The 72,089-nt window shown below is 35.7% G+C and overlaps 3 protein-coding genes across 4 annotated transcripts in view; all 3 read right to left on the bottom strand.

The window, feature by feature from the left end:
* Window positions 1-13,505, bottom strand: part of wbp1la (WW domain binding protein 1-like a) — a 13,568-nt gene extending 63 nt beyond the window's left edge. Inside the window, exons 1-4 of one of the 2 annotated variants that reach the window (XM_051125415.1) lie at window positions 13,265-13,505; window positions 8,257-8,359; window positions 5,300-5,461; window positions 1-4,030 (exon numbers count right to left, since the gene is read on the bottom strand). The exon at window positions 1-4,030 is cut by the window's left edge and continues 63 nt beyond it. In XM_051125415.1, coding sequence (XP_050981372.1) covers window positions 3,294-4,030; window positions 5,300-5,461; window positions 8,257-8,359; window positions 13,265-13,414 — 1,152 coding nt within the window. In that variant the 5' untranslated portion in view covers window positions 13,415-13,505 and the 3' untranslated portion in view covers window positions 1-3,293. Of the gene's footprint in view, window positions 4,031-5,299; window positions 5,462-8,256; window positions 8,360-8,666; window positions 8,999-13,264 lie in introns of those variants that run through there. The other variant, XM_051125416.1, reaches the window with a different exon arrangement.
* Window positions 13,506-21,710: 8,205 nt separating this feature from the next.
* fbxw4 (F-box and WD repeat domain containing 4) lies at window positions 21,711-60,578 on the bottom strand. The gene is made up of 9 exons (XM_051126472.1): window positions 60,180-60,578; window positions 58,839-58,934; window positions 57,900-58,085; window positions 57,175-57,307; window positions 55,708-55,802; window positions 37,792-37,857; window positions 27,748-27,888; window positions 22,312-22,453; window positions 21,711-22,230 (listed from the first exon to the last, which is right to left on the bottom strand). The coding sequence occupies exons 1-9, from the start codon at window positions 60,362-60,364 to the stop codon at window positions 22,096-22,098; spliced, it is 1,179 nt and encodes a 392-aa protein (XP_050982429.1). The 5' UTR covers window positions 60,365-60,578; the 3' UTR covers window positions 21,711-22,095.
* Window positions 60,579-69,579: 9,001 nt separating this feature from the next.
* fgf8a (fibroblast growth factor 8a) overlaps window positions 69,580-72,089 on the bottom strand; it is a 4,985-nt gene continuing 2,475 nt past the window's right edge. Inside the window, 3 exon segments of the mRNA XM_051125191.1 lie at window positions 69,580-69,716; window positions 69,718-69,975; window positions 70,946-71,052. Coding sequence (XP_050981148.1) covers window positions 69,699-69,716; window positions 69,718-69,975; window positions 70,946-71,052 — 383 coding nt within the window. The 3' untranslated portion in view covers window positions 69,580-69,698.

Below are 72,089 nucleotides of genomic sequence, written 5' to 3'. Positions count from 1 at the left end.
TCTTCTTATAAAATGCGGAAAATACAGTTTTATATATAAAAAGAAAGTGACTACAGATACAAAACTAAAACGTAGTACCAGGCTTGAATCAAAGCTTAAGAACAAAAAGCAATTGGCTTGCAAAGCCTTCGTCACCTTCAAACACACACACACTCACTGCTCAGTGTCAAAACAGTGCAATGACAACTTTTTCAGGCAAAACGAATGAACTCGTCTCATTCACAGTGAGCTACCCGACATTGTGACTCAGATTCCACTTTTTACTCAATACCTTTGGTCTCAAAATCAAAGGATGACAAAAAAATAAACAATGGAGACTAGAGCTACAGAAAGATCGCCATGAGCACCATTGCTGCAACAGATGACTTGATCTCCTCGCTTAACTGACTTTGTAGCTTCAAGCTTCACTTAATCTGTAAAACGTTATGATGCTATAGCTGGTCCAAATCATTCAGAACGCTCAATATTAGGTTTAGCCAAACAATACTGCTACACAGATATTTCTGAAGGCACCATGTCTATGTTGGAATCTGCCTCCCAAACCGGTTTTTCCAGCCAACACGCTAAGAACCTAATTTACCGGCCACATCATGTTTGAAAGAAAATTAGCCACCATTTACACAGGAACACTCGGATCTCAAGATCAAAAATATCTGTGCCCAAGCTAAGACTCTATTACAGGACGTCTAACTGTTAATCCAAACCAAAGGTCAAGCAAACACAGTGGCGTGAAGAATGATCCACTTAAAGGAACCTACAATGACACACACACACATATGCTCACCCACTCACACACACACACACACACAGACAGACAGTGTAGGGAATGCAGTGGAGCAGCTTTCGACAGTCTCACCGCCACAGAAAAACATGTCAATATCTCATCTTGAACCCGACATAAGTGCTACACTAACATGACAGTAACCTTACCTGATCTGCTACAATAAAATGCACATTTAAAGCTTAATAAGGCCTATACATAAGTTACTGTTAGTGGTGCAAGAGTTCCCTTACAGTGTTAAGATACAAAAACAACTTAAAAGCACTATGGGAGAATACAGAAATTAAATTAAGGCAAAAAACAAACATGATATGTTTCGATGGAAGGCTTATCAAGTGATCCTTTCAAACGAGACGTTACCACTGACCAAAATCTTCACTCATACTGGCCCTTAATTATTTTATGCAAAAAATTCTACGACACACACACACTTCTCTTTAAGGCATATGAAAACTACTTAAATCAACAAAGGCACCTAGTGTAAATGTACAAGCTGGGTTCAATCTATATACAAAGGTATTTTCAGCCTTCATTTGAAGAGTCTTTGCATAATGAACTTTAAAATGTACTACTGTATAGCATGTGGATGTATTCAGTTTCTGCTTGTGGATCTATTCAGTTTATGCAAATAACCATGCAAAATATTGGATAAAGCCCAAGACCATGTTATACAATGATAAGACAAAACAAGCAAAATAGCACCCATACCCTGCTAGGTAGGGAGAATGTTCACTTATTGATACGAAAACACAAAAATCATATATTTCAGATATTTACGTTCCTTCATTTTTCTGAACAGCATCATGCAGATACTCCAGAACAAACATTTTCAGAATAATAAGACAAAAAAAATAAAGACAGCCGAATATTAAAGCTCTAAAGTAATAGCAGACAGCATCTGTGGCTGTCCTTTCCATTTTTTTTTTGTGCACAATATAATCTTAAATTGATAGTTCACGAAAAAAATGAAAATTCTTTTTTCACCTTTATATCATTCCAAACCCATAAGACTTTTGATTTTCTTTTTAAACAAAAATGAGAATACTTTAATCAAGCCAGCAAGATTTCCCTACCTCATTTGAAACTCCATCTTCATTCCACCTAAATATTAATGCTTAAAAATTTTAAGAAAGTGATCGCAATCGTAATCCATATGAATCAAGCGGTTCAGTCTAATTGTGTTTACTCACAAATTACACACAATGTTCATGCAAATAGACGTGAATTGGGCAACGTCATTGGCGCAAATGCACGATATATATATGGAAGGCCAAATGGTTCAAAACACGTTAATTGTAACACATCAACGCGTTACAATACTTGTATTTAACGAGTATGAAACCCTAAATACGTGTTGTTTCTGCATACATAACGGGCTGATTTTTCACGTGTAAACAACACGTTTTTAACACGTGAAATACGCGTATTTTACGTGTTGTGTTAAAATTCATGTGTTTTTGAGCAATTTAGCCTTAAATAAATATACACCTCAATCACTTCTTCTGTTCAAGTTCAAAATTTTAAACTCCAGTGGAAAATTCACATGATGTGTTATCACGCAAGCCAATCTATAGCAAACAGCTTATTGACATGTCCGGTTGTGTTTTTTTTTTATTATTGTTTTTATGTTTATTCATGCAAGTAATGTGAAAAACATCCTGTGAGCAAATATTCGCTTCGCATTTGGTGTGCATACACCACAACTCTTCTTATTTTAAATAATGAACAGATTTAATTTAAGGTTTTATTCACATATAAACACTGATCAAAGAAACAGAAGTTCAACTGTACTTGATGCATAAGACGAAACTTCACTGGTTCTTGTGCATCATGTTTATGTATGTTTAATTCTTTTTACCCTATTTGCCTCTATGTATGTGCATATGCATTTAATCTACAATCTTGAACATCAATTTTTAGTGGAATAGACTTTTTTAAATGGATCTCTCAAGTTTTATTAAAAATATCTTCATTTGTGTTTTAAAGATGAACAAAAGTCTTGTGCATTTGGAATGGCATGAGAATGACTAAATAAAGACAAATCTTTCATTTTTGGGTGAACTGTCCCTTTAAATATTTCAAAATGATATTAAAGGTAAGAATTCAGAAGCAAAAGCCAGCACAAATCAATGTCCCCGACCTTGAGTGCCATCTTCATCTCAGTACAAGGCAATCAGCCCCCAAAAACCAACAAAAAGCCTTCAAATCTACAGCCATGTCACCCAGAGCTCGATAAGGCTATAAACTGAGGAGAATTTCCCCTGTGGCTTTGATCGTGACCTCTCTGTGAGGCAACAGACCTATTAACGTCTTTACTAGATTACCCTATTAATCCATAAAAACCGTGAGGACTCACACATTAACGCCCTTTTAAAACTCTCTCTCTCTCACTCATACACACACACAAAAAAGTACACCCAAAGTGACATTGCTGACAGTACAAATTGATGTATCTCGAGAAACTAAAGGGAGACAGCAGTCTAAAGTAAGTCTCTGCTGGAACCGTTTGTGCTCAACTCTGGGGGTCCATGTTGCTGGCGTGATGTGGACCATCCTGTTCGTTGATGGTGTGCAGATGGAGGCAGACTGGAGGTCGCTGATGCTCTCTGTGCTCCAGAGGCACGTCTGAGGCAGCCAGGCCCTGTTCCTCGTCCCCTGGACCACGTGGAGGGCTGTTGGCACGGGGGTTGCAGCTATCACAGAAATCCTGCTCCTCAAGCACCCCTCCATCCATGTGCCCTACAAGCTCTTTCATTTCCTCCTCTTCCTCTCCATCCCCGGGCCCCTGGTTGCACACGCATACCTCAATCCCAGAATCGCCCGTGAAGCGCCGGTGGCGCCCTGGAGTCTTGTCTTTGCTGTCGGGTGAACAGTCTTCTACGGGTTCAGTCAGATCCTCGCCGGAGCTGCCCTGTTTTACTGGGCTGTGTGAGGTAGCGCACGCCACCTGCTGGGGCTGCCCGTCCTCTTCTCGGCTGAGGTACTGTGGTTTGTGGGTGCTTCTGACAGGGTGATGTGCGGTGGGAGTATGCGGCTGCTCCACGCAGGGTCCCGGAGAACAGTTTTCAGTTGCAGATGGGACAACAGAGCTGGACTGCAGTGGAGGGCAGAGCTCATCTGGTTGTTCAGAGCACAGGGGGTCAGTGCTGGTGGACTGGCCTGGCTGAGAGGCACTGTATGGAGGCGGGGGCGTCGGAGGTCTGTTCTCGACTTCCTCATATGCGGGTAAGAGGTAGCCAGGCAGGAACCCTGGAGTAGAGGAAGAAGAAATGCATTTTACTGACTGACCATAGTTCTTCTTCCAAGCTGTTAAAGAATTAATTCACTTCCAGAATAAAAATTTCCTGATAATTACTCACCTCCATGTCACCCAAGATGTTCAAGAGTTTCTATCTTCAGTCAAAAAAACATTAAGGTTTTTGAGGATAACAAGATTTTTACCCATATAGTGGACTTCAATGGGGATCAACAGGTTGAAGGTCCCAAACTGCAGTTTCAGTGCAGCTTCAAATGGCTCTACATAATCCCAGTTGAAAAATAAGGTCTTATCTATCAAAACGATAGGTCATTTTCCAAAAAAATAAATGAAAATTATATACTTTTAAACTGCAAATGCTCATCTTGCATTAGCTCGACTTCACGCATTACGTATTCATACTGGAAAGGTCACACATGATGAAGGTGAAAGCACCGACCCAGTGTTTACAAAGTGAAAGTCTAACACCAGTTACCAAAAAGTCAGGTGATTTTGAAGTTGATGAAAATGAGTAAATTTCGCCCTATACCCTAGCCTTTTGAACCACAGTACAGAGATGAAGAATTAACCGCGTGCAACCTTTCCAACGTGGTGCAATGCGTGAAGTCGCAGACACGCATCACAGAGCTAGTGCAAGCCGAGCATTTGTGATTAAAAAGTATATACATTTTGCTAGATAAGACCCTTATTCCGTGGCAGGGATCACGTAGAGCCTTTTAAAGCTGGAGTTAAACTGCAGTTTGGACCTCCAACCACTGAAGTCCACTATATGGTGAAAAATCCTGGAATGTTTTCCTTAAAAACCTTAATTTCTTTTTCGACTGAAGAAAGAAAGACATGACCATCTTTGATGACATGGGGTGAGTAAATTATCAGGGAATTTTTATTCTAAAAGTGAAACAATCCTTTAATAACTTGCTTCTGATATTACTGTTAGCCATTTACAATTTACCGGTCTGCATGCTTACATTTTATCAAACTTGTTTTGAATGTAATAACTCATAAATGTCCCAGTCTACCTCTGGTTACTATTTCACGTACATTATTGTATATTTCAAGAGACATTACATTGTACTTTCAGAAAAACAGGTTACATTGCACATAATGTAAGCTATAATCTTCCCAGTCATCCTATTTCTAGTGTCGTCAATCGTCTGACCCAATCTCTGTGGCTAAAAAAAAAAAGCACCTTGGAAGGAAAATTCATACTGTATTGATCAGAGGTAGAATGACATTAAGTGAGTATTAAAGTGGGTACTGACTGAAATAGAAGGGTACAGAGGTGTAGTTATGGGCTTCTCTGTAAGCGATGAGGTTGATCTCATGCTGCCGTTGTTGTTGTTGCAGTCTGTGTTTGGCTCGACGGTGATGACACACACAGCAGCAGCCCAGAATGATGATGAGAGTCAGGACCAACCAAAACCCTGATGAAAGAGCACACATATAACACAGTACTGTTAATGAGTGAAGAGAACATCATGTCCAAACCAGGCACAGCACACCATGAATCACAACTCTTCCATGTTAATCTGAGTTGTCAACAGTGTTACCTGACAAGACGCATTTGTCAGTTGCTTGGTTTCTATTTTCATTATGTCTCATCTTTAAAGCTCCACCCACAATCAAATCATATTAGTAAGAAGTCTCCTACGTTCATGAAGGCTGCATTTATTTGATGATAAAATACAGTAAAACAACAACATAGTGAAAAAGTATTACAATTTAAAACAACTTTCATATTTTAATATATTTTAAAGTGCAATTTAGTCCTGTGTTGGCTAAGCTGAATTTTCAGCAGTCATTACATCTTCAGTGTCACATTATCCATTTGCTGATTTGGTGCTCGAGAAACATCACCTTTAAAAACAGTTTAATTATTTATTTTTAGTTTTTAGATACTTTTTAGTTCAAAAGAACACCATTTATTTGAAATTGACATCTTTTGTAGCACTGTAAATCAGGGGTGTGTCCTCCAAAGAGGCAAGAGAGCCAGTGTCTCCTCCAAATATTAAATGAGAGAGAAAAAAAATAGTAGCATAATATAACACTAAAAGTGTATAAATCACTTGATTTTCTAAAGAGGGTCCACGTCTCTCTCGCCTTCCCTGAGCTCATTAAGTTTTAACAGTGTGCGGTGAGTTTGGTGGGGAGTAATTGAGATTGAATGGGGGAAAGTCACATGAGACGATGCAATGCCTCCATCGTGATATGATCGGATATGACAGGTTATGTTCAGCTGTGATTGGTTTGTGCGATAAATCCCACCCCTTGCGTTCATGCACGTTCTGCATTCATAAAACAGTCTGAAAGGACAACATAATGACGTTAATGGGAAGAATAATTTTCAAGAGTAAGTAAACAAGTCACACAAAGATATAACCATTTTGTTACATCAAAATAAGATTTTAGATGGAATAAAAACACAGGAGTTTTTAGTGAGTAATCAGCTTGGTGAAATTAAAAGTAAATCTCAGTGTCTGTGACCAATATTTACAGAGCCTTGATAACCAATGATCTGAAAAATTAAAAAAAAGGTAATTAAAAGGTAATTACTAAAAAGAATAGCTGAACACAAGTACACAAACAAAAATACTGTTTAAATTGTTACTGCCTACTCAAGGCAAAGCAATATTGTTTTGAAATAAATGTAAAATGCTTAAAAACAGTATCTTGATGAGATTCATACTTGGCTTTAATAAACAGATTATTTTTTATTTTAATTTATTACATTGTTAATGTAAAAATATAAAACAGTTTTTTTTTTTTTTTGGTCAGAGCTGATAGCCTAGGTGAGACCTTTCCCGAATCCACCCCCTCTCTCTCCCACTTCACTTCCTGTCTGCTCTCCACTGATGTATCATAATAAAAAAAGAAAAAAAAATTTTTTTTTTTTCTTCTATTAGTGTAGGTAGTGTTTATTTAACCAAGGAAATGTGACTGGGACATGAATTTACATTTGATTTAAAAAATAAAAAAACTAAAGACTTTGTCTCTTTTCAAAACACCACCTCACACCACTGTTGTGTCTTTAATGTCACTTTTGAGCAATTTTAAGCATCCGTACTGAAAAAAAAAGGTCTATAAAATACTTCCAGTTTGGTACAGAAACATCATCTCCCAAAACAACCTAATCTGGCACCAGATCACAAGAGAAGAATGTACTGGACATTAGGGTGTGACGCTCATCTGACCAACGGTAAGAGTCGTGCGGGTCAATGTCATGTGAGATCCTAGTGTGTGAAACTTTGGCCCAAATAAAGCAGAGACCTTTTCGGGCAGACAGGGGTGGGGGTGGTCCACTTTTCCTAATAGAGAAATTTAAGGCAGCTGTTTACAGGGGCTGGTCCGATCCAGTTACACTGGATTTGTGTCTGTCCGGGTCGCATGTATTCGGCACGTTGCACAAAACCCAAAGCGCAGCCCCTTGACTCAGCAGATGATGTGCTGTAATTACCGTGGAGATGAGGTTAGTCCTCAGTTATTAAAATAGATGGTACACCAGAGGGAGAGGGGTAATTTGATAACACAGGAACACTGCCAACGGGCGTGAACAGGGCAGAACAACAACTAGATCAGGGCCAACCAATGACATAAAAGTTAGAAGCAACACACACAAATCATACCCATAATTAAAACCTGAGAAAAAAGGACCAAAAAAGATTATATCCATTGTACTGTGAGGTCACTTACGTTTGTGCTCAAAATTACAGTATGGCTAGTTCCAGTAAGCTGCGTGATTGAACACCTAAATCCCATTACTATTTACAGAAGTAAAACAATTACAGTGTCAAACATGAGCCATGACTTGGATGTCTTTTCCCAAGGCATACCACCTCCTGTCCAACCCATAGCTGGCATCAGAAGCGTGGGCTGCTTACTGCAAACAACTCAAGAACAAAAGCAGGTGGCGCGTTACACCCTTACATGCTATTACAATCGCAATGAAAAGCAGATTCTTTTTAAAGTTAAACGTAATCTAATTAAAAGAAAAAAGAAAAAAACTAGACAGACTGCCCTTCCATCAGTTCACAATGTCCTGGAACTGCAACCACCACATCCAGGCTGATAAGTGTGTTATACACAATCCGATACGTACTTGAAAGAACTACACGCATGCCCAGACCAAATAGAGGATGTTTTAGACACTACAGAAAATATATTTACCATGGACTGACCTCATCTTACAGCATGTGTACGCAGGAAGGACTCAGATACTTACACCACACCTCGTAGTAATAGCTGCAACACTGAGATTCCCCACAGCAGTAGCCCGAATCACAAAAGTAGCTCTGGTTGTTCACTCCTACACAAGTCACCCGGCTCTGCAAAACCAAACAGAAAATATAAGCATATTTTCAGCACAGACCCCAAAAGAGCTCTGCGCACCAAAGGCCTTTTTATGGCGATAAACTAAAATTAAATTAAAAATAATAAAATGAAATAAATTTTTCAATACAATATGTAGCCAAACACATTACTGTCTTCACATACAGTACATGTGACAATAAAAATCACATTAATACAAATGACAGGTGAGCAGACTGTATTATACTTCATGCATATCTAGTCACACTTGCAAATTAAATTACTTTAATTACTAACAATGCTGATTTCCTGCTCTCGCTTTACCTGTCTAAACCCCAGGAGAAAAGGCATGTTAGGCGTCTGATAGGAAAATCAACACAGCAGAGACACAGAGTTTTGTTAAACACAGGGCTGCAAAGAGCAAGGGAGAGACAGAAGAGGAAGGTCGGGCTTGGGCCACCCACCACCCACACATGGTACAGTGCGACATGAACTGCCCCCTTTATTGGCCGGAGGGGCTCTCTTTAAACGCACACATACATACACAGCCTCCCTCATGGCATTTCAGACTCAGCGAGGGCTGCCAGGGAATGCAAGTAAACAGGATGAACAGACAAGCGGTCTGTGCTTCTCTCACATACACACAGACACCGATGACAACTGCTGGCCTGACAGTTGTCTCGAGCGCTAGATACAAAGGATAGCGAAACTAAAATCTTGACTGTTAAACAATAGTCTTAACATGAGAGTAAAAATACCATGGCTATTTGACTTGTTTCAGATCAGTGATAACAAACAGTGGAAAGCAAAAGATTGGGTGTACAGTGCTGCAAATCTGCGCAGGGTTGGACACAGTGCCAAAAAAGTTCACAGAAGGAATGGGAACTGGCAGCAAACAGCTGAGTTAAAGGGTAATTACAGTTAATTATTACAAATTCCTAGTGTTATAAAGTGCAACAGTAGGGTTTCAGAAGACAAAAATTCCATTAATTTCCCAAATAAAAAAATAAATTTTTAGTGATCATTTGTTAAGTACTCAAGACGAACCAAACAGGAGCTCCACTGTTGTTAAGTGATGTTATATCAGACAGTGTAAACCAATTTATGTCTACTAAAAATGTATGTGTGACCCTGGACCACAAAACGAGTCATAAGTAGCAAAGGTATATTTGTAGCAATAGCCAAAAATACATTGTATGGGACAAAATAATCAATTTTTCCTACGTGCCAAATAGCGGCATTTACTACACAGAGCCATAGTTCACTGACAAGCTACACAATATCGAGTTCAAAATCGGATATATATCGCCGGATTTTGAACTAATCACAGAACTACCATTACTGACGAGATTCGCATAATAATCGCATCCGATTTATTGCACAGCCCTAGTAAAGGTCATGTTCAATGAAGATATTTTGTACATTTCCTACTGTAAATATACCAAAGCTTAATTTTTTATAAGTAATATGCATTGCTAAGAATGTCAACTTTGGACAACTTTAAAGGCGATTTTCTCAATATTTAGATTTCTCTATTGCGCCATCAGATTCCAGATTTTCAAATAGCATCTAAAGCTTATTTATTCAACTTTCTGATGACCAGGGTCACATATTATAATATCAGCTCATGCATTTCCTGGAAATGTAATCCGTAACCTTGGTGTTGGAAACACCAATGCTCCACATATGTTTGAGGCATGAGCTTGACAGGGGTAATCCACATTATGTCACATCTGCTGTTTATAACATGTCATAATTCACCAAAATGAAATTTCTATTATAATTTATTCATCCTAATGTCATTCCACACCTCTATGACTTTTCTCCTGCTGAACAACGATTTTTTGCTAAATGTTGGCAACAAAACAGTATTGGTGATGACTGATTTCAATTGTGTGGTTAAAAAAACAGCAACATAGGCTCATTAGAAATATGTGCCTCTATATACATCCCTATATGTACAAATCACTGCAGTTTCCAGTTAAAATGAACACTAGAGGTAGTAAAACTCTGACAATTTTTATTCCTTTTCACACAAAGTATAATTAACAGGTACAGAGATTTTAGATTAATAAAGCTTAATTTGCACACAATTACTTGCAGAATATTATGTTCTGACTTCAAAACAAGTTTAACATCCTGCGTGAATTAAAAACTGACAGTTTTGAACAATGTTGTCACATATACAGCTTCATATACATGAGTTTTCTAATTTAGTAGGTTTGATCGGTAGCTGACATGATATGGCGTTGCACTTGACTGATAAATCAAGTTAGCTCCGGTAAGAACCCTGTAAAACTACGGTTCGACAAAACAGCTCAATTCCCCATAAAGAATTTAAAATAGCACGGCCACATCAACAAATGCATGTTTAATATCACTTTTACATTTGTTAACACTATTGGTTTGGTTTAGGGTTTGGTTTGGTGTGGTGTAGCGTAGTGGGTATTTCCAACACGATAGAGCATGAACCTTTAGCGACACTCCCCGTATATTTAAATTCTTAACAGTTGCTATACGTACCTCAAGCAGGGTAATAAAAACACAGAAATACGTGCCTGTAACAACGTAAAAAAAACGTGCCACGGTCACGATTGAACACTCATTTTAGCACCACTCTTTGAACATTTCACTTGGAAACTGCCTCGAAACGTGCAGTAAGATATGAAATTATGGTGTTGAAATGTATAGAAATGTATACAGAGGAACATTTTCTTGAGCCTGGATTAAAAAAAAAACATTTCTCAAGATATCTTCTTTTGTGTTTCACAGAAGACAAATAGGTTTAGAATAACATGATGGTGGTTAAATTATGGCAGAATTTTGGTGAAATATCCTGTTAAGTACACAGTGCTTTGCCTTTGTCTGTTATCTCCTAATTTGTAGTTCAATCTCTATACCTTTTTTTTTTAAATCCTTATGTAGAAAGTGAATAGGAAAAACATTTGTGGAGCCAAGCCACTGAAAATGTGTGTGATGACCAATGCTGAATCTATGTTGAAAGTTATGTACACTACCGTGCAAAAGTTTGGGCTCAGTAAATTAACTGATTTTTACCATGGACGCATTACTGATCAAAAGTGACAGTAAAAATATTTCAAAAACTACAATAGATTTCTATTTAAAATAAATGTGGTTCCTTTCAACTTCCATTAATCAGAGAAGAAAAAAAAACACTTGTGCAGACTGTCTTAACTTTTAAACAGCAGTGTATGATTTCAAATGCAGCTCCCATTTAAAAAAGGTTGTAGTGTAGAGCTTTTAATTTCCTACTTCATAGGCACAAAGCATGTGTTTTTGTAATGTTAGCAGATCGGAGATCAGCTTATCTTTTAGGCACCTACATTCCCTCAGAGATAACACCTGTGGAGAGCAAACAGCTCACTCCCTGCTTTTTTCATTCCCTGACCTTGATCTACCACCTGTCACAACAGAAACAAGAGCATCTTCATACATATACACCTCTCACAGTCAAGGCCAGAATAAAAGCATGCAGTCAAAACAGCCTCAGCCCGTCATCAGTGAAATCTTTTAAATATGTGCTTTTTCTAGACAGCCACTATTAAAGTGTCAATCACAGTCAACTGTACAATCTGACTGTCATTAAACAATTAGACTGCGGGACGATTAAAACCTTAATACCAAAAAACTTTGCACTGATTAAAAAAATTGTACTATTGTACATCCTTACTTCAGCAACAGCAGTAATAACTCACAGCCTTTTTTTTAATTATTTACTCATCAGAAAGAAAAACATTAGGGGCGAGACAAAGCTTTATGAATCATTCATTTGGCTGTGTTTACATGTAACCTCAGCAAGACTGAAATGGAACAAACCCTCCCTAGAATTGTATTCGGTTTACAGATTCACATTGCCGTTTTCTTTTTGAATATATTTTAAAATGTAATTTATTCCTGTGATTTCAAAGCTTAATTTTTAGCATCATTACTCCAGTTACATAATCCTCCAGAAATCATTCTAATATACTGATATGACAAAAACATTTATTATTACTATTATTGTTGAAAACAGTAGAATTTTTAGGTTTCTTTGATGTATAGTAAGAAGAATAGCATTTATCTGATATTGAAATCTTTTGTAACTTTATAAATATATTATCATCACCTTTGATCAATTTAAATAATCTTGGCTAAATAAAAGTATTCATTTCTATAATTTCATTTGTAATTACTTTTAAAAAATTCAAATAGAAAGCAGTTAATTTAAATATTAATAATAATCTTTCACAATATTATTGTTTTTGCTGTATTTTGGATCAAATAAAGGCAGGCTTGGTGAGCTGAAGACACTTCTTTAAAAAAACATTAAAAATCTTACTGTTCAAAAACTTTTGACTGATACTGTAAAGTTAAAGAAACTTGGTCGACTTAAACCATACATTTAGATTTTTTTTTTCTTTTTTACAAGATTTAATTTAACAGTGGACTAATTTATACTTAAAAGTCATGATGCCTAATTACATGACACTGTTATAGTCCATTTAAAATACATCAGTGAATGTACATTTCTGTTCATTTATTTAAGATGATAACTTTAAAAGCCATTTAATGAACATAGGTAAAACTGTTCAGATCGGCCCTTTTGATTATTGTCACCTGCGTTTACTAAAACTGACTCATTTTGTTCAGAAAAGGTCGATAAAGCTCATTTATGAACCTTGTAAAAGATGTTTATGGCATGGCAGACTTTAAAAGTGTAAGTACGCTTTGTTGTCACTGCTGTGAACACACAGGCTGTGCTTCAAAACCTAATGAGCTGACTAAGTAGACAGCATTTTGAGCACAACGTTTAAACGCACCCTGGGTGCCTCCAAATGCTGTCTAAGTAGGCAACTCGCTAGATTTTAAAACGCAGCCCACATTCTACCGGCTAGGCTAATGATGCTAACAGGGTTTTTTACCTCGGTCAGCGCTGCCTCCACTGTCACCGAACCGATTGGTCCAATAACCGCGTTACTTACAAACAACCCCATTCCCAGTTTTATATATCCAACCCCCCGCATTCCGTCCTTTCCCGTGGCTTTCGACACATCTGCGACACGGTAGGACATTCAGCTAGCCAGCGAGCTAGCTTCAGTTACGTCTCTTTCTTCTTTCTTTCAACTCTCTCACAAACTCCGAAAGTCTCCGCAAGCCCAACCCCCTGCCGCTATTGGTCCGTTCAAGCGAACACTTCCTGGTTTGACAAATAAACGCAGCGACGATTGGATGATTTATCTGTCGTTTAAACACAGCTACAGCGACGGTAGGGCGTGACTTTGTTGTTCTTTACCAGCTGAGATCAAGAAATCAGCTGACATTGAATTTAAAGGGGCAGGAAATGACATATTTCCCTATGCAAAAAATGAAAGAGAGCACGCAAAAACAATAATGAAAGCTATATAGACGCACGGAGGGAGAATGTGTATAATTATTATTAATTATATACGCAAATTATATGTATACTGACTGAAACTCTTTTCCTGTATGATACAATACAATAATGTAAGTAGATGATATAAGTAGTTATGCAAGTAAATATAACTAAAGTAATTTGTCATGATGGGAAATACTGGAAACATCTGCTAAATACTGTAGGCTAGGCCTACATATTTTTATCACACACTTTTACAGCATTTTATGACATTCCTTATGTCACAAATCACAAAAATATGATGGATAAAGCTGGATAAAGTTACCAAGTTTCCTCAGTATCTGAAATATCTACGTGTAAAGTCAACTACTATGAATATTTTTGTTAAAAATAGTTAAAAATGGACATTTATGAATGATTTCTTGGTAAAAAAAGACCTTTCAAAAAAAAAAAAGATGAAAGTATTTTATTAGATGGGTTGTTGTGAAAACACTGGATTCGGACAGGCCTTGATGCCTTCTTACCTGTGAAGGCAGTATCGTTCAGGATTTAGACGCGGCCTGGTAATATGCTGTCATCGAGAAAGCGACAACCGCTGATCCTTGGAAAATCAGTGTAATCTCTCAAGTAAACTTGTTTGTTTTGTGGTAAATGTTATTTTGACAGCCATAGCTAAGGGCTCTCACTTGCTTTATTCCCGGGACACATCTTTCCGAGTTGGGATCGCGGCTTCTTAGGTGAGACCCTTTGAACCGGGGCAAGTTAAAAGGAACAAAAGCAAACAAATCACATTGTTCTTTGAGGAATTTTTCTTGTTCACTGCCTTTCATTTCTCTCTTTTTTAGGCACTTCTCTCATTCAGAAGAGTGAAGTCAATGGATCCTTACATCCCAGCTTGACAAGTTAGGAGGATACAAGCTAATCCCCTTAATCTGTCTATTCTCCCGTGCAGTGCCAAAGGGGGAGAGGTACCCAGCACAAGTAATCCTATAGAAAAAACAATAGGATTAGACCCCAGCTCTTGGAGTGACAATCAGATATCTACTGACTGATTTGCAAAGTAGGGTCGAGTTTCTTCAAATTAGCTTTTTTTCCCTCCTCTAGGGAAAAGGTGCCTTTCATTAACTGCTGGTGGGATTCCTTTAGGACAGATCCTGGAGGTCCGCATGAAAGGCATGTATTCTTCGCTTCCAGCACACAGGTCCTGGGCTTCTCCCACAGCAGAGGCTGAGAGGTGGGGACGCACCATTGGCCTGGGCGACCGCTCCACCCCTTTACCCTCTGTCAACCCCTTTATAATTCTAAGTCAAATGCTTTTAAAAAGTGTTTGACAGATGGATCGGATTCCTCTGCTTACGGAGGATACATGTAGCAGATCAACAAGGCTAAATGACCAGGACAATGTGAGATATGCTGCCAGTTCTTTTCATTTGTATGCAGCCATGCAACCTGTTTTTTTTCTGTAACATTTAATAACATGAATGCTCAGTTTCTGCTTTTTATATATTTTTATGGTTGATGCATATAAACCTTGAAAATCAGTGTTTTACAGACAGATATATACTACCATCTCCACAGAAAGACATATCTACATATATACATTAAATAAGAAATATAATAATATATATCGATTCTTAATATAAAAAGGTATTAGAGAAATGACAAAGTACAATAAGCTTTATATATATATATATATATATATATATATATATATATATGACTAATAATTAAGAAAAAATATTTTAGATATTTAACTTATATATAACATAATATTATAACTTATATATATTTATTTATTATATTATTATTTAATAGTCTATTATTTCCAATACAAAATATGTGTATCAAAGAATTGTTATAAAATACAATTAGCAAAGCAATACATTTTTGATTATTTGTATTTCTTGTTTACTATAGAGAGAGAGAGAGAGAGAGAGAGAGAGAGAGAGAGAGAGAGAGAGTATTTTTTAATGTCTCTTATGCTCATCAAGGCTGTATTGATAAAAAAATACAGAAAAAAAAACAGTAATACTGTGAAATGTTTTTACAATTTCTAATTGGTTTGGTCTATTTTTTTTTCCCCTATTTTAATATACTTTAACGTAATTTATTTCTGTGATACCTGTGATACCCTTTTCTTTGATTCTTTGATAAATAAAAAGTTAAAAAGAACAGCATTTATTCAAAGTAGTAATCTTTTCTAACAATGTTTTTTTTATCCATTTTACACATTCTTGCTAAATAGAAGTATTAATTTCTTACAAAAAAGAAAAAAAAGAAAATGTATTGACAAAAAATATTTATTGTAACACAAAATTTCTATATATATTTTTAATTTCAGTTTGTAATTTCTATTTTGAACAAACACTGTTCTTTTTAACTTTTTATCAAAGAATTCTGAAAAAAGTATAAAAAAAAACCCAACAACAACAACACAACACTGAAGACGGGAGTAATGATGAAAATTCAGCTTTACTTCACAGGAATAAATTATATCTTAAAGTATATTAAAATAGAAAACTGTTATTTTAAACTGCAATAATATTTCACATTTTTTCCCCTGTATTATTGATCAAATAGATACAGTCTTGATGAGCATATGAGTGTATGTGTATAAATGTGTGTGCATACTTTATATGATATAAATGTATATAATAAAATATATTTCTTAAATTATTTATTACTCAAATATTATTTTATTTGTTGAGATGCACATTCTTTTCAGCAGTGAAATATTTCCTGTGCCTTTCCTGGTGTCAGAATAAGATGCAATAGTTGTGTCTTCCTTGTGACCTTTAGATGGCACTATTGGTGTAAAATTACCCCAGAATCCTCTGTGATGTCTGTGTAGGTTGAAGCCTATTCCTGGCTCTGTGATTAGCCACTGTGACACTTGATACTTAACCACAAGCTAATGCAGCTTGGGAAAGGCATTGTCCTGTAGGAAACAAGGGTCACCTGCACTGAAAAGGAAGTCCTTGATTCCATTTAAGTCCAGTGAACTTGGCCAAGCAAAACATGGTGTGACTTTTAACTTCATCTCACATTACTCTTACAATCCAGTCTGTAAATAAAGAGAATGGTTGTGGATTATTGGGCAAGTGATTAATGTGTGAAATTCACCTGAACCTACTATGTGGTTTTGAGGTGAAACAGTCATTCTCAAATTAATAATGGCCAAGACAAAATGTTAATGGAGAGTGTGAAGATATGAAGTTCTTGTTCATGTATCTCCAAAATATAAAACATGATCAGAGTTGAATGACTAAAGACATGCTTTGACTCTCCTAAAGTCTAAGGTAACATGACAGATTCACTGTTCACAGTGTTTCACCTGTTAAATACTTTGCTCTTACAGCCAAATAGTTTGGCTTCCCGCTATTCTTCCAACATCTGTCTGGAGAATCACGGTGTAATTGAGGCTTTAAAAAGGCATGCCAGAAAGTTCAGCAGATGCATCATTACAGTCTTCAGCCTGTCTTTTGAAAGCTTAATTTACGAAGCGGTCTTTGCACAGGTCTCTTTCAGTGGTTTGCACTCTTTTCTCTGAACGCTGTTGGGAGGCTAGAGCATGTGTCCAGCATGGGAATAGATGCTGTACAAACAAACAAAACAACTGGAGCTATGAATTAAAACAAATTAGATCATAATGCTTTCAAAAATGTCATCAGCGGTTTCTCGTGAGTGCTTCTTGCCATCCAGATGTTTCTCCTGAGATCAAAGCAGGAATGTGCTCTGATGGTGTAAACATATTTGTTGTGTAATACTGGTAGATAATGTAAACCCTGGTGCAGGAAAGTAGACCTTTTGTCCTTAAATTGCCAGTATGATTTTACAGTGATTTGTGCAGGTGCAAAGCGTGTAAAGTGGTTTTAATCTCACGTCTTTGTAATCATTGCCTTTTTATATACCAGCATTTCCAAATCTGTGCTGCGTGCACAGGCAAGTATGAAGATAAAGTGTAAATAATCACGTTATGCCAGACGTGACATTGGCTGGTCTATGGACAATGTTTGTGTGTGTTCCTTTGTGTGCTGTAGGTTCCGAAAATGTAATCCTCAAATCCCCTTCCCATAAGGTGCCTCAAACCCCTCCTCACGTCCTCTGAACTCTGAAGGTCTTCATTACCTTTGTCAGAAACTCTGAGCTTGTGGCTCACCCACAGTTCCCCCAAGGGGCTTTTGGTAATGACCTTGCAGCGAGAAAGATAGATAGATAGATAGATAGATAGATAGATAGACAGAGACAGAATGACAGACAGATAGAAACAGAATGACTGACAGACAGATAGAACGACAAACGACAAACAGAATTATTGAATGATAAAGATAGAACAGCAGACAGAAGACGACAGACAGATGATAGATAGATAAATAGATAGACAGAGACAGATAGATAGACATACAATGATTGACAGACAGACAGAACAACAGACAGACAGAATGATTAAATGACAGAAATAGAACGACAGACAGAATGACTGAATAAAATAGATAGATAGATAATAGACTATAGATAATAGACTGAATAAAATAGAATGGCAGACAGATGACAGACAGATAGAGAGATAGATAGATAGATAGATAGATAGATAGATAGATAGATAGATAGATAGATAGATAGATAGAATGATTGACAGACAGAATGATTGAATGACAAAAATAGAACGGCAGACAGAGGACGACAGACGATAGATGGATAGATAGAGAGACAGACCGATAGATAGACATAGAATGATTGACAGACAGACAGAACAACAGACAGACAGAATGACTGAATGACAGAAATAGAACGGCAGACAGAAGACGACAGACAGACGATGGATAGATAGATAGATAGATAAAGACAGAAATAGAATGACTGACAGACAGAACGACAGACAGACAATGACTGAATAACAGAGATAGATAGAATGGCAGACAGAAGACGACAGATAGATAGATAGATAGATAGATAGATAGATAGATAGATAGATAGATAGATAGATAGAGACAGACCGATAGACATAGAATGATTGACAGACAGACAGAATGACTGAATAACAGAAATAGACAGAATGGCAGACAGAAGACGACAGATAGATAGATAGATAGATAGATAGATACAAATAAAATGATTGACAGACAGAATGATTGAATGACAGATAGAACGGCAGACAGAAGACGACAGACAGAGAATGATGGAATGACAGAGATAGACAAAACAACAGACATAAGACGATAGATAGATGATAGATAGATAGATAGAAATAAAATGATTGACAGACAGATACAACAACAGACAGACAGACAGACAGAATGATTGAATGACAGATAGAACGGCAGACAGAAGACGACAGACAGAGAATGATGGAATGACAGAGATAGACAAAACGACAGACATAAGACGATGGATAGATGATAGATAGATGGATAGATAGATAGATAGGCAGATGAATAGAATGATTGACAGACAGAATGATAGAGATAGAACGGCAGACAGAAGACAACAGACAGATATAGACAGACAGAGAACGAATGAATGACAGATTGACAGAACAACAGACAGAAGACGATTGATAGATAGATAGATAGATAGATAGATAGATAGAGATGGACACGGACAGACAGAATGACAGACAAATTAAAAAATGGAAGGGAACAAGAGGAATGCAAGAAATAAAACTAGAATCAGTCATATTGTAAATATTGTATTATGGCAATTATCTAATTTTACATGCTTTTATAGAAGCCACACTGTGTAAAATTCACTGCCTTCATTTTAGGAATATCCACAATGTCATCCTCAATATGAGTGAGTGCCCATTTCCTGCTGAGCTCCAAACCTATGGATTATTATTTATTAAACTGACCACGTCTTTGAGTCCCGGGAGGCCATATTTCCTGCATGATTGTACAATATCTGCACGGAGGTGTAGGCATTCCTTTTATCCTCAGTGACAAAATCAGCTAATGGATTGTCCCACATTGCATATGATCTAATTTATTCCGTGATTGACCATAAATCCCATCAAGCCCAATATGAGCCCCAGCTTTTAAGAATCACATTGAGGAGCAACTGTACTGTGCATTGTCAAGGGTTGGTAAATGTTTCTTCTCAGTAGTTTATAAACAAAATATGGTGAGCATATGTAAGATTTAATATTCCTATGATAATGTTAGAAGTCAGTGTACCTTTAGAGGGACACTAGTTTGCCCAGAAAATAAAATTCAGTTATAATTTATTTAAATTGAATATTCATGGTCTTTACAGTTATGGCTTTAGAAGATTTTAAATATAGCACAAGTTGCAGGGACCACTTTTATGATTCTGTTGTGGTGCTTTTTATGTCTTTTTGAAGACTGACAGCCCCAGTCCTCAGTCATTATAATGAAAAAGTAGCCAGAATATTCTTGGCTAAAGAAATGATGGCAACAATCTTCATTATTGGGTAAACTATTCCACCCTATAATAGTGGGGGTTTTTTTTGGTCTGCCAAGAGTATATTTGAAATATATGCTAAAATATTGTAAATGCAAAATGCATTTTTTAAAATACATTTTGGACAATATAAATATATTTAGTAAATAAAACAAAATATATCTAAATATATTTAAAAATATATTGACAATATGTTTTTGCCTAATGAACTCATTTTTTTTGCCTAACTTCATATCAAATATGTGTATGACACATTTTATTTGTTTTTCTTTGACATCCCTGAGATGTTTTAGGATAACACGGCTGTATTCCTATGAGTTATCACAGAGTAATCCTAAAGGAGAAGAGACCTGCCTGGAGTGTGATGGGACAATACCTTTGCATTGTCATCCAGTGACTACACCAAATCCAAGAGGGCTTTAACATCAGAAGCATGAGTTATTTGTTTTGGGATGGCATGGATTAACCATGTCAGTGCAGGCCTCCGCTAGCTCTGGATGCTAATGCGCTCAGCTACTTCTCTGCTGTGACTCACTGCTTTGAGGACTAAGCAAAGAAGAGATGGGTGACTGTCTTCTTTAGCTGTTCCGTTTCCCTCTTTGCAGATGTCGGCTCCTACACAGACTCAGCAGCCACCCATAGCTTTTAAGGCCTAACCTTTGACCTCAGATTTCTCACTTTACGGTGTATAACACTAGCCGAAAACACTTACAGGGTCACCAAATGTCTTGCTTGCCTCTTTAGGAACACCAGAGAAAGTATTAAAACACATGTAGCAGAAACAGTTATGATTGTTTGGTCTTAAAGGAGTAGTTCACCCAAAAATGAAACATTTCTGTAAACGTACTCACCCTCAGGCTATCCAAGATGTAGATGAGTTTGTTTCTTCATTGGAATTGATCACTTGCTCACCAAAGTATCCTGTGCAGTAAATGGGTGCCGTCAGAATGAGAGTTCAAACAGCTGATATAAACATAAGTCAACCTCAAACTGTCCATATATTACATTCACAGATACAGAGATCTACAAAACACATAGAAGTGTCTTATTTTCAATGACAGTGCTGTGATTTGACAAGTTTATGCACCAAATGTAAATAAGCAATCCAGTGACTACCAATAGTTGTCAAGACATTGGCGCACATGTGATCTGTCTCTTGTGAAATACTGTAGTGAGATGTCAGAAAGATGAAGTGGTACGGTAAGCATTTAATCATGGTAAAAAATGATGCATGGAAAAGTATGTCAAAAAATGTCAAGAGTGATAATGATGACGCATTATGAATGCAATTTATATACAAACACTTTCCCGTCCAGGATGTTGATTTTTAGCAGTAAGGAAACTGATTTCTTGTCAAAACAGAAAGACATCCTATTTATGAGGAGATTTTCTAAAGCTATGGCCACTTATGGTAATATTAGGGCATCTAGCAACAGGAACACGTATTAGCGATCAAGTACATGTGATAAAATGCAGTACATGTGAGCGAGGCATTACTGAGGTGTCATGGAATCAATATAAACAACCAACCAAGGAATTCAGTGCTTGGCTAACTGAAAACAAAAAAGACAACGTACAAAGAAAACAAAACACATTTAATTGGCTCATTGTTGGAAAAATATACTTTGAGTTACAATATATCTATTATCATATGTGCTGTGGTTTAGCATACATCCAGTCAGTGGATGTTGGCAGCTCTGAGCGGTGTTTGTTTTAGACATCTCAGAGGTCGCTGGCAATGTGTTAAGTCCGTTAAGACTCGGGCCACAAAAGGTCGTGAACCCTGCTTGCTCTCAGGAGCCTGTGGAAATATCCACTAGGCTATAACTGTATGATTAGCTGCACTGATTATCCAAAGGCAAGATGGTTACTTCCCCATTTAAGGTTTTTAGACCATCACTAAGGGTTTGGAGGAGATGAAGAACGAGCCTGAAAGTCTTAAGCAACATCAATGGGTGGTTATTTCCGGGACTGGGACGTTGCAGTTCTGAAGTCAAGGGAGTAGAGGACAGAGGCCAGGGCGGCGTACAGGTGAGTGGTGTTGAAGCACAGGCTGTACACTGGGCTGCTGGTGGTGGGTGCCAGCTGGAACATCTGTCAACCGATTATTGCAAAGATGAGTATTGCTATAATAAAATACCAAATGAAAAGGTGCTGAAACATGCTCACAGTTACCTGTAAACAGCGGGTTTGCCGTTTGTCCCAAAGGCGGACTACTCCATAGTATGATGAGCCGCTGGCAATCATGTGATTCTTGTCTGTCTTTATACAGTAAAGGGCGCTGTCATGAGGCTCCTCCCACTCCATCACACACTTCCTGTTGAAAAGGGAAATTCAATCAATAATGTCTTTAAGTTGGCCAAATGATTAAATAGAAGTGCACATGTGATTTAAGACCGATATGTTTTTCAGGGCCAATGATTCCGATACAGATTATCACGGGTCAAGTAGGCCGATAACCGATATTTTGAACCGTTATATATATCTGGTGTAAAAATTTAAATTAAATGTCAAAATTAAGAAAAACAAGGGCTCTGACAAAAACTTTATTTAAATGATCAAATGATAAATTATATATATATATATATATATATATATATATATATATATATATGTATATATATATATATATATAAATAATAATTGTAATATATTTATAATTGTAATAAATTTCTTATATTCATTTAGGTTAACCTGATGTACTAAAACAACTCAAAGTAAAACTGAAATAAAAATAAATATAAAAATATAATTTTCTTTTAATATATTAAGTAGACTGCTAACTGGTATTTTGAACTGATATATATGACTAGTGTAAAAATTAACATTAATGACAAAATTAAGAAAAATGCTTTTCAATTATTTTAATCGGCAAATAGGTTATAAAAATGACCTACACCAATAACCATAAAAATGCTTAATATTGCTTAATATAGCCGATGATAATATTTTGAATTTTTCTAGTAATTGTGTTTTTGTCAATTTTATTATTTAATATAGTTCATATCAGTTAATAATATATACATAATCTTTTTTTAGAATTATTTAATTTTTTTTAATAATTACATAATTATTTAATAATAAGTTTTAAATAAAACTAAGGAAAATGTAAAGTAATTTTGTTAAAGTAATTTTATTTTTGTCAATTTTATTAGTTAAAAAAATACAAATACAAAATACACAATATTTAAAATGTTCAAAAATGATGTTTTTTAATGTTATCATGTCTTTATTGTTCTTTTATTGTGTTAGTATTATTTTTTGATTATTTTTACCCAACTGCAGTTTGAGATTAATTAGATGCACAATGAAAAACATGATTTTTGAGTTATCTGTTTTTGTAAATAAACTCTTCATATGTGTTTTTTGTTAGATTTTTTTTAAAATGCCTATTCATTTTTATTTCAGTTTTACTTTGAGCTGTTTTAGTACATCAAGTTAACCTAAATGAATATAAGAAATTTTGCTTTGCATACGTTTAAGTTTGTTTGTTTATTTATTTACATTTTGTTTATTTCAGTTAATATTTATTTAATTTCAAGTAACAAAAAATAATTTGGCAACACTTTACTTTAAAGCCATTTAAGCCTTAATGTATAATGCATTATAAAAGTTTTCATAATGTAAGTTACATCTTTTTATAAATAGTTGTAACCAAAGTTAAAATGCATTATAATATTTGAAGGTTTGTTTGTCACGTGTTGTTTTAATGCATTACACTTTCAAAAGGTGTAACAATACATAATTGCATTAGAACTGTGGTTACAATTATTCGTCAAATCATACAATACATTATTACAATGCATAATTGAATGCAGTAAAACTACTTTTATAATGCATTACACATAAAGGCTTCAAGTAAAGTGTTACCAATAATTTTTAATGGTTTTAGTTAACTATAACAAGCCTGTAAGAATGAAAGTCATAGTGGTTTGGAATGACATAAGGGTAAGTAAATCTTGTCAAAATGTTCATTTTGGATGAACTGTCCTTTTAAAGAACAATGGGTTATTCATGTTCCCTTATCATTATAGCTAGGATTATCATAAAGGACATAACACAAAAATAAAAATCAGTGAATCAAGTTTCCAAATGAAATGGACATATAATGTACAGCTATGCATATTTGGACACATTCGGAAGAACTGAAGTTTGTAGTTACACCACAGCTCCAGCCATTGTCACGCTATATTAGACCGGTCCTAAAGCAGAGGGCCAAAGCCACCATGGCTAGCTCTCCCTGCGCGGCTTAAGGGCGAGTGTCTTATTTGCGCTGGCAGGCCACAAGGGTGAAACCTCATCCCTTGTTTACGGAAAGGGGCTTTCTTGTTTTAGAGCAGGTCGAGAAAAAAAAGAGGGAAGGACAGGGCAAGTGTCTGCGCGTGTGCTGAGCCAATAGAGATCAATTCTCCATTAATGGTGTGCTGAATAAATCATGGAGAGGGAGTGTGGCTGGGCGGTGTGGCAGACAGCAGGGCAGCAGGAGCGTGCGGGAGATGTCTGGATTGCATCTTGCTGTGCTGCACATGTGTACACACATGCACTCACACAGAGGAACAAAAAGCTTAAACGTGGGCTGGGCCATTCCTCTTACACAGTGAAACTTCATCATACAACCATCAATTCACAATACAGTTTAAAACACTGTCAGAAAATTAAAGTCCAAAAATGTACCTTTAGAGGAACCACAGCCTTCACTTGGAGAAGACCATTAAAGGGACATCTTTGTACCTTATCTACGTCTAAAAGGTGCATCTTAGTACCTTAAAATAGCAATATGCACCTTTACGTAGAGATAAATAAGATACAGGGATGTCCTTTTCAGGGAACTACCCCAGTGACAAGCAGTTGCATCTCTAATGGTACAACTGTTTGAATGTTTTATACAGTACCCAGAAATTAAAAATATTTATTACTTAAAAATAAAACAGCACTAGCATCAGGTATTATATTTGTGATATTTTATGGTGTTACCTGTTTTGTTTTGTTCAAAAACATTCCATCATGTTTGATAAAAGTAAAGAAATTAGTATGACAATAGGAAAATATACTTAAACTCTTTATATATTGTTTATATAATTATTTTGTATCTCTTTATTTCCATAACATTAAGACTCCTGTTCATTTTCTTGTCGTGTTAATCAGGGGTTCAAGCGCGTAGTGCTGAAACCTTATTGTAATTGTTAGGATGGTCACTGATCAGTAATCTCTACTTAAAACTCGTCGTAGAAACTTAAAACTGGAGGAATGGTAGTACTCACACCGCCTACAGCGTGACCAAGGCTCGCCCCAATCAGCCTGACGGGGGCGCTATAGTGATCAAAAGTACGAAATCGCTTATAATTCCTAAAACGTCAGTCGCAGCTTTAAGTGTCTTATGTTGTTGGAATCCTTGGCTCACACTGGACAAAACGCATGCCTCAGGTTTAATCGTGAGCCTGGCGAAATTTTCAGGTATTTTGCATTTTTTGAAAAACCAACATTTGCGAAGTAGTCCTAGGTTTTTCGCCCGATCGGAACCAAACCAGTGCAGAAAGATTATCTGGAGAGTGAATATTAATAATTATCAAAAAAAACGTTTAACTTTCGACTCACCGTCACAATGGGACGCCAAAATGTTTGAAGGGGGCAGGGCCACTTTTAGTAAAATGCCTATAACTCCTGAACGGAATTAGGTATCTCCGCCAAACTCATAACACTAATGTAAGAGCTTAATCTGAGGTCATAGAAGAAAAAAAACACAGAGCTTGGCCACTTGCTGCTGCTATAACAGGGAAAAAAACATAAATATGGCTATAATTGCGTAGCCATTTGTACTATCAACATGAAAATTGGTGTGTGCGGCCTTAGTCCAAAATGCCACAAGTGTCTACAAGGACATTTGCATATATCAAAAAACAAGGCCACCATGGACCCGACAAATTTTGAGCACCTGTAAGACAAGGTTAACGGAGGTTGATCGGAATGAAACTCTGTGGGCCTGTTTGACTCATGGCCCCAAAGGTCTGAGTGAAATTTGAAAGAAATCATGCACTGGAGGGTGAAATCGTATTTTTCGTAAACGATTGTACATCACACGGTTTTTCACACATGTGCACGATGTTCCTATCATACGACAGTTGGAATCACTGCTGTCAATCAAATTGTTTGTTAAATGATTGAGATGATGTAAAAAAAAAGCTACTTTTCCGAACTAGTGCTAGGTTTTTTGTTTAATCTGGAAAAAAACACCGCAGTGCAATTCTCTGGACTTTCTAGGCCAATAATTATTAATTTTTTTTTTGAAATTTACTCTTTGGGAAGCTGTAACAGGGTAATTTAGAAAAGGGGCCTTTCCAAATTTACCCCAAATCCTATAAAGCATAAAGGAAAACTCAAAACTTCACGAAACCGACTGAGCACATGCGGCAGGTGATTCTAAACAAGCATGCAAAGTTTTAAGGAGAATGGGCCACAGCTTGCGCTATAACAGTCATAACAATTTAAAAAAAACAATATTTCTATGGTAAATGACCTGGATTTGCCACAAATGTTTTAAATCATTGCTTTAAGTGGTTACAGTCTTGCTAAATAATGCCTTTTTCAGATGTGCTTACATGCCTTAAAGCACTTAAACCAAAGTAATTGCTGCGTGCAGCTATAGTAATCAAATTATAACTGAAGTTATGCTTATAATATATAATCAGTGTTGGGAAGTAACTAGTTACATGTAACAGAATTATGTTATTTAATTACAACATAAATGTAACTGCAATCTGTTTCAGTAACTGAGTAAAAATGTGTAAACATCTCTCGTCTCCCATGTTTAACCTCTTGTATTTGCAACACTATGACTATTGACATCAAATTCAACTGAAGAGATGGGCACACACCCTCCTCAATTATTCACAATTAATCTAAAAATTAGTTTCACACACTTACCTATCATGTCCAGTTTACTCTACAAGTGAATTAAAGTACCCTCTTTTTATAGACGATGACGACTTTCGGATGACTAACAGCTTTGAATCAAGACGTACCACATATTGAGTCCTGACTGGTCTTACTGTGAATTATTGATATCTTAAGAGGGGACATTTGCCCCTCCCCAAACTCTCCAGGGCCCTCTTTCAATCACCTCTGATTTGTGTTACTTGACTGCCCATACGCGATTGTAAGGATCCCCCCTCCCCAAAGCCCTACATAGAGCCCCAGTCCACCCCACAAGCGGCTTGCTGATCCCCAGCACCCGCCCCGTCGTCCTGGAGACGCGCCGCGCCACATCAATATGGCCACCGACCGGCGTGGACTTGGGTGGGTGAGAGTCCCGGCGCAAGAGTCTCTCTCGACGAGGGGGTCCTTTTCAATCTCTCAGAGGAACAATTGTGTCCACAGACCCAAGAGGAGGCTCAAGTCTGGCTTCTTTTTTATCTAAACGGTACTCTATGCACAGGAGGGCTTATTAGATTAACAGAGAACACTAATCTTCCTCACAGGCTCTCCGAGACCGGCTAACTTTATTAGTCTCAGTAGACAAGGCCAAATCTGCTGACAGCACAGGTCAATGTAAGAACTAAGCCTAATTAAACTCAAATCGTAACGGTGCTGGAGGTTCCCAGAACTGGCCAGTACCTGGAGCAGACGCGCAAATCCCAATAGCGGATGAAGGTGTCATATCCACAGGTGAGGAGCTGGAAGGGAGACTCGTAGGCGATGTCCAACACACCTGCGCCACGGCGGAACTCCGTTCCGAGACACGACACCAGGTGACACCTGGGAGAAAGAGATAAGAGAAGAAGCTTGTAGATTATACCTTGTCAAACCTCATTGAGCACATTAATAAAAACACAGACTGCGACTTAAAAAGCAGCCGAGAGGGAATTACGTAAACTTGCTGGAGGCCAGTCATTCCAGAGAGCGAGTGGACAAGTGAGGTCATCTGCGTCTCATCGTCTGAGTATCAGTTTTATCAAAGCGATTCAGTGACTGGCAGGCTCATAAAACAGGGTCGTGTTTACTTGTCGAGATTGGAACATCTCCCAGTCTTCACATCTCGGAGTCAATAAAGATCTAATTTCAAACCAAACGCCTTCATTTGCTCACGTAATCTCTTATTACCATTAAATCCCACTATACTTGTGCGTTTCCAATGTCCGTGGACCACACAAAAGCTAAATTAAGTCTTAGGACGAGGAGATAAAAAGTAAACACCTTTCTGAGTTTGAATGGGCCGCTAAAGCAGCTTAGTTTGGCCATAAGGTACGTTCCCAGATACGCGAGGAGTGGAAGAAAGGAGATGGAGGGTAGAAGTGGGGGGTGTCGGGACTAGCACCACGCTCCTATGATCACAGACCCAACGGGTCCGCGGCGCCCTCCGCCCCCACCCGCGCCGCAGAGGCCAGATTATTGTAGAATCACAATTTCTTTGTTGCTATTTAATTCCCTCCATGACCGTGACTGTGTGCGACTTGTGGACCTTTGATACCTGGTCCCTAGCAACCATTTAGGGGAGCCCAATGGCCATAGCAACCACCCCCCACGTTCGAGGTCTCCTGTGAGCTTGTTCACCGAGGGCAGACTGGTAATCCCCAACCTTCGCTCTGGGGGAGACAAGGGGGGTCTTTCTTAGACACAGGCTCTTTAAGAGATAGTCCCGCAGAACCAAAGGCCAAGACCCTGGTGGGCCTAAAGACAAACTCTCTTGTAGCCCCTCGGGCATCTGCATACCCATCATTTACCCCTTGCTGCTAAAATAACACGCTGGCAACAACTTGAACTGATGACAGTGCTGAACAATGGGGACAATCAATTAAATGATACAAAACATTTGTTTGCAAAACACACAATTTGCATCAGATATTCCTTTTTTAAGTGCTTTAGGAAATTGTGTAAACTCAGGTCGGGAGAGAAAGAGAGAGAGAGAGAGCGTCCGTCATCTGCCTTGGACTCTCCGCAAATGTCGAAGCGCGAAGTGAGAAAAACAACCATCGTAAAAGACGTCCTCACATCTGTGCTCTGATTTTAAAGCCAGTAATAGCACTGTTCCAAGTACAACAGCAAACACCCAGGATTCTTAAATTGTTAGGTCACAGGTTTTTTTTTATGCGTCCCATGTTTTTTCTCCCATTTTAGAGAGAACCTGTGAAGATTACAGGATGGAGGATAACCATATAATCTTTTAAATTACTGCATCTGCATGGCAGGCAACCTTGTTCTTCCAGCGTCTGATCTGTTTGGGAACGTGTAGCGAGACTGTCCCTTCTCCAAACGTCGTGTGATTACTGATTGAGTGAAAAAGGTTAGAGGGCTGCTAAGGAAAAATTGATCTTCGATTTAAACTCAGAGTACGGGAGTCATTTAGCAGAGTGATGGCACGTGTTTTATTAAGGTCACAAGGTGAAATGGACAGATTAATTAAGACACGAGAGCGACCGTCCCAGTGGAGTAATACATATACAGTATGTCCGCCAGCATTTCCCTCTCGAATGTGCGTTCGACGGCTGCCAGAGAAAGGTGGTTTTCCTTCTCCTCCTTTAAGCAAGCAAAACTAGAAATTACGTAACAATAAGTGGGGCCCTATCGTGGCTTTTTTCGCAGCTCTTGCCGAAGGAGACGTCTAATGTTCAGACATGTGGAAGCTGAGAGGTCACTAACAGACATGTCAGGGGCAACTGTGATATTTGCAATCTGCTAAAGTGATCACATGAACAATGTAGCCACCAAATACAGGCAGACAAACTAGAGGGAAAAAGCTTTATTTTCTACATCCTTTTAAAGCGTTCCTCAAAGAGCATATGACCTCAGCCTAATCCTCTTTGACCCCTGGATATGTTTAAGCTCAAGCAAAAACAGCACTCAGTACTTACAATGCTTAGCCACATAGCCATACAGAATTTGTAGTTTTTTCTGCACTGATTTGACTAAAAAATCTATAGTTCTCAAATAATTTAAATACAGTTGAGGTCAAAAGTTTACATACACCTTGCAGAATCTACAAAATGTTAATTATTTTACCAAAATAAGAAGGATCATAGAAAATGCATGTTATTTTTTATATATTACTAACCTGAATAAGATATTTCACATAAAAATGTTTACGTATAGTCCAAAAGAGAAAATAATAGTTTACAAAAGTTTACATGCACTTAAATCTAAATACTGTGTTGTTACCTGAATGATCCACAGCTGTTTTTTTTAATGATAGTTGTTCACGAATCCCTTGTTTGTCCTGAACAGTTAAACTGCCTGCTGTTTTTCAGAAAAATCATTCTGCTCCTACAAATTCTGTTTTTTTCAGCATTTTTGTGTATTTTAACCCCCTACAACAATGACTGTATGATTTTGAGATGCATCTTTTTACCTGAAAGATTTTTCTGAAGAACAGCGGGCAACAACTATCACTAAACCCCCCCAAAAAAAAATCAAACCTGTGTATCATTCAGGTAACAGCACAGTATTAAGATTTAAGTGTATGTAAACTTTTGAACGGGATCATTTTTATAAATTCAATTATTATTTTCTCTTGTGGACTATATGTAAACATCTTATTCATGTGAAATGTCTTATTCAGGTCAGTAATAAATAAAAAATAACATGCATTTTAAATTATCCTTCTAATTTTGGTAAAATAATTTTTTTTTGACCTCAACTGTATATGTTCTATATACACACACACACACACACAAATTTGATAGGAAGAAAATATTAAAAGAAAAAAAAAAAGAATATATAAAATATATGGAATATATAAAATTATAATGAAATCAATTAAAAATGTAAATAAAATGTAACAAATTTCAGGAAATTATTACATACATGCACACATATGGTCGTCTGCAATTGCGGTTTTATACAAATATATTTATAATGTATATTTGTAGTCTTTAAAGAAAGCAAATTTTAAAAAATGGCTTTTAAACTTGCCTTTTTGCCAAAGGACCACTGGCTACTTAATGCAGTTAAATTTTCATATTTGTTAAAAAACTAGCATACTTTCCGATTGCCCTAAAGACAGTTGCAAATAAAGGTCCTCCCTTTTATGTTCTGATATTGCTTGGGAGTTTTAAAATCCCTATTTTGCACTATAAAGAATGGCATGTGTTCGTAATTAGTCGTGAGTTATGGTCTCAGGGCCATCAAGAAAAATGGTGGGGCTGGCCTCCCTAACAGTCCTCCGTCTCTGTTTGACCATTTGGGCCACACACACACACACTTTATGAAAGGGAACTTTAATGAATTGATGGATTTTGAAAAAGGGCAATGCTGAGGACATTTCTTTGGGTGTTAGATCCACAGGAAAAGGTCATTTTGAGCTAACGCTCTTGTAAGGTTAAGTGTAGAGGGTAAACTGGCACAGGGAAGCTATGGGAAACAGTCAGTGCCCTGAAAGGATGCGAGACAGGTACATAAAGAGGCCTGCTGAGGTTTTCAGGGCCTAAAACAAACAGAAATCGCATTGCGCCGTCTGCATGTCAGCCAATTTAGCCCACAGTCGAAATAACCACCAGCAAAGAAGGAAAAGAAAAAAAAGAATGCCATGGAACTGGACAATGGAGACTTTTAAATGTCACACGCGTTCTCTTAAAAACAATGAGATTGCAATTTGTATAACACAGCTCTTGGTAGGATCCAGGCATTTAACCCTTTTCTTTGAGAGAAAAATGTCAAGAATTTCTGGGCAATTGTGAGATTCTTTGATGGCGAGAGCCCCATGAAAACTTAGGGGTCCTTTTAAAGCACCACTTGTGTGTCCCTGACTCTGGCTGATCATAGACTTTTTCACTTTAAAGAGGAGAAAGACATTAAAGAAAGGACATAATTGCCATGTCCAGGGCAGAGCTAGAAATTCTATGAAGCTGGAAATGTTTCCAGTTTCTTTATAATGAACGTTTAATTAAAAATTGGCACAGACAATGCACATTCAAGGTCTAAAATAAACTTTCGCCACATCATATTGAGACATTAATTTGTCCCACCAATCATGAAACTGGCTTTTGCATAATGTTTAAAAAAATGGATAAAATAATGGGCTTATTTACTCACAATTGCTGCTTAGATTAATTTTTTAACACCCTCTGCATACTACATCTGGTTAAAAAAATATATTTTCAAACAAATATTACTTGATAAATTTACATTAAAGAAATATTCCATGGAAGCCTGTTTTCGTCAGTGAATAAAAAAAAGATAATTGTGACTTTTTATCTCACAAATCTTTTTCACAGTTTACATCTTGCAATTCTGAATTTTTTTCTCAAAATTGGATGATACAAAGTTGACTTTTTTTCTCAGAATTACATGATATAAAGTTCAATTGCAATTTATAAAGACAGTATTGCTTGATAAAGTTGCAATTACGAGAAATAGTCGCAATTTTTAGAAATTACGTCAGAATTGTGAGATATAAACTCAAATTCTGACTTTTTTTCTCAGAATTGCGTGATATAAACTTGCAATTGTGAGTTATACAGTCAGTACTTCATGATATAAACTCACAATTCCAAGAAATAAATTCGCAATTTTTAGAAATTAAGTCAGAATTGTTTCCTCTCAGAATTGCAAGTTTCAGAATTGCGAGAAAAGAGTCGGAATTGCAAGAAAAAGTCAGAATTAAGTTTTTATCTCACTTTTCTACCTTTAACTCACAATTGTGAGTTTATATCTCACAACTTTGAGAAAAAAGTGAGAATTGCAAGATATAAACTCGGAATTGTGAGAAAAAAGTCAGAATTGCAAAAAAATAAAAAAAAAATAAAGTCAGAATTAAGAGATATAAATTGCAAAAAAAGCCAAAATTGCAAGATATGAACCAGAAATTACAAAAATTACATCACAATTCTGAGAAAAAAAAAGTGAGAATTGCAAGATATAAACTCGGAATTGTGAGAAAAAAGTCAGAATTGCAAAAAAATAATAAAAAAAATAAAGTCAGAATTAAGAGATATAAATTGCAAAAAAAGCCAAAATTGCAAGATATGAACCAGAAATTACAAAAATTACATCACAATTCTGAGAAAAAAAAAGTCAGAGCTGCAAGATATAAACTCGGAATTGCGAGAAAAAAGTCAGAATTGCGAGACAAACTCGGAATTGTGAGGGAAAGGTCAAAATTGCACAAAAAAAAGTCAAAATTGCGAGATATAAACTCGGAATTGTGAAAAACGTCAGAATTGCAAAAAAAAAAAGTCAGAATTGAGAGATATAAACTTCGGAATTGTGAGAAAAAAGCCAGAATTGCAAAAAATAAAAATAAAATAAAAAATAAAGTCAGAATTAAGCGATATAAATTGCAAAAAAAGTTAAAATTGCAAGATATGAACCAGAAATTACAAAAATTATATCACAATTCTGAGAAAAAAAAAAGTCAGAGCTGCGAGATATAAACTCTGAATTGTTAAAAAACGTCAGAATTGAACCAGAAATTACAAAAAAAAAGTCAGAACTGCAAGTTTTTATCTCACTATTCTGACTTTATAACTTGTGATTTTGAGTTTATATCACAATTCTGAGAAAAAAAAGTCAGAATTGCGAGACAAACTCGGAATTGTGAGAAAAAGGTCAAAACTGCACAAAAAAATATCAAAATTGCGAGATATAAACTCAGAATTGTGAAAAACGTCAGAACTGCAAGAAAAAAGTCAGAATTGCGAGACAAATTCAGAATTGTAAGAAAAAAAGTCAAAATTGCACAAAAAAAGTCAGAATTGTGAGATATAAATTGCAAGAGAAAGTCAGAATTGCAAGATAAGTCTCACTATTCTGACTTTATAACTCACATTTATAAATTTATATTTCACAATTCTGAGAAAAAAAGTCAAAAATTGTGAGGAAAAGAATTGCAAACAAAAGTGTGAGCTTTTATCTCACTATGCTGACTTTATATCTCACAATTTGGAAAAAAAAAAAAAAAATCAGAACTGCGAGAAAAAGAATTGCAATAAAAAGTCAGAATTGCACAGACTTGTGTAACTCACTAGTACGAGACGTAAACTTGCAATTCCGAGAAAAAACTCACAATTGCCATTTTCATTTTTTAATTCAGTGGTGGAAATGGGCTTCAATAATATTTACATCCATTTTGGCAATACTTGTTGGTGTCTGGGGACTGTCTGTCTTCAGCCTGATGATTATCAAGTATCTTTTCAAGCACCTGACTTAAAAGACATTATAGAAAACAACATGCTACTAAAGTGCTGCCTAACAGTAGTGAAATCTCCATGTCCCTCATACTCAAACTCCTTTCTTTCCTTCCCTCATAATGCTGTAATTAGTTTAAGCAGCCGGTCAGCTGGTACTCTGAGACATGAGGGTCTGAGTGATCTTGGCCTGTACACGTCCTTACTATTATTCCACTATCCAGTCAACAGGCCCTGTGAAAAATACACCTTGATCTTTCAAAAACACGTTAGAAAATGTCAGCGGCTCTCACCAGTTGCACAAAGTAGCCGGCTCAAAAACATCAAAACAGAACACAGAAATCTCTCTCACAGGTGATGTGATTGAAAAAATACTTTAAGTTCTTTAACGCTACTGTACATAGAAACAATAGTCTAGCTGTACCCTAAATTATTACTGTGAACATTAACAAGCACAGAAGTACTTGTGTTGAACATAAAACCAATCCTGACATTACAGTGCTACAGTCAACTCTGATGTAGCAAACAGGTTGGATGTTTGTTCTGATGTTGTCTATGATTGAGGTAAATGTAACTGCTCTAATGTCTCTCATGTTTGTGCTGGTCGTCTAAGGGTTATGCTGGTGGCCTGTCTGGGAAATGTTAAAAAGCGAGACATAGAAACACACACACACATACACACACAGCCCCCATTCCCTGTCACCCCCCAGCCCCTCCACTCATCAGTTGGTTTCTCAGCCCCCTGTGACTGGCGGCTTTGTGCTCCTCACACAAGGTGCACCTGATTACTAGACGGGAACACATTATGGCAGGATACAACTGACCCTAGTGCAGCTACACAAAGACAGGAGGAAAGACAACACGACTCACTCCAGGACAGGTCACTGAACGCTCCTGAGACACTTACCACTCAGGTAATGCTCTCAGTGTTAAAATGCACATGAAGCTAATCCAATAATTTCTGACACAAAATCTACTGAAACGTCTTTCCTTATGCAAGCAAAACTAAACGTAATGAAATATTTTATATCAATATTTTATAATATTTGTATTTACCTAAAGCTAATATTATTATCAATCAACATACACTGCCATTCATAAGTCTGGGATCAATAAAACTTGTAATGTTTCTTAAAGAAGTCTCTTATGCTCATCAAGGCTGCATTTATTTGATCAAAAATACAGGAATAAATGTAATACTGTGAAATGTTATTACAATATAAAATAATGTTTTTTATTTTAACATACTTTAAATGTATAATTTATTCCTGTGATGCAAAGCTGAATTTTCATTAGCCATTACTCCAATCTTCAGTGTCACATGATCCTCCAGAAATAATTTTAATATGCTGATTCATTGCTTTGATTATCAATGCTGCCAAATATTGTTTGGAACCTGTTTTGAAACCTTCTGGAACTTTTTTCAGGATTCTTTGATGAAAAAAAGTTAAAAAGAAAAATATTTATTCAAAATAGAATGTTTTTCCAATAAAATGTCACTTTTTATCAATTTGACACATCCTTGCTCATCCTTGTTGAATAAAAAAAAAGAATAATTCTTTCAATAAAAGAAAGAATAAAAATGTACTGACCCCAAACTTTCAAAAAGTACTGTTATATTGTTAGAAAAGATTTCTATTTTAAACAAATGCTGCTCTTTTTAACTTTTTATCAAAGAATCCTGAAAAAAAGTAAATATTAAGTAGCACAACTGTTTCCAACACTGACAATAAATCAGCATATTAGAATGATTTCTGAAGGATCATGTGACACTAAATACTGGAGTAATTATGCTGAAAATTCAGCTTTGATCACAGTAATATATTAGATTTTAATGTATATTAAAACAGAAAAATATTATTTTACATTGTAATAATATTTCACAATATTACATTTGTTTTCTGTATTTTTCGAACAAATAAATGCATGAGAAACCTCTTTAAAAAAAAACAAAGCATTAAAAACCTTACTGATCCCAGTAAGGCTTTTTAATAATTATATATATATATATATATATATATATATATATATTTTTTTTAAAGAAATCTCTATGCTTCAGGCTAATAATACTGCGCAGTATAACTGTTTTTATTTTGATCAAAGAAAAACAACCTTAAAAACAGTTATACTTTGAAATATTATTACAGTTTGGGACCAGTTTAATTTTTGAACAGTGTATATTTTTATTTAGTAAGGATGAATTAAATTGTTCAACATAGTTCAAAAGATTTCTATTAAATCAAAGAATTTAACACTGTTTTTTCACAAAAATATAAAACAGCACAATCGTTTTCAGTATTAATAAGAAGAATAATTATTTCTTGAGCAACAAATCAGCATATTAGAATGACTTCTGAAAGATCACATGACACTGAAGACTGGAGTAATGATGCTGAAAATTTACAATACATTTTAAAATTAAATGCAGCTTTGGTGAACAAAAGGGACAAAAAATTCACCTTGACGATACATTGAAAATATATAGGAAAAAGTGCTGTGTGTTACATCAAAGCAACAAAGACCCTTGCCTGTTCACTGACTGTCACACCTCTGTGTAACCTTAATTGGCTCCTAGTTTAACAGGGTTGTAGTGAGCCTAACTTGTGTTTACCTGTGCGTGCATCTGCATTCTGATAGCCGGCCAGCCCACGTGTCCATCAAGCTGACACTGGCTACCCGCGCCTCACAGATCAAACACAGGCACATCGGTGGGTCACATTAATCTTGGCTCAACTTTTGTGTTCCGGTGTTCTATAGAACATGTGATTCCCAGGGAAATCTGTCTGGAATCGCCTCTACTCCTTCTCCGCAATTTTTCCCGTCTCAAATTTCCTTGTCATTTGGTGCCGGAACTCACAGTCCCCCCCACCACCCACCACCTCCTCTTTTACTTTCCTTAGACTGACAACATGCAAGAAGGCTGAATTCAGCAGGTAAAGCTGGGGAATTACGGAAACCAGTCAGGTTGTATCAGGTTTAAGCCTGGCCTTTCATGACAGGAATTTTTAAGTCAGCTTTGAACTTCTCAAAGAGAAAAGACTGAATTGAAGGGATAATGGAGCAGCTTCCATCCCCACGATAAGGTTCTACTTTCACTTTGTGTGAAATTAACAGTTTCAAATAGTAACTCATACATTTTTTTTGAGTTTTATACATGTACAAACCACATTTAACTGAATGTTGCTATGAAGGCCTGTGCATTTAAACACAATTAAGACCTAACTTAAAATCAAAAGGTAAATTCGATAGGAAGTAGAAAACAGTAAATTTTATGGCTATCAATTTACACATAACAAGTAATTTCATTTAATTATGCGAAATAATTATGCTAATGATAGTAATATTTTTAAACTTGGCACAGATGTTAAAACTTTTCACAAGATGCAATACAACAATCAAAAGTAAAAATAAATGGAAGATGGAAATGTTCCAGCGACGGGTTAAATAAAACAAATGAGTATTACTATGAATTAATTCTAAAAAATATGTTAAAAAACATATTTTAAAAATATGTAAATAACTATGTAGAAAAAAAAAGTACCTTTCTGTGTCCCAGATTCGAAGAGGAGCAAAATTCTCACAGCAGGCTGTTCCTGTCACAAAGTTGCTGCAAAGATATAAAGATCTTTACCACAAAATACAAGCATTAATAACTGAAAAAAAAAAACACCATCCAACCATTTTGACATTTCTAGGCATATTATACTAGCAGATGTAGTAGTAGAAAAATAAAATCAAATAAAATAAAAAAATAAAATAAAAAAGTCACCATTTTATACCACATTTTGTAATGGTTTATTAATATTAATAACTACAAGCAAATTATAATAGTAGATGTAGCAGTAGTAGTAGTAGTAGAAATAATAAACTAAACTAAACTAAACTAAAATAATAAATATGAGCATTTTACTCCAGATTTTGTAATGGTTTATTAATATGAATAATTACAAGTATATTATAGTAGTAGATGTGGTGGTAGTAGTAGTAGTACTAGCACTAGTAGAAATAATAAAATAAAATAAAATAAAATAATAAATTAAAATAAATAAATAAATAAATAAATGTCAGCATTTTATACCAGATTTTGTAACGGTTTATTAATATTAATAACTACAAGAATATTATAGTAGTATATGTAGTAGTAGTAGTAGAAATAATAAAATAAAATAATAAATGTCAGCATTTTATACCAGATTTTGTAATGGTTTATTAATATTAATAATTACAAGCATATTATAGTAGTAGATGCAGTAGTAGTAGTAGAAATAAAAAATAAATAAATAAATAAAATAAAATTAAATAAATAAAAAATAATAAAATAAAATACATAATAAATGTCAGCATGTATATCATATTTTGTAATGGTTTATTCATTTAAAAAAAAAAAATAAAAGCAAAAAAAAATATATATATATATAATAATAATAATAATAATAACAACAACAACAACAATAAATGTCAGCATTTTTACCAGATTTTGCAATGGTTTGTTAATATTAATAATTACAAACAAACTAATAATAATAATAATAATAATAATAATAATAACAACAAACTAATAACATGAACGTTGTTGTTATTATTATTATGATTAGTTTGTATTTATTATTAATGAACCTTTATAAAATCTGTATAAATCTGTGATTAAGAGTCTTTAGTGCTTTTCAGAACATATTCTCAAATAATCTTTGTTCCAGCATTTAATGCTTTTAACATTTAAATACTGAGCAGGTGACGTAACAGTGGAGTAATATTTTGGCTCCTGGAGAGAATACACACAGCGCATTAAAAACAAATTTTGAAAAGTGAATGGAGCGTAGCGAGGTGTAAAGAGTGGCTGAAGGGTATGTTGAGACAGCGGATTTGTTCACAGATGTGTTTTCATTCACGAGACATCTAGGGGGAAAAAAGGAGGAACGCGGCAAAGAAAGAAAAAGAAACAAAAACACTCGGATACCTCCTTTTTAGTTGGGTGACAGGTTGAAATTAGTCAAGCAGGTACGGGTGGGCGGGTGTGTGAGCGCGGTAGTTTTGACCTGCGTGATAGTCAGGGATTAGAGCCCTCCTGGACAGCTGGGATTGGCGGGCGAGGCTCAAGGCTCTCCTGCTCCCTGCATTGTGTTTGGAGGTAAGCTGAACAATAGGGCCCTCACACTAGTGAACACACAGGAATGTGCCTGTTTTAGCACTCAGGTATTCCTACAATGCCCTGCTGGGATGGTCTCTTTCATTAACAGAATGCTTTCTCAGTCTCTGTGCCAACTATGTAAAGTGTGTGCGGCGTCAACGTGCCTTGCAGCGAATGCTTACTGACGCACCACGCGAGAGCCACGTAAAACTACACGAATCACAAAGCATCTCCCTCTCTCACATACTTTCATACCTCTAGAGAAAACCCAGAGAAAGAGCAGGGGGCTCTTTGCCCTCCCACTAACATCAACCAAAGAAACGGCCTTCACAATGGAATACCAGTGTGGCCTCAAATTAACAACCAGCCCGTGTGAATAAGCTCTGTAGCGCCCGGTGTCCAAACCCCCAGCGCAAAAACAGAGAGGGACAGTGACCCTTCATCTCACTCACATATACAACATACACAGAGTCGGTCCGTTGAAGGATTATTTCACTTCCAGAATAAAAATGTCCTGATAATTTATGTCAGCTAGGATAATCACGTATTTCTTTCTTTAGTCAAAAAGAAATTAAGGTTTTTGAGGAAAACATTACAGGATTTTTCTCCAAATAGTGGATTTCAATGGGGATCAACAGGTTGAAGGTCCAAACTGCAGTTTCAACGCAGCTTCAAAATGGTTCTACACGTTCCCAGCCGAGGAATAAGGGTCTTGTATAGCAAAACGATAGGTAATTTTCTAAAATATTTTTTAAACTTATACACTTTTTAACCACAAATGCTCATCTTCCACTTGCGCTGTGATGCTCAGCCACAACTTCATGCATTATGTAATAACACTGGAAATGTCACGTGTGGTTAGTTCTTCGTCTGCTTACCCCGGTTCTAAAAGGTCTTATTTTCTCCTTATTTTCTCCTCCAAAATAGTCCAACATCGTTTTAACATTTTTTGTAAAGGGCATTCGACTTTTTTTTTGCATGTCTGCTTTGTAAACACTGGGTTGATACTTCTGCCTACATCACACGTGATTTTTTTTTTATAACATGACTAGTGCAAGATGAGCATTTGTGGTTAAAAAGTATATAAAGTTCTATTTTTTTTTTTATTTTAGAAAATCACCAATTGTTTCGCTACATAAGACCCATATTCCTCGGCTGGGATCGTGTAGAGCCCTTTTTGAAGCCGCACTGAAACTGCAATTTGGACCTTCAACCCGTAGGCTCCCACTGAAGTCCACTATATGATTACAATAACAAGAACATTACTGTGCACTGGTGTAGATGCTAGTTTTCATTTTTGGTAAGAGCAGGCCATTAGACTTGAATGAAAAGGTGTGCTTGCTTTCAGAGCTAATTTCGATATTTGATGTAGCGCTGGGCGATATGGCCTAAAAAACTGTCACAATAATTTCATATCAGCTGATATCGATAATTATCACAATAAATGTAAAATTTATATTTCTTTCAAGTTTAAAGGCAGATTTTTGCTACAATGTGAAATTTGTAAAAACCAGACGGTTAATTGTGGCAAACACTAATTTTTCCTTACGAAAAAAATATAATTTCTTAGTTCTGCACTTTTAATGAGTAATATTGTTTCAAATCAAGAAACAGGTTTGTGAGCCTGATAATATTAATAATAAAAAAAAATTGTCTCTTGGAAATACACATTTTATAGTAGCTTGAGTTAGAATGCAGATGCAGATTTGTGTTTATTATAAAAATCAGTAATATCTGTAAAAATTGTAGCAACCTCATTTTTATATGGTGAAATGCAATTATTCTGACTGCTTGAAAAATATATTTAGTATAAATGCATAAAAGCTATAGGTTAATCACAAAAATACTATAATTATAGTCCATTACCCCTCCAATTAATTTAATACGTCTACACTAATAATATAACAAAATCCGACACAAATATACCCACATTTCTGACACAATACCACTGTGCTACTACAGCAAATCTATGGTCAATGATGCCGATTTGTAGATTAAAAAGCCTTCTGACTGTGTCATTGCGCATAGTGTTTCTCCTGTTTGTCAGCGCAGTTTCATCTGGTTTTAAACCAAGTCATTTGTGTTCTTCACTGAATTCAAGCGCTTTACACTGGATCTCACAGCACTGTTTAGTGACTGAGACTCATCAGCGAGTGAACGCCATTTCAACTTTGATCCGAGCGGATAAACGCTCCGAGTGGCGCGCTTCAAATGACTAGCGCTCTTTTGTTCCGCCTTTGCCGCATACAAATTACATCAAACATTTATCGAACTCTTGTTATCGTTTATCGAGGAAATTTATATCACGTGATAACAGTCGTTATCGATTTATCGCCCGGCCCTAGAGCTTAAAATAAACAGAACGTTATTGTGCACTGATGTGGACGTTAGTAATGGTTTTCAGCGTAAACAGGCCTTTAGACTTGAATGAAAAAGTGTGCTTGCTTTCAGAGCAAATTTTGATATTCAATGAGGTAAAAACATAATTGATTATAGAACTGGCATCAAACAAGTCTTTTAAGACATGAAAACATTAAGAAACTGAGATTCGCAAGCACAATGCAAAGCTATTTTTAGTGTAAAAAAGGCAGAAAGAAAGAGCGCGCGCTAAGTTGAGAGAACATGCGTTCCTGTCTGTGATGGCTTCAGTTGGTTTGTTCACTGAGGGCCCAAGCATATTGGCAAAGACAGCCATGGCAGCTGTCAACCCAGTTAGCGGTGGCCCATCAACCATATTCAGCTCGCCTGGCCAGTGCTGGCATTTTAATTACTGTTGGGTAAACTCATTTGCCCCAATGAAGGCCGTGCGCCCTAATAGAATATGCAGGCTGCCTGACCTTTGAACCCGTGTGACACAAGATACAATAGGGGCAAGGCCAAAGCTCTCTCTTCCCAGCCCTTATTACTCTCTATTACTTCAATTACTTATCCCTCAGTGAGTCCGATTGTGAAAAAACACAAGGGAGGGAGTGAAAAGGAGAAAAATAGAACACCACAATTAAATACATTTTTGTCTCCCAGACAAGTTCTGATTGATCTGAAAGGGACTCCTAGTGATATTATAGCTGTAAAAGGTCAAAGCCTCTCTCTCGCCTAATGTGCCTCCACCTTCCCTCGACCTTATGCCCCCCCTCTAAACCGAAGAGCACGGACAATCTCCCTCCAAAGCCCCCGGCCCACGCTGCCCACCCCGAACCCCAACTCCTCTGCCCCAAAAAACCCAGCACGCCTCAGGATCATTAGAACATGTCAGGGGTTCACTGCCAACACAACCATTTTGGTAACCTAATCAGCTGACATCATTATTCGAGGAACTGTGCAGCATGAAATTAGTGCCGGGGTCACACAAACTTTAATTCAGCCCCTGCTGGGAGAGGAGCTCCACAGTAACAACATTGTTAGGGCCAAACCAACACAAGCAACCACACGTATTGGGTCAAGACCACCAAAAGCGCTTTTCTTACCAAACCAGACACATTACTGGAAATGTGCTAAGTTTACCATGGACATACAATAGGATGTTTTTAAAAAACTAAAATTATTGTTACATAATTTGGACTTTTCCTTGCTTATTTGTATGTGGAAAGCAAACTACACTTTGGTTCAGTAACATTTTTTTTTAAATAAATGACTATTTTATTTATTTAAATAGGAATAAATTACATTTGGAATTATATTCACATAGAAAACACTTACAGTCAAACCAAAAATTATCTGAACACCAGACTTTAGACAGATTTTAGATTTTTTTTTTTGTACTAGTGGGTGCAGGATACTAAGGTTAATTTATGTAAGTGAGGATAGCAAAATAAAGTAAACTGTGACATATTATACCCAAAAATTCTTCATACAGTGGACTACCAGTAAAACTGATACAAATTTGGGACCAAAAATTATTCTGAGACTTAGACCTGGCCAAGTTTTTTGCTTTTTTTTTGTGTTTTTCTTTACTTGCTAATGTGACTTTTTAAACCATAGACTGAACAAAATTAAGCATTGTTTGGTAATTGATCAAGAAAGTATTGATAATTGTGTAAATATTGCCATACCTAGTTGTCTGAATTTTTGCTTGATTGTAATCCATTACATACCATTCTTTCAAAGTTATCTGACATTATCAAGATGAATTTGTTCTGACAGTTTACCTGAGTTCTTGTTATAATTTATTACTATTTTCTAAACTATAGCAAATAAACTGTGATAACGTGAGAAATGTTGAAGGTGTATGAATATATTTTGGTTTGACTATATTTTAAATTAAAATAATATTTAAAATATTACTGTTTAAGATCAAATAAATGCATTCTTGGTGAGCATAAGAAACTTTCAAAAACAGTTTAAAAAATCTTACCAACAACAACTTTTTGGAAAGGTAGTGTAAAAAGAGTTGTAAGCAAAAAGTGTTTTCAGGATAAATTAATTCAAAATTGAGATGCTACTCGGTATAAAAAATATATTTAGATTTTTCAGTAGTATGACAGCCGCTCAGTTTTTCCAAAGCATGATTTGTAGTTCTATAAAATGCTATATAGCTTTCTATGTCACATTATATTGTGTACACCAGTTCACATCCAAGCAACCTAGAAAAAACAAGTAGTCAAGCAGTTTTTTTTTTTTTTTTTAAACATGGTAGCTGGTCCATGATGGTCTACAGGTTCTAACCAGCTGGTAGTTCAGTAGGTCAACCACCTAAACTAACTTAGTCCAAAAACAAATAAATAAATAAATAAAAATAAACAAAAATCTACACCATCTACACTGCGCAAAGTGGTAACCTGCAAACGCTACCTTTAATAGCTATTACTTTTCTACTTGATTTTACCAATATAAATTTGTTTGATTAGTATAAATTAATGCATTTCTTTTAAATGCTACCATTTTCGGTAACCTTTTTTTTTTTTTATGTAAAGCCTTTTTAGTAGGAGACTCAAATACTGCCCTACAATGTCCTCTCTTAGCAACAGGGAGTCATTTTTAACAAATTGGTTATCACATCAAATTAATATCACAACTTCTATTACTATTTATCTAAAAAGAGACAGAAAGAATGAAAAACGAATCAACTAATCCTAAATTAAAAATATGACCGTTAAATTGTCATTAATTGCGGAATAATTATAATAAATGAGGAAAATATTTTAAACACAGTGAAATAAATCTATTGACCCCAAATGCATCTCAGTCTGTCCTAAAGGCCCATGGGTAAAGACAGGGTTCAAAGGGAGTTTAACCCCCCGTGCATCGGCCTTGCAGTGGATGTTGTTCATTTGTTATAGCTGACCCCTGGCTTTGTTCAAGGGGATGTTAGAGTGCTTTCATCTTAGTCCCTAAATATGTTTGAATTGAAAAGGGTTATGATGTATTTATATTGGCTGGAGGAACACAATAGACAGGGTCTTTCTCTTTCCCTCTCTGTGTCGACCCTCCTGCCCCGTCCTGCGGCCCAGCTCCCCCAAACCCCCTTCCCGCCCCCCTGTTCAGCTCACACCCGAGTTCACAGACCTTTTGGCTTTCTGTTCATGTCCCCTGCATCTGAGGTCAGAGGAACATTCCATACACCACCTTTTGCTTAGCGGAGTGGAACAGCACCACATCAATTTAGGCTAAAAAATACACACAAAAAGCCATGAGAAAGTCAGCAGCTAGTTTACGCAGACCTCATCACCTGCCACTAATTAAACCACACGTTTATAAGGACATCAGATAAAGAAAATGACTAGGGAGCTATAAAAGGCTCTTAAAATTAAAAATTAGGAGACAAATTGTGTTAACAAATGACAAAATAGTTAATAAACACAAACATGTCATTTGCCATAAAGTTTTAATGCATTTTGACACCAAGGATGTTAACTAGAACAATAAGTACAAAGTTTTAATAAGCATTCTAATTACATCATAACAGGAACAAGTCGTTGGAATAAGTTTCAGAACATTTTTTTTCCAGCTGATGAAGAAAAAAACATTGACAGCTAATCAGAATCCATTTGACTTTAAAGAGCTCAACCATTTAATGTAGCAGATGACAAATTCAGCTATACGTGACCCTGGACCACAAAACCAGTCATAAGGGTATTGATGTATGGTTTGTTAGGATAAGACAATATTTGGCTGAGATACAACTATTTGAAAATCTGGAGTCTGAGGGTGCAAAAAACAAAAAACAAAATCAAAATATTGAGAAAATCTTAAGTTCTTAGCAATGCATATCACTAATCAAAAATTAAGTTTTGATATACTTATGGTAGGAAATGTACAAAATATATTCATGGAACATGATCTTTACTTAATATCCTAATGATTTTTGGCATAAAAGAAAAATCAATAATTTTGACCCATTCAATGTATTGTTGGCTATTGCTAAAAAATATACCCATGGTCCAGGGTCACATACAATATAGCAACAGTGTTATGGTCTATTGGTGTCATGGTCAGAAATTAACTTTTAAATTAAGGGGCAATATTTGCCCCCCGGAGTTGATGTTGAGGCATGTGTGGGCAACGTTTATAATCACCTTATTATAGCAACAGCTCTGTCGTTTTCAGCGCTGACTAATCTAAGCGCCTCTGATTAGCCAATGCATTCCTAAGTTCAACAGAAATTGATTGGTTAAGGCTCAACGCTGCACAAAACAGCGCATAAAAGCAATGTGATGAAGTGTGAGCGAATCTAAACGCATAAATTGACACTTTTCATTCATTTTCACAATTCACTTTAATCGCAACAGACGTCATGTTTAAATGCGCAAGGTGATTTTTTGCCCCTTTGTCTTGAATTTATGGAGCATTTTTGTTCACTTTGGTGGCAGCCCTCATTAAGCCCTTATTAATTTCCGACCCTGATTGGTGTAGATGGTAATACAGTTATCGTTATAATTACTTTCCTTGGTGTAAACAGGCTTCTGTTCTAGAAGAAAGCTTTCCGTTTACAATTCAAATTACAATTGATCCTCACTATAGTACAGACTGACCAATAATTTGCTGACAATGTATCTTTAATCACAAATAATGGTTCATGTTTAATTGGTATCTGAATAATGACTCACTGGGAATCACAAGGGAATCAATGGTGAACTCAGCAACAGCTTTAAATGATACACTGACTAAATCTGATTCAAATTCTAAACTGGAGTTTGAGACTTTGAATCTTTTTGTCTGGTCATTAAAAAAACAATTTGAGTAATTTATCCATGAATTAGACATCCTGGCTCATACGGTGTTTGTTTTTCCATACAGCAGAAAGATATTTCAAAAGATACTTCACGATATCACTGAACTGATACCGCTTTATTTACCTGGCTTTCCATCCAAGCAGATTTTAAATTATTGTCACATTTTTTGTCGCATTTCTGACCATTTCAGTCACAGTCTGGAGCTCTATTTATGATACCCTGGATCTGCGCCACTTGTGCTAGTACTGTTATTTCCATCTGGAAAACATTTTTTTAAATTTCTTCCCATTTGGAGCAGCAGGCTGCTTAGAAAAATGCTGACACATTCTGACACAGATTTAAAATTTTCACTGTCAACAAACGCTATTTTAAGTTAAATATGATCTCTTTTAGCACTGTGACAATGTATCTGAACTTTTATGTCAACAGTCTAAAATGTGGCTAAGAAATACGCAGACAGTCGTACATTACACCACAGCCACAACGCTGAACTCCCCAGCTAACTTCTGAGCAAAAATGCTTTTTAGGGAATAACAAAAGTTTCCATCTCAAATGCGCCTGGGGAACACCTGTATGTGGCATGTGTGTAATGATCTGCTTGTGCAAAGCCTGCATAGAAGGGGCATATTGACTGCAATTATTCAGGACACCACCTGCAGTCAGAGGCTATAGCTCCCATGCTGTGCTTTCAGTAGTAAGCGCCCTGTATTTAACGTGTGGGAACGCACATTCTGTCCGTTATCGCTTTATTGTTGCAGACTCTTTCTTTTCTTGCTTTCTTTCTTGTTTTTTCCCCTTTTTTTAACTAATTGAATTCTTGACTCCTAAGACACGGCTCGCCCTCCAAGCCTTAACAGAGAGAGAGAGAGAGATGAGAAGCAAAATGAATGACATGAATTTCACTCTTTTTTCTCCTTCTCTCTCTCTCTTTTTGCTTGAATGAGGTGGAGCAAAGGGGGTGAAATCGGGGCGGGGTGAGCTTAGGCTGGTATAGAGGAGTACGTCTCGCTGTACTTTCATACTGAGGGTCATAGGTCACGCTCCCTCCGTTTGCCAGAGAGTGGCGTTTTGGGGGCGGTTTATCCAACAATCATTTTCTTTGGAAAATTTCAAAGGCAGTACCCCTGCAACATCTTTGTAGTTGTGCTTGACCAACTCTAAACAAAACAGGCCTCCCCAAAAAGAAGCCTTTCTCGCTTCTCCTCGGGGTTGCTTCTCTTTTTGACGCTTGCGCCCTGGCCCTTTTCATCCTCCCTGCCCGGTCGCCGTGGGCTCATTGCGACTACTGAGGTAGGGTGTACTGTGCTCTTTGAGGCAGTTAGACAGAAGTCCATCCTGACATGGCCTATCCCATCATAACTTACAAGAAGCACAAAATTATCTGCTATCTGTGTTTAGATTACCTGCATAAGACATTGATTAGCCGTGTTTAAAAACTCCCATGATGATGAGCCGACACAAACGTATGCGCAATTTGCATCGGCCAATGAGGACAAGTGCATTTGATCATCCAAGTGAGGCCTCTTCATCTAAACTATAATTAAACAATGTCCGAAAAGCTAAACGAACATAATTCGCTCAAGCTCTGCAAGAGACACATGCATGTGGTATTAACAAGACCACATTACACATTTCAGCCTAACAATTACACTCTTTTCTACTTTCTACTTAAATCAGATGAACCCAAACTCTTATATCAAACAAGCTTAATGAACTAACTGACAGACTCTGTCCTGCATGTGTGTGCGATATATGCAAGTGGAAAAGTAGCCGACGTACCTTACATATACTCTGGCTAGAGTTACCAGGCCTGGATGGATTCTTCCAGACTCAACAAGTCCCATCTTGTCAGTTAAAATCTGTCGTGTCTGACACTACAGGAAACTATTTATCACAAGAGGCGCTCCCTACTAATTCTACATCTACTGGTAAAAAGGGAACGACAAAGACTTTGAAATAAGATGGGTCAGACAGACGGAAGAAGTGAAGGACTGCATGTCCAAAGGATATTAAATATTTAATGTCCAGTGCCTGTGATATTTAGGTGAAATAGATTGGATAAAATACATTAAAACTGTAAATATATACACTGCTGTTCAAAAGTTTGAGATTAGAAAGATTTTTAATGTTTTTTTAGGAAATGCTCATCAAGGCTGCATTTACTTGATCAAAACTACAGGAAAAAACGTAATATTGTGAAATATTATTACAGTTTAAAATAATGGTATACTTTAAAATATAATTTATTCCTGTGATGCAAAGCTGAATTTTCAGCATCATTACTCCAGACTTTCGTGTCACATGATCCTTCAGAAATCATTCTAATTTGTTGGTTTATTATCAATGTTGGAAACTGTTGTGCTGCTTAATATTTTTTGGAACCTTTTTTTGGAATTTTAGAATTCTTTGATGAATAAAAAGTTTAAAAGAACAGAATTTCTTCAGAATCAATTTTTTCTTTCAATCAATCAAGTCTTTGCTATCACTCTTTATCAACTTAACACATTCTTGATGAATTAAAGCATTAATTTCTTCTTCTCAAACTTTTAAATGGTAGTTTATATTATTACAAAATTATTATTCTATTTTAAAAAATCAATTTTTTTTAAATTAAAGAATCCTGGGAAAAAAGTACAGAATCAGAAATTTTAAGCAGCACAACTGTTTTGAACACTGATAACAAATCAGCATATTAGAATGATTTCTGAAGGATCATGTGACACTAAAAACTGGATTAATGGTGTTGGAAATTCAGCTTTGCATCAAAGGAATAAATTATATTTTTAAAATATATTCACATAGATAATTATTTTACATTGAAATAATTTTTCAAAATATTACAGAATTTTTTTTACATTTTTGATCAAATAAAAATGCAGCCTTGATGAGCATTTTTAAAATAACTTCTTTAAAAAACAATAAAAATCTTACTGATCTTAAACTTTTGAAAGGGAAAGTATAAAATAAATGTAACCAATCAAAAGTTTGAGATCAGTAGGATTTATTTATGCTTTTGAAAGTCTCTTTTGTTTTCCAAAACTACATTAATTTGGTCAAAAATACATTAATACTGCAAAACTCTACTACAATTTAAAATAATCGTTTTCAATTTTTTATAAAGTTCAGAAAGTAATACTTAATATTTCTTATTCTTTGATCAATATAAAATTTAAAATAATATTTGATATAGAAAGTTTTTGGAAGATTATAAATGTTTTTACTGTCACAACTGATCAATTTACTGCAGCAAAATAAATAAATAAACAAATAAAAAATAATTTCATTCAGTCTTTCTAACCCCAAACTTTAGAACAGTAGTGTCAAATAATTTCTTGGAAGACAACTGAATTAAGCAATTAAATTCGGAAGAAAATATAATTTGTTTGCTATTGTGATCATGTTCATTATGAACATGAGAATATCTCTGGTGAAATAAGGAACTAAGGTCACACTTTATTTTAAGGTCCAATTCTCACCATTAACAAACCATTAACTGACTTTTGTCTCGATAAACTCTGCTGTTTATTAATAGTTAGTAAGATAGTTGTTAAGTTTAGGGATGTAGAATATGGTCATACAGAATATGTGCCTTATAAGTACTAATAAACAGCCAATATATTAATAATAAGCATGTTAATAAGCAACCATTTAACAGTGAGAACTGGTTCCTACACTTAAGTGTTACCGGAATTAAAATACTTTATTTTAAACCTTCATTTTCCAAAAACCAATAACACATCTTGTCTCTTGCTTATTCCTTAATCATGCAGTTTGCTAAGAAGTCTGCATATGGTGGTTATGCAAGATAGCATGCAGGTTAAATGCCATGTAAACTGTCAACCAATTTTAGTTTCTCCTCTGAGAGCCACATTACCAACTGAACAAGTCATTCCAGGTCCTAAAACAGTGTCCTCAAGATAAAATGTATGCTAATCAGAGGCCATTAGTAGCAATCAGGGCCTTTCCTCACACAGGAGCAGATGAATCAACATTTGGGGTGAGAGTCTGAAGTCTGACATGGCAGACAAAGACTAGACTGAGATGGGGGAATGGAGGGGAGGCGGGGGGATGAACCAGTCAAGCTCACGGGTTACAGATCAAGAATCAGGAATCATTTGGGCTGCTGTGAATACCGTTTTTTCCCCCTTCAACATGGCCGCCGCTGTCTCTTTGATATGAGATTGTAAATGGAATTCAGAACAGAAGAGCAACCCACTGGAGTGAAATGAGAACAATGCAGGGAGCCAGAGTGCCCATTACCTTCGCAATGGGAGAGGGGCCTTTTTTTTCGGAGCGGTCTCACAGTTAAGGCTGGGACCGCTAGCCATATGACACCATTTAGGGAATTTCAGAGCTAGCGTTCACATTGCAACATCAGCTGTGAAAGTCACGCAGTCGCCGTGGAGTTCTTCAAGTCTGCACAGGACCGGTCCTGTCCAGTGCTCACACGCATTGTGCTCTGATATAACTAGTGAAAAACCTGAGAAGGTGGTCCAAGAAGAAATAAAACCCAGGCAGCTAAAATTGTAAAAAGCAATCTCAGAAATAGGACAAGGGCTACTGGATACGGTTAGGATCAGTGACTACAAAAAGATAGACGACAGTCAGCCTTGGCATTTCGCTCCGGCCGGAATATCCCACTAGCAGACCTTCAGATAACGTTCCTTGGAAAAAACGACGGCAAAAAGGGAGGGAGGGTTACGGAACAGACGAGGAGGGAGGTTAAAAAGAAATACAAATCAGAGCCTGAGCAAATGGTGGCGGGAAAAAACAGAGAGAAGAAGGGTTATATTTTCTTACACGGTTCTTTTGTTTTATACACAAGTGTGATTCTGCATTGGGTTGGAACAATACAGCCCCTAACACCTGAGTGTCAGAGGCGACCATATGCACACTCTTTCGACATCTTTCTCTCTGTTCTTTCTCTTTTCTTTGTCCCTCACCCCTTCTCTCGGACCCGTTGCTCACTGCAGCGTCTCCTCTCTTGCTCCTTGTCCTTTAGATACCTCAAGCGTGAAGCTGGAACAATTACATTTGCAACACAAGGGCTTCCCATCTATTCCTTCAGGTTTCCAAATTAAAACACACTGTTCAATCACTATTTTGAAACCCTCTCCGTCTACGGTTTCAGCTCTTGACTGTTGCAGGAGTGAAATCAGAATACACTCTCAATTAAAGAACATCTGTTGCTCTTTCTAATTGGAGGAGCCTGAATATCGGAAACACATAATCTGGAGAGGAAATGACACTTTTAACAAAACTAATGTTTTGTTAATGTTATTCAAAATCAAATAATGGAAGTGAATTTTTTTCTTACAATTTTCTTACTATGTGCTTTAATTTGCTTCCACATGACCAGAGAAGCACTTTTTAAATGTCTGGTAATAGGTTAGGTAAGAGGTTTTCATACTGCTGAAAAGATCAGAAATAAATATTTATATTATAATAAATCCTAGAACATACACTACCAGTCAAAAGTTTTTGAACAGTAAGATTCTTAATGTTTTTTTTAAAGAAGTCTCTTCTGCTCATCAATCCTGCATTTATTTGATCTGAATTTTTAGCATCATTACTCCAGTCACATGATCTTTCAGAAATCATTCTAATATTCTGATTTGCTTCTCAAAAAAACATTTATTATTATTATTATGCTGAAAACAGCTAGAATTTTTTCAGGTTTCTTTGATGAATAAAAAGTTCAGAAGAACAGCATTTATCGAGAAATCCTTTGTAACGTTATACATGTCTTTATCATCACTTTTAATTAATTTAAAGCATCCTTGCTAAATAAAAGTATTAATTTCTATAATTTCTTCTGATCTTTGGATCTTTCTATTCATCAAAGAATCCAGAAAAAAAATGTACTCAACTGTTTTAAATATTGATAATAATAATAAAAAACTTACTTCCTACTGTGGAAGATAATCAAACAATGTGCAAATCAGCATATTAGAATGATTTCTGAAGGAAATTACTCCACGGAAGACCGGAGTAATGATGCTAACAATTTAGCTATGATCACAGGAATAAATTATATTTTAAAATATATTCAAATAGAAATCAGTTATTTTAAATAGTAAAAATATTTAAAAATATTACTGCTTTTGCTGTATTTTGGATCAAATAAATGCAGGCTTGGTGAGCAGAAGAACATTTTTTAAAAAACATTATTAATCTTACTGTTCAAAAACATTTGCATGGTAGTGTAATAAACTTTTATATTTATATAAAGTTTTAAGTTAAAATAAAAAACACGAAAAAAGCAAAATAATAAATATTGTAATAAACAATTACATTTTTACTTTTTCATTCTGCCTTCTAAACACAGGTTAATATCAAGATATTTTTCACAATTATTTATTTTGCTGACAGTTATATACAGTGTCAACCTAATGAAAAGCAACTACTTTATATAAAATAAACTACTCTTCAAATGTTTGAGGTTGTAAGATTAAACAAGTCTCAAGAATGCATTTATTTGACTAAAAATACAGCAAATCTGCAATATTGTGAAATTTTTATAAAATGCAATTTATTCCTGTTATGGCAAAGCAGAATTTTCAGCATCATTACTCCAGTCTTTAGCGTCACATGATCTTTCAGAAATTATTCTAATATGCTGATTTAGTGTTAATTTGGTTATTATTATCAATGGTTGTGCTGCCCAATATTTTTGCAGGATACCATTTTTTTCAGGATTCTTTGATGAATAGACAGTTATCTGAAATATTTACCTTTGGTAAGATTATAAATGTCAATTTAATGCATCCTTGCTAACTAAAAACATTAATTTCTTATGAACGGCAGTGTATTTGCAAGACATTTACAATAAGTGTAATTTTCACACTATAAATAGATCTTTATAGTTTTCCATATATTCTAGCAATCGGTTTGGTGCAAAGACATCAAACAGTATGAAAACCCTTGATTTAGTTGACGCCTTTATCTCAAGTCAATTTCATCAACTTCTCCCACCGTCAATACGTGTAAAGAAGTGTGGTCTATTATCTGGGTCCAACAGTCTGTTTCAGAGGCCTGCTATTTCAGCCATCAAATTGGAGAATTAATGATGTGGATAATCGTCTCTTATTTTGAAATCTAAATTCTTGGCTGTGGAGACAGGGCAGCAGGGATTAATAACTCGGCTGAGTGACTAAAACTGCGTTGAACCATTGCATTTGCTCAAGTAGCAGTGGCTTTCTTCCGCTACACGCCAGTCTTGTCGTGACAAAAGATGAGAACGCGTCCAAGCCGGTCGGTGTCCTTTAGTGTCTCCCCGCGCACGCCGTTTCCATTCCTTCAGCAGTGCTGTGAAGGTGCGTTTGACGGATCAGGGGCAGGTGGAGGCTCTGCGCTAGTGTTACAGCTTCATGTGCCTGCGTGTCATTAAGCGTGTGGGAGTATACATGGCCGAGCAATCAAAGGCAGCGGGAGCAAAGGCAACCCCGCTTCACTATAATATCCTGCACGGTTTTTTCCTCTCTCCCTTCTCGCCTGTCTCACTCCATCCCACACTTGTTTAAACAGCTCATCACATCGGGAAACTTCCCAGATGTATTGAGGGAGAAACGGTTAACCAGTTGTAGGCTCAAACTGCTTTCCAAAGTTCAAAAGTCTGTAACGATTTATCAACTGGACGGTTCAACACATTTCTGTGTTTAAAAAGTCAAGAAACACAAAGAAACATTCAGTGATGTATCACCACTGTCTTGGTGAGAGTAAAGAAGTGGGAAAAACATTACATAGGGTAAGTTTGTAAGTTCTGGGACCACAAAAAGGTCTTTTTCACACCATGAGAGGGCAAAATTCTGCTTTCTAAGCCTTTAGGGGCCGGGATCACATTCTTCTCCATCTGCATTTTAGAGGTGTGAACTAATTGACTTCAAAGCAATGGCATGGCAATAAATTGAAGAGTATGTATTAAAAAAGGGTCTGGCCACCTGCTTTGGGTTGCCCTGTCTATGACCACTTCACCTCACGAGCCGTAACGATGCCGCCACCCCCACCCCGCTCTTTTAAACCCACTGATACATTCATTATTTAAAAGATCTCAAATTCTCTTTGATGAAAGCTAAGGTTGATGTTCAGGTCTGTTGGTGATTCATATGGTGAGAAGAACAGAGGAAACCAGTGAGTATGAAGCATGCGGCCGAATCAAACACATAATGTCTAACAAGTGAGACTGCCTGAAACTGGAAGAGCATCATGGATACAGTAGAGAGAAATACAGTGTTCAAAGTTCTGAAACTGCTAGGGAAAATGCTTCTGTTTTGCATAACAATTTGACAGAAATGTTGAATCGAATTACCAACATTTTGCATTTTGAGAATTTTGTGCAAAGAAACATATGAGCTTTATTTCAAAGATGATGATGATGATAAAGATGATTGATTGCCATAAATATGGTTCTATGTTTCTTGTTTGAAATTAGTCAAAATTCTACAATTTTCTGTTTATTTCCAGGTTTATATTGGATTTTGAATCCCAGATTTTACATTTTTGTCTCAGGCCACTGTGGTCATACATTCTTCAAAATAAATGTTCTTTATTGGCATCAATGATTCTATGAAGAACCTTGAACATCCATGGAACCTTTAAAATGCAGAAAACATTCTTTATATTTGAAAACAGTTCTTTAGATGTTTAAAAGGTTCTTCAAAGTGGTTCTATTAGGAACTGTTCACTGAAAGGTTCTCTTGGGAACCAAAAAAGGTTCTTCTATGGCATCACTGCTAAAACACCCTTTTGGAACCTTTATTTTTAAGAATGTATAGTAACAGAATGTTAAATAAAATAAAATTTTAAAGGCAGATTTGAACTAATAATGAAAATTCTGTCATTATTAACTCATCCTCATGTTGTTCTAAACCTGCATGACTTTCTTCATAGATATTTTGGAAAAGAATAAGTGGAAAAGAATCTATTTTATAAGAGACCTAGTTTCTTTGGTTACCAAGAGGTTGTGTTCCACAGAAGAAAGTCATTCAGGTTTTGAATGTTATGACTTTATCCAGTATCATAAATCAAGGACTGATAGCATTAAATTGATCAAACACTGGAAAAAAGATTTGGTAGACTATATTGTAAGCATTACTAAGACTCTTAACCACAAAGCCTAGATAAACCTCTTGGCACAAACGAATGATGAGTAGAAACTTACCATAGAGATGGACTGATGGCCACTGACCACACTCTGTCATATGTGGGGATTGTATGTAAGCACTGTCCAAATCGATCAGGAGTCAGAGCCCAAATCTAATGAAATTACAGACAGTACAGAAATGATTTAGACATTAACCAACACTCCTGTTCAAAAGTTTGGGGTTAGTATGATTTTTAAAAAAATGAAATAATACTTTTATTTAGAATGAAGTTCTTAGCAATGCATAATGCTAATCAAAAATTAAGGTTTGATATATTTACGGTAGAAAATGTACAAAAATCTTCATGGAACATGATCTTTACTTAATATTCTAATGATTTTTGGCATAAAAGAAAAATTTATAATTTTGACCCATACAATGTATTTGTGGCTATTGCCACAATATACCCGTGCTACTTGAGACTGGTTTTGTGGTCCAGGGTCACATTTCACAAGATTACTTTTTTCTGATCACATAAATGCAGCCTTTCAAAAATAGTAAAAAGTGATTAATGTTTAATGAAGTATAAATTCCTGTCTTTACAATGTGTTTCCTAAATAGAGTATATGTGCTAGGATGATAAAGTTTGATCTCACACTAAACAGACCAACCAAACAGTAACACAGGGTCACTGTACATAGCAGCTTCAAGGCATCCTTGATCTCTCAAGTTACTTCAAGTTATCCTTGATCTCTCAAGTTACTTCAAGTTAGTGGGATTGAATTGGACTGTGTCCAAACTGACAGATTTAAAGATTTTAAAGAAGTCTCCTGTAACTAAATTCTTCTCTATTTGGTATATGTAGCCTTCAAATTCCAGTAAGTGAAAAGAAACCAGTGCAAGAAATTTAGTCATTGACATACAGTAGCTAGCATATTTACTTACATTAAAGGGGTCATCGGATGCTAAATTCACTTTTACATGCTGTTTGAACATTAATGTGTGTTGGCAGTGTATGTACAATCTACCCTGTAATGGTAAAAATACATGCAGTAGTTTTTAATTAATTCTCAGATGACTGTCGTTGTTGCGTCACACCGACAGAGGCCACTCCCACAATAGTTGACTGACATAAGCGTCTTACCTCAGATACGTTTGTTTGTGAAGGGAATGCACCTCCCGATCTACATATATCCATGATCCAGCTTCACTTACAGCAGAAGTGAGTGTAAGGGGTTTTTCGAATCTTTGCGAGCGCCTTTCCTAATAATGTGCTTGTTACCAAGTCTAGTGGCTAAACGCGGCTAATTGCGGGGTGAGCAGAGCTCATTTGCATTTAAAGCAGCCTCAACCAGATTGGGATGATTTTTGGTAAAAAAGGTAAAACGGGTGTTGTTTTACACAACCATTGAGAATATTTAACCAAAATATATTATAGGCTTTTCATTAAGACCCTAAAGAAACATATCAACTTGTGGAAAATGGGCATCCGATGACCCCTTTAAAGCAAAAGCAAAACCAAAACATACAGTGGACAATCTCACCTTTGCAGTCTTGTCTCTGGAGCCACTGACTATCACACCCCCTTTACAGTCAATGCAGTTCACCTCCTGATTGTGACCATAATACTCCACAGAATAATCACTTCCTCTGTCATGAACAATTATTTTACCATCACTAAAAAAAATTAAAGAAGAGATGAAATTAAAATAAGAAATTAAAGAAGTGCAATACAGCAAATAAACATCAATGAGATATATTAAAAAATAGCTTTGCTGTTCAGAACTATGCAGAATTTATATATATTTTATCACTGTTTGTAAATAAAATGAATAATAATAATACTAATAATATTAATAATTATTATTATTACTAACAGTATTCTTATATTTATAATAATAATAGTTATTAGTATTATTATTATTATTATGCATTTTAAACAGCAAGCTGTCCCAAACAAACCATAAAGTGTGGACTCACTGCATGGCTGAACTACTGTAGTTAATATTTTACTATGTTTAAATTTAGGAAATACCTAGTGGCACAATTACAAAACAGAGGGAAAAACAAGCACATTCCTGTTTTACCATTCAACCAAAGAATACTGGTCACTGATAAGATTCTGTGTGCTAATGGAAATTACATCAAAAAGTGTAAAACAGTATTTTATTTTATTCAGCGACCATATTATAAGATTTGAAGAAGTAATTTCTCATCAAATCTGCTCATAATACAATCAAAATAAATGACTAAAAAAGCATGGATTTACCCTCCTGCACTGATAAGGTGTGTGTCTGTCAGAGTGAATCTGCACACATCTTCTTGGTGTCCCGAGAACAGGGCCACTCGTTTGTTCTGTAACTTTCCCCCCTCAGCTCTCAGATGGTACGCACTGATGTTTGCTGCCTGAGAGAGATACAGCACATCACAGTCCAGCTGTATCCACGGCAACAAGCTGTGGGCGAACAATCAAGGAATGGAAATTACTCCTACACATGTTTTTTCTGTAGTTCAATCTGTATCTTGGGGCTTAAGGTGACGAGGAGGCTAATAAAAAACACAATAATGGCTTGTCCATATTGGCAAGGTCAACTACACACCCTAAGACAAAAGATAAATGTCTGAAAAATATGTATTTTGGGGTTGGACAACGAAAGTATGACAACCTCCAACTTACTTATAAATTCCTTTTTTCCCCTTCTCCCTTTCGAAGTACGGGTTGGGTCACATTATAACCATTTTATCTTACTAGATCAAGCAATTCTATTTTTGCATCCGTTTATGGCTAGTTATTTGTGCTTCCAATTTTGATTCATCCAAAGCAAATAAAGTGCAAAATATATTTGACTGGAGTTTAAAGGATTTACATATATTCACCTTTTTCTTCAACGCGTAAGTAAGAATATGGGTGAGACCCGTTTCATTAGCCGCTATAGGAAAGTAACGAGAAGAATAACAATGTGCTGTAAACTGTAAAACTGTTTGCATTACAAACCAGTGTGTTCATAATTAAGATAACACATTAAAATAATATGGTAAGACACACCAATTTGCAATATCAAGCAGCAAAACTAGCTGTTTTGTACAGCTAAAAACAGCTGGACGAGGAAGAGACTGGAAGCCAGACCCATAAAATTTACATATGGCCGCACCCACTCTTACTGGAAGAAAAAGGTGGATATATAAAGAAAATACAATAATAACTCACTTAATCTTCCATTTTAAAAGGACTTCTTTACGACAGACTCCATGTATCCAGTTGTGGGACACCCTCACTCTGTCCTTAAGAGGAATAGAAGGACACCTGAAAAAAAATTTAAAAGAAAAATCGATTGATGGTTGAGATTATTTGAGCTTAATTTAGATAACTGGCAAAAACAACGAATTGCTTATTCACGCTCCCCTTCAGAAAACAATTGAAAGGACTCCAGTTTTCCAATTTTCAACAAACGGTCAATAAACGTATCTTTTAGAAAATCTTGACCGACAACCTCAAGCAGTCAATGAAAATAGTCTTTTTATTTTCTATTAATTTTCTGTTGAATTTGAAATCTCTCCAACCCTCCCATTCAAGTTTGAGAATAATGTCTAAATTCAGTTTAAAACCCTGATATGTGTGATTGAGCAATTTTAAATCAAATACATTAATGACAAACCTACATTTTCCATAAATAACAAAAATAAAACACTGTTTCTTTATTTAATTTTTAGCTGAGTGGTTGAGCTTTGATCTTGACAAATAAACCCAAGATTACAATTTCTGCCGTTATTATTAGACAAATTATTTTATTTATTTTTAGCTGAATGATTGAGCTTTAAGCTTGACAAATAAACCCATGATTAAAATTTCTGCCATTGCTATAATATAAATTATATTATTATTATTATTATTTTTTTTACTTTTAGCCGAATGGTTGAGTTTTGAGCTTAATAAACCCAAGATTAAAATTTCTTTATTATCTCTATATGGCATTATTGATATATTAGATACATTATTTTATTTATTTGTTTGTCTTTCTGCCAGTCTTCCAACTAATGTTATTTTTTGGGTCACAAATGTAAGGATTTTTCCCTTTTTTGTAACCAGAGAAACATTTTAAGAATTTATCTTAAATTTTTGTAATACATTATTATATAACATGCAAAATGTAAGTCATATCGATATTAGTCCTCACAAAATGTTATGGCACATCAATGTTCGTATTCGTGGAAAGTGACTGAAGTGCTAGTTCGGTTTGGTCGATTCTAAACAAATATACGAAGAAAAAACAAGCTGACTACAGTCTAAAATCTTATTCATCTGCTTATAGATATTACTTCTTCAATTTATTGTCTTGATGCCCTTCTCACGTACAGGTTGCACCTGTAAACAAAACCCACGTGACTATCAGCGTAAGAACTGAACTGAATTTGAACATACGCTGTTTTGATTACGTCATGACTGCCATGAATGCGCGTTGCCCTACGCACTCTACGCAGTTCTGTAATTTTATGCGTAGGCCGAGAACTATTAGCTAGCAACACAGCTAGTGTATGTCAAAATCCTTACAAATCTATTCCTTGTCGTGTCAAGCCACTGTTAATAATGTCTTTAGCTATTTTCCTCCAAACAACGTCTCTGGAGATGAACATGTAGCTTCTCTTGCACGCTTGAGAGAGGCGGCAGAGCGATCTGGGATCCAGATAGGACAGGACGAGGAAGAGCACATCTTCGGGTAACTGAAAAAGAAACATCGCGGCTTCTTCTCCAGAGCAGCGCCTTTTCTCTTTTCTTTGTCGCGCTGTGTCTGCCTCCACTAATATGAAGGGTTTTACTAAAAGGACACTCGTCGGTTTGACGCCGGAATACGCAGAAGCCCATGTTTTTCTCAAAGCGTGTAGTCACAGTAAGCGAAGGAAGCCATCACAACAAGTAGAGTCACGTGATCTGCGCTGTGCACCGTGCAGCGACTGACTAGAGCCAGTTATTTAAATCCATCCGGTTTTGTGTGGTTACCTTTCATTCAGGCTGTATACACTACCAGTCAGATTTTGAAGGTGTTTTTTTTTTAAAAAGTCTCTTCTGCTCACCAAGCCTGCATTTATTTGATCCAAAGCACAGCAAAAACAGTACAATTTAAACATATTTTTTACTATTTAAAATAACTTTTCTATTTGAATATATTTTAAATTGTAATTTGTTCCTGTGATTTCAAAGCTGAATTTTTAGCATCATTACTCCATTCACATGATCCTTCAGAAATCATTCTGATATTCTGATTTTCTGCTCAAAAACATTTATTATGATGATGATGATGTCAAAAACATTTTTTTTAGGATTCTTTGATGAACAGAAAGTTCAGAAGAACAGCATTTATCTGTCATATTAATCTTTTGTAACATTACAGATGTCTTTATCATCACTTTTGATCAATTTAGAACATCCTGCTAAATAAAAGTATTAATTTCTATAATTTCTTTCCTCAAAAAAAAAAAAAAAAAAAAAAAAAAACTAACTATACTGACTCCAAGCTTTTGAATGTTATTTTATTTTATTAATTTTATTTCAGATGAATGATGATCTTTGGATCTTTCTATGCATCAAAGAATCCTGAAAAAATGTCCTTAACCTTTTTAAATATTGATAATAATAATAAAATATTTCTTGAACAGCAAATCAGCATATCAGAATGATTTCTGAAGGATCATGTGACACCGAAGACTGGAGTAATGATGCAGAAAAGTTTGCTTTGATCACAGGAATAAATTACATTTTAAAATATATTCAAATAGAAAACAGTTATTTTAAATAGTAAAAAATATTTCACAATTTTACTGTTTTTGCTGTAGATCAAATAAATGCAGGCTTGGTGAGCAGAAGAGACTTCTTTTAAAAAAACATTAAAAATCGTTGTAGTCACTGAAACTGTTTTTTTTTTCTTTCTGTTGATGATGATGTTGTCAATATTTAAAAAAAAAAAATGGAATCATTGAAACAGATGGTTGATACAATTCAAATAAAGATTGCTACATAAATACAATATTAACATATGAAAAATAAAAACGTTCTGAAGAGGAAGGAAAGAAAAAAGTATCTTCCTTATTCCAAAAGCAAATTCAAGATGCAGAATATTTGAGAAAGCATATGGGCATTACATCGTAAAGAGTTTATCTGTATAATTTGATAGTTTTAATAATAATAATGATAATAATTACTATTATTTATTTATTTCATTTATTTATTTATTGTTAATTACTAGCATTGAGGACTTTATCGGTGACCCAGTTTCTAGTAAAAGAAAAAGAAGGTTGTTTTGCTATGTACTATTCACATTTTTGTTTGTGAATATAGTATTTAACATGCAGAATATAGAAAAATATTTATAGATAATATAGAAATTTATTTTCAATGATAAGGATGATGACACCATGGAAATGGGAGTGTCATTGCTAATTCTTTATTTTTTTACTTAATTATAAGTAAAGAAATACATAAAATATCTGGTCCCTAAGTGCATGAAAATAGCAAAGCAGTCAACGATGTGTTGAAATTACTGCAATAAAATAATTTAATAATCTCAAAATGACCAAATATAGTCAGATTAGTCATTGAACATTTACTCAAACCTCTTAGTAAGAAGTTGTATGAAACACTGAGCAATGAAAATGCATTTGAATTATAAAAAAGAATTACTATTGAACATATTTAAAGCATGTTTTAATGCATACATTAATACATCACTTATTTGAATGTAATTGCTTTATCTCACAGATTTGTGAAACTATTTATCAGGACAATAAAGGACATGCAATAAAAGAAGCATTGCACAGTCCAGACCCAGAATTGAGGTTTGTTATTATTCGTCTTCTCCTCTCATCTCTTGTGCCTCTATAGACGTTATTTCTCTGAAGACATGCTCAGTTGCTTGTGGAATGCAATTTTGTTCTTTTCTTCCCTCGGCCTGTCCTCCAATCACTCAGCTTGTCCACCCCTCACTCTATGGCACATTCAATTGCCTTGATGTTTTTTCTTCTTCTTCCTCTTCTTTTTGTATGGTGAGTGTCTTGTAATTGACAGAGGACCCCATCTCATGTAAGCATTCACCGCTTGTCATTCTACAACATGTTTTTTATATTAGCGCCACAATGGGGCCATTTGATCCTAGGTTATGGTATGTGATTGTCAGTAATGCGACTACTTGGTGGCTGCCTTTGTTTGAACCAAAGTGGTGGCCTGACCTCAGCCCATTCAGTGCGGTGACCAAGTTACGCAGGCCTCTGTATCCTTTTACTTTTCTCTATCTCCTTTGCGGAGAAGAGTTTAGTTCAATACACTGTCACAGATATTACCTCTTTAACAGCCTCATCCTTTTTTGCTCTCTCTTGCTATAGAAATCATGCTTTACAGACTTCTTTTTTTAACATTTTGCCTGTTTTACCAACAGGTAATCTCATCTGCAACAATAGGAGTTTGTTATAAATCCTTAAAATGTGTCTCAAGATGACACTTGTAAAGGACTGGCTAGAGAGTAGCCACCTGAAAGTTTGTCAGTGTACATTGTGAAGTTATCGTTGTAGGTAGTCTACTACCATTCAAAAGTTTGAGGCCAGTAATACACTACAAGTCAAAAGTTTTTGAACAGTAAGATTTTTTATGTTTTTTAAAGAAGTCTCTTCTGCTTACCAAGCATGACATTTGATCCAAAGTACGGCAAAAACATAAAAATTTTGAAATATTTTTACTATTTAAAATAACTGTTTTCTATCTGAATATATTTTAAAATGTAATTTATTGCTGTGATTTCAAAGCTGAATTTTTAGCATCATTACTCCAGTCACATAATCCTTCAGAAATCATTCTAATATTCTAATTTGCTGCTCAAAAAAACATTTATTATTATTATGTTGAAAACAGCTGAGTAGAATTTTTTTCAGGTTTCTTTGATTAATGTAATGTTCAAAAGAACAGCATTTATCTGAAATAGAAATCCTTTGTAACATTATAAATGTTTTTATCATCACCTTTGATCAATTAAAAGCAACCTTGCTAAATAAAAGTATTAATTTCTATAATTTCCTTCCCCTATGAAATGCTAGAAATTAATTTCTTTCAAATACTGACTCCAAGCTTTTAAATAGTATATTGCATAATGTTACAAAAGCTTTTTATTTCAGATAAATGATTTTCAGATAAAATTGATCTTTGGATCTTTCTATTCATCAAAGAATCCTGAAAAATGTACTTTAAAAATATTGATAATAATTAATAATAATAATAATAATAATAATAATAATAAATGTTTCCTGAACAGCAAATCAGCATATTAAAATGATTTCTGAAGGATCATGTGACACTGAAGACTGGAGTAATGATGCTGAAAATTACATTTTACAATATATTAAAATAGAAAACAGTTATTTTAAATAGTACAAAAAAAACTTACTGTTCAAAAACTTTTGACTGGTAGTGTATGTTTTTGAAAGAAGTGATCTAATGCTCACCAAGGCTGCATTTTTTATTTAATTAAAATATAGTAAAACTGTGAAATAGTATTGCAATTTAAAATCACTGTTTTCTATGTTAATATATTTTAAAATGTAATTTATTTCTTTGATGCAAAGCTGAATTTTCAGCATCATTAATCCAGTCTTCAGTGTTACATGATCCTTCAGAAATCATTCTAACATGTTTAAGAAGCATATTCTGATTATTATCATCAACCTTGAAAACAGTTGTGCTGTGTAATATTTTGTGGAAACTTTACTGTCACTTTTGATCAATTTAATGCATCTTTGCAGAATAAAATTTTTCATTTCTTTCCAAATGTTTTCAACCATATGGTCTCCTCAAAAATGAAAATTCTGTCATTATTTTTTATCCTAAAGTCATTCCAAATGACTTGGGTGCTATAATGTGAACAGAACAACGAAATTTAAGTAATATTCATGATAAACTCTTTTTGGTCCATTCAGAAAGATGTTTAATTCAGTTTGAATCAGTCTTCTGAGTTGGATCTTTTCAGTGAATCACTGATCCTGTTAAGAAACATTCCTAGTGATTCATTCACAACTTGGACCGATCCGGTTCTTGAGTTAAACTCACTGACTCAATGATCCAGTCAAAGCAGTTCTCAAGTTAACAGCTCACTGGAGGGGAAGATTATCAGTTAATAATGACTTACATTTCTGTCTGTTTCTCATACAAAGCTATTGTACGACTTAGAATTTAGTGCACTAGTCATGGACACCTATAATGGTGTTTTTTCCCGTTTTGAATCTTGACAGATAAAAGATTCTTTAAAACATTTTACATTATTTTAATTAGTAATTACACAATTTTTATATTTGTGCGAACAGTTCCTGCAGATGAAACATGTCGTCCCTCAATATATTAACCTCTGAAATTCAGGTACTCAGAATAACTGTGTCCCAGATACTGGAAGATCTAAAAAAATCATTTATGGTTGCTTTCCAGCTGAATTGTCATGACTGAAAGGAGATGAAGAAGGAGGGGGAATCTTCCCTTTTGATCTTTTTAGAGGGGTGCAGGGTGCTCTGTATGGCTGGCAAACACATTTAGCCTGTAATTGTTCAGATCATTCAGACAATCAGCCTTAGAAATGCATGGGCAAACAAAAGATTACAGCTCCAATTGGAAAAGTCAACAGTTCCTCCATATGTCCCATATACAAACAGTCAAACTGTCATGTCCCATCTTCTCTCTGAACAATGTTTGCGTGTCAGTTACTCCAAGTTGGTGATTGGCTTGTGCGCTCTAGGAATACAGCCAATGTAGTGTTGCTATTTTTGCTATTTCATGCTATTTCATGTGTTGCTTTGATAAAAGCATTATTATGTTATATGTTATATGATATGTTCCTCTCTTCTCTGTTAATCAGTGTGTGATTACTACAAAAAGTTCAGACTTTTAGTACAGACTTTTAACGGCCTGCTCATTGCGAAGACTACAGATGTCGTATGGGTGCTAGAAAGAGCACTCAAGGTGGACTTGCATTATTTCAACCCATGTTTCCTCCATTGAGCTCCAATTTGCAGGAAGGGTTTTATGACCAGGGTTAGGCAGAATGTGAAGTAAAGGCAGCTTAGAGGTCTGGGTCATCCCATTCTCTCACCCCTGCCATTCTGCCAGTTCAGCAGGGGGGCTTGTACAAGTCTAAATTGCTCCCTAAGCAAATTAAGAAGGTAGCCCTGTTTGTTTATCAGGGGTTAAGGATGACGGTTGCAGCTCAATAAAATGGATGAAAGCAGTTTTGCGTCCCCTCTTTCTCAGTGGAATTGCGCTTCATTTGCATGGCATCACAAGCTGCACAGAAGGTGCGATTTTTCCCACAACCTGCTGGATCCCCTGGGTTTCTTACAACTTTATGGTCATGGAGACAAATTTGAGGGGAAACTGAGGCCTGATAATGCAAAATAACCGTGGTAAATAATCAAGGTCTGTTAATCAATAGCAGACGTCATCAATGTGAAAACGCAGGGAGTCAATTGGTGGGTTCCGGTGGTTCTTTTATTTTATTAACACTATCACCAAACTAAAAGCTTTATTACTAGTATCAAATGTGTAGGGTATCAAACATGTGAATTTTTTTTTTCTTTTAACATCAAGATTTTGGTTTTAAATCTAATCGAAAAATGTATTTGTGACCCTGGACCGAAAAACCAGTCTTAAGTAGCACGGGTGTATTTGTAGCAACAGCCAAAAATACTTTGTTTGGGTCAGATTATTGATTTTTCTTTCATGCCAAAGCTTAATTATTCAGCTTTCAGATGATTTATAAATCTCAATTTCAGAACATTGACCCTTATGACTGGTTTTGTGGTCCAGGGTCACATTTTAGATCCAGTTACTGATCAACATTCAGTTTTTAATCACATTTTATCCTGCTACTTTGCTTTAAATGGTCCTGTGATGTGACAAATTAATTTTTAAAAATCTAAATATTACAAAAAATAGCTTAAAATTGCATACATAATACATTGCAAACACTGTAAAAAAACAATTTGTTGAGTCAACTTAAAATAATTTGTAACCTGGCTGCCTTAAAATTTTTAATTCAGTCAAGTCAAAAAAAGTTTATTCAACTTGAAATGTTAAATTATACTAAGTGACAACGTAGATATTTGAGTTGAATCAACTTAAAATTTTAAGGCAGCTGGGTTACTTACCCATCTGTTAAGTTTAGCAAACACACATATCTAAGTTGTTACTTAGTACAACTTAACATTTCAAGTTGACTAAACTTATTTTAGTTGACTGAACTTAAAATTTTAAGGCAGCAGGGTAACAAATTATTTTAAGCTGACTCAACAAATTGTGTATTTTATTTTTTTACAGTGTACACTGAAAAAAAAAATGGTTTAGAAATAATTTTTACTCAGAAACTGCTAGTAAATTCCAAAGAAACAGCTATTAATGTTGAATTAAACATGGCATTTTAAAGCACAAAAAATTACATTGGATTTTCTTATAAAACATGCTTCAGTGATCCTTTAAAATCATTTACATCTATGTGTATGTACATATTTTAACCCTTTAACTGTCACTCCCATTTTTGAACACAGACATAAAAATCCGAAGTTAATTTTTTGTAATTCATGCATGAAAACATTTTGTAATATGATTTTGATGAACATTTTCCATGGTAATGCAATGTCTGATTTTAAAATGCCTTTCAAAGGATGATTTTGAGATTTTAAGTTTTGAACTGATATATAATTTATTATGATATCTAAAGAGTGATAGGGAAAAAGGCAATAAAGAAAGTCTTTTGTGACAAAGATCAGAACTCATGTTATGATGTAGATTTTTTAAGTTGCACTCTAGACATATATTAATCTATTATTTTTCCTACATAATTTCTAACACAAAATTGTTGTAAAACATCTACTTAGGAGTCTTAGACCTTTCCAACGACGTATAGTTTGTCATGATTAGATTAGGATTTATTTGTAATATGGTGAAGTAAACTTCAGTTAAACAGTTAAAGGGTTAATATGGATGCATTTGTTGATGTTTTCCAAACCTCATTTAAAAAATCATGAATTAAAATGTATTTCAAAAAAGATCTGCCCTTCTTTGTCAGTTTTAGATTTGAAATGTATACCGTTTGTCTCCTAAGTAGTTTATTTAGAAGCTTTTTTCCTTAATTGATTCCCATCCATTGAACTGGATTACACTGTTGGTCCATCACATTTGAATGGAGCTAAACCGGCATACTAGAAAGTCAAAGAAACCTTCTGAAGTTTGGCCTTTCTAGGAGTTTGACCTCTGAACCCTGACTGAGCTACTAGCAAAACATGAGGAAGAACACATGGCGTACAGCACCATAAAAACAATGCCAGCTTTCGCTAATGTACCTGCATTACACGTTTTCCAATGATGCATGAGATGTGTCAAGCCAACACTAATTAGAGGAAGATTTTTGGCTGAATCGGTTAGAATTTTATGATGCAATTAATTTGATTAAAAAGGGATCGGAAAATGTCTGTTTTTTTCCTCTCTGATCGTAATTTACATAGCATTAGAACTGCAGTGAGAGGAGTCATTAATAATCTTCCTCATCACAGACGAGAACGCGATAGAGATCTCACACCACAAATCCCCGTTTTCTCACTATACGCTGCCCTCTGATCTTGGCTTTCGGCTCCTTGGAACCCTGTCCGCAAACACACAGCACCCCTGCTCGGACAAAACAGATACCCCTCCAATCAGATTAAGCTACAGGGAGTTAAAGGTCTGAGATTAAACAAAAACACCTGAGCGAGGGTGAGGAGACGGGGCCAGGGAGCCGTAGTGTGTCCGGTTCAACCAGAGGAGAGACCAAACAGTGTAGCCCCCCTGGAGAGACAGTCCTACTGAGCTGTTGACCTGAGCTGTGCCATTCCAAACATTCTGGGGGGAGAGACCCAGTATCTCCATCTCACTCTGTACTGGTCTCTAACCAGAAGGGTTATGCAAACAATGGTGGTATTTATTATGATGCTATTGCATAATGACAAGTTGCTTCATACAAAGACCGCACTGGCCTAATTTTCAATGGACGAGGCCATTGGAACGCTTCTGGCTATTTTAAACGCCTTTTATACACTTATTTCATGTTATTTAAAGGGACAGTTTATCCAAAAATGGGACAAAAACAAGATATTTTGTGTTTTTTTTTTGTCCAAATAATCATTTTTGAAAATATCTTCCACAGAATAAAGAATATAAACAATTTCGGAAAAGTGCATTTCAGGACAGAACATATTAGACAGAAGACGTTAGTATCCTAAGGTAAATTTATTACAGGTTTTTAAATAAATATTTCCATCATTAAAATTATTTTACACATCCTCAAATAAAAATATATTTATATTTGTATAAAAAAACAGACAAACAAAATGCAACAAAGAACAAAAAAGCTTTTCCTACAGTCCGTACAATGCATTTATACACCTTGGAATTTACAGTTTAAACCACGGTTGAAAACCTGCGGTAATAGAAATGTAGCTGCCACATTTAAATATGTATTTAAAGCTCTGTTTGCTTTAACCGTGTTTATCTCCAGAGAGTTCCAGAATCAAGAACCAGAGAGGTTACTGAGAGATGAGCTGGGTATCTTATCGCTGGGTGGTCGAGAGGTGCCCCGGCTGCCTGTGTAACCGAATACAGCCTTGTGTTGTCAGTGCATTCTCTCAGGCCCTTCAAGTCCCCTTGAGCAGCAATACGAAGAGTTATAAATTACTCTAAAACCATCGAAATCAAATGAAACCGAACAAGAGAGGATAGACGGATGAAGTCCACGCACTACTAAAATGTCAGCACTTACACGTCCCGTGCCTCACTTTTCTATGCTCTTACACAGGTCAGTACTAAAAGTCAGGGGTACAAAAATAGATCTCTTATTTTTTTTTCTCAAGATGTTTTTTTTCTTTTTTGTTATTTCTGAAAATTCATAGAAAACTAAAGGTTAGGTATATTGTTGCTCAGTACAAAAAAAAATGTTTGTAGGAGTCCACAAGAGGAGTCTGTTCATTGTTTGAGAAAGTCTCTCGCTCTCTGTCCTCTCCTTTTCTCCGGCTTCACTCTTCAACGCTCTCCTGAGTAGCCGGGTGCGTTTAGTCCGTCTGTTGAAAGGGTAGTTGATGAAATCAAAGGGTCTGTGCTCTGCGATTTGGTGTCCCTTGGGCAGCCTCTTCATGAAGTGGACTTCCCGCTGGTGTTGCCTGGTTTTGGAGCCCTTGCGGGGTCTGCCTTTGCGTGTGAAGGCCATGTACCAGCCTTCGTACTTCACATTCTGTAGAGCCGTGTAGTTGTTCTCCAGGACGATCTCTGTGAAAATGCAGTCTTTCCCCTGACCGTTTTTCTGTGAGGACAAGATAAAGACAAAATTTGAGCTTCTGATAAAATATGAAGCTTATCGAAAAGTATTTTAGAGAAAAAAAACGTCTGCTCCGGTTTACACAGGGCTTCCCCACACACACACAGCATATGCTTAAGTCATTATGATCCAAGATCAAGAGGGAGAAATGACAGCAGAAGCCAATGACTTTCCCCTTTCAGTAAACACCAGTGCGGATTCATCCTCTGAGAAAAATAGTTCATTATAAAACCACAAACCTTATTACGTCAAGTCCAGAATGTATTACACTAATAGGACAGTCAAGCTACATAGCTTCTAATATAGCCATTGCATCATTTTAAGTTCATAACAACAGGACCTTTAAACGTTATCTGGCCAGTAAACGCAAACGGGGTAAGGAGCCAAACCGGGAGTCCAAACCTTTCCCCAGCCTCTTAACAAAATGGCCTGTTAAAAATCTCAAAAACGCTTGCATATCAACCAATAAAAAACAACAACAGAAAAAACCCTCTCTCATGCAGGCTGTCGTTGGGCGGCCAATATGTCAGATAGCATAAGATCAGGGGTGCCAAGCAGATGGTCCACCTGGCAGGGTGCTGGGAGGTGGGGGCCGAACCTCCATCCCACTTTATTACCATTCACAGCAAGGAGAAGGCACAAATCCACATTGGAACAAGAGTAGCCAGCTAAAAAAGGAAGAAAGATCCCATTCTTCACACTCCATTTTACCTACTGCAACCAGGAAATGTCTAGTGCCCACTCACAGATAAAATAAAACTCTTTGGTTTGTTTTTTAACAATCTCCTTAATAATCATTAAATCAGGGACGTCCACAAGCAATTGAATGCAAATAAATTTCTATCTGATATTTATATTCTCTTCTTCATCAATCTGCACAGAAAAATGACTGAAACTGAAAATGCTGTGTGTGTACAGAGTGGCAAAATTATAATACATTGACTTTTTCTCATACCTTGCCAATCAGTTTCCCTCTTCTGTTCATGCAGATGTAGAATCCCGTTTCAGCTCCTTTAATTCGAACTCGACTCCCGAATGTGTCTGTTTCCACTATGAGCTTGGCTGGAAAAAGAAAAGAAGAAAAAGATTTTTTTTTGTTAGATGCTGTGACTTGGAAAATCTAAATTACGATCGGTCAATCAATAGGAAAATTTCATGAGTAAACACACGTGCACATATGCACACACACAGATATACCGGCATAAATACGTGAAATCTAAGGGGACTACTCTTTAGGATTTATGTAAGCTAAAATTCTAGCAGAATGATAAAAACATGTGCACTTCAATTCTTCTGGAAGGAACTAAACGCTTCCTGGCAAGACTTTAAACTTTTTACCTTTTATGTTAAGTACATAAACAACATGTGAATTGTTATCGTCATCCATGTACCAAAAAATAAACAAAGAATTATCTTGAAATATGAGTTAAATGCATTTTTTTAAAAAAAAAAAAACGTAATTTTTAAAAATGGCTTTTTTTATTAATTATTAAATGTACAATAACAATTCAGGCGTATTGTAAGAAAATCAGAGCAGTGCCTGCAGCAAAACTGACTTTCCATGATATATATTCTCCATGCCAAGAATTAGCACTTGCAGCCATTCTCTGATTCAGCCCCCATACTCTGAGTGATCGTAAAGAGTTACGGTTCAAATGGAGGGGGTCAGATAACCTGCTGGTGAAGAGCCTAACCACAAGCCCAGAGCCGGAGCCAGGCACTGGCCCGAACTAACAGCCCTGCTGTCTCTACAACATGCTCAGGTGACATGGATGTCACCAAAACCATGCAGAGCTAGAGCCAGGCTTCCAAAAATACCACAACAGAGCTGGTAATTACTGGGTTTGTATGTGGAGAAACCACATAAGTGAGAGCTACAAATAAAAGAGATCTGATTTAGGTGAAGTAACAAATTAAAAAATGTAAGCAGAGTGTTTATTTTCTACTTTTAGAATATTTTAACCAAACTTATACTTATATAAGTGATCATATTAAACTAATAAATCACTAATGTATGATTTTATAAAACCAAAGATTTACATTATTATACAATTAATCTTAGAAATACCAGGGTATTTAGGCTCTATGAGATCTGTCAT

This window comes from Labeo rohita, chromosome 13, assembly GCF_022985175.1.
Source record: "Labeo rohita strain BAU-BD-2019 chromosome 13, IGBB_LRoh.1.0, whole genome shotgun sequence".
NCBI classification, from domain to species: domain Eukaryota; kingdom Metazoa; phylum Chordata; class Actinopteri; order Cypriniformes; family Cyprinidae; genus Labeo; species Labeo rohita.
The sequence above is the reverse complement of the archived record's forward strand: the minus strand, read 5'-3'. Positions and strand labels throughout refer to the sequence as shown.

Coding starts and splice junctions, on each gene's coding strand:
- fbxw4 (XM_051126472.1), bottom strand. CDS start 60,364: ATGTTTCTTTTTCAGTTACCCGAAGATGTGCTCTTCCTCGTCCTGTCC. Junction 58,935..60,179: donor ACACGACAAGGAATAGATTT/GTAAGGATTTTG, acceptor ATTTTTTTTCAG/GTGTCCTTCTATTCCTCTTA. Junction 27,889..37,791: donor CGAATCTGGGACACAGAAAG/GTACTTTTTTTT, acceptor TCTTTCTCCCAG/GTGTCACCTGGTGTCGTGTC.